This window comes from Camelus ferus, chromosome 19 (assembly GCF_009834535.1).
Source record: "Camelus ferus isolate YT-003-E chromosome 19, BCGSAC_Cfer_1.0, whole genome shotgun sequence".
In the NCBI taxonomy this organism is placed as follows: domain Eukaryota; kingdom Metazoa; phylum Chordata; class Mammalia; order Artiodactyla; family Camelidae; genus Camelus; species Camelus ferus.
The window spans coordinates 4,961,674-5,015,984 of record NC_045714.1 but is presented as its reverse complement, the minus strand read 5'-3'; the positions used below and the strand labels follow the sequence as shown (position 1 = coordinate 5,015,984).

Here is a 54,311-nt window from a genome sequence, read left to right as displayed (position 1 = left end):
AAAAGGACCATTTGTTTAAATGAGCCTGCCAACTAACAGGATCCAGATTTCTCCTTTTCTCTCTTTTTAAGAAAGCAACAGATATAAATAAGCCCAAGATGGTCTGTTTCTGCCATGACTAACAGATAAAAGACAAGACAGCTGCCTTCTAAACAGACCTGCAATTAATTCACATTGGGACCTCGGGAGGAACTGATCAGGGTCCAGCCAGGGGACCACAGGACCTGCCAAATCTACCCATCCAGACTTTGAAGACAAATAGTAAACTGTTGGGAAATTCTATAAACCCAGGTTTCCCCCAAGATGATCTTGGAGGAAAAGACCAAGTTGGCAGAGATAACGAAAGTTCCTCAGAAGGTATGAGGTCCATCAAGGCTTCATCTTAAAGAACAGATGCATCATCCCAAGCCAGATGCTCCCTGGAATAAGGTTGCCAGATTTAGCAAATAAAAATACAGAACACCCAGTTAAATTTGAACTTCAGATAAATAACAATTTTTTAGTGTAAGTATGTCCCATGTAATAGTTGAGACGTGTATCTGAAATTCAAATATAATTGGGCATCGTGTGTTTTAGCTGGCCCAGGAATGACAAGGACGGTTGCTGAAAGGGACACAGCTCAAACTGCAGAGGTCTTACACTGGTGACCTCCAGGCCATAGGAGGCTCAGATGTATGCACTGTTCAGTCTTCAGTTTATAAAATTGAAATTGGTTGCCAACATTTTAGGAATTTCTGGCTTCCTTTAAAAATTGGAAGCTCTACCAAGCTGCCCCACTATAATAACATAATGAGAACAGAAGGGAATGTGGAAGAGTGAAAGCTGATTACTGATGTGTTAGATTGAAGGGATTGTGGGTAAATTTCGTTTTGGTTGGTTGATTGCATGGTGAGTGATGGTCGGTCGCACTATCAGCAGTCCAAGATTCAGGCCTGGGGAACTTGCCTTCGCAGACTCTGCTGCCGCAGCCAACCCCAGAAGTGCTGGCGGCAGGATCTGAAATGCTTGCCCAACCGCAAGGCCACTGCGGGGCCATTTCCCTCCTTCCTGGGTAGTGGCATCTCTCCACAGGCTGGAGAAATGTGTGCCCACAGCGCCCCCTGCAGACACAAGCTGATGCCTGGAAGGGATAAAATGGGATCCTAATGAACAAGGTTGGGGTATAGATTAATGAGATAATAATTAACACAGTATGGCACATGGTAGGCACTCAATGAAGACACTTCTTATATCTCACCAACACTGATCTTCCATCTCAATGTTGCAGGAAGATTCATTTAGTCACTAGATATGAACTGTATCCCTGTTACGTGCCAAGCCTGGGCAAAGCACTTTACAGACCTGATTTTATTGAACCGTACAACTCTCTGAAGTAGGTAGGCATTGTTATGAACCCATTTCACAGATGAGGAAACTGAGGCATATAGAAGTCAAGCAATTTGCCCAAGATCCCTCAGCTAAAAGGACGAAGAAGTAGGAGAGTAAAACATCAAATGTTGGGAGGGACTGAAGCTGGGGAGACACGATGCAGAGTTTGAGTATCTAAGGCTTATCATTGCCCCTGGGGCTCAGGGAAGCTGTAAAGCCACTGAGACTCAAAGCGGGCAGGAGCTCTCTATGGAACTTCTCTGACCTTTGGGTAGCAGGCATTTGGGACCGCTTCTGACCTCAGAGGTTTGTCACCAACAAGCAAGTCCAGCAAAAGCATTTGAGATTTCAAGAACCGGGATTTGGCTCCTTCCTGTATCAGTTAGACTGCATTTCAGTAAGAGGCGGCAATGAAGCCAAGGGTTACAAACTCGAGAGCCAGACTGACAGGGTGCAAGTCCTGACACCACTACCTACCGGCTGTGTGACTTCAGGCAAGTCGTTACTGTGTAAGGAATAGCTTTAGAAACTGCAGGGGATATAAGAACAGAAAACACTTGTTCTCGTAAAAGGCAGTTACTTGTAGAGAGAAAAGGAGTCAAGTAAGAGTTGTGACTCGATTCTCTCTCATATAGAGCTGGGGAACTGTAGCTCTGAGCCTGTTTCCTCATCTGTGCAATTAGGGTGAGAATCATGCTAGTTCTCTCCTCACAGGCTGTTGTGATGAGTGTCCATGGCTGGTGCCTCAGCACCGTCCCGCCGCAAGTGTCTAATTCATTCTTTCATTTAGTATTTGAGTGGCCTACTATGCGCCAGGCACTGTGGCACATGCCACAGAGGGGCCACCAAGGAGGGAGACCTGCTATCTATATGGAGTCATGGTCTAATGTGGGAGACAAATGATAAAACATACCTGCTATATAAATACATATGTGATGCATATATATTGTATATGTACAGGCACTATTCATCAGGCAGTGGTAAATACAAAGAAAAATACAAGGGAATAGAAAGTGGAGGGGAAGGTTTTAGATAGGTCCCAGGGGTGACATTTGAGTGAATGAGGGGAACCATACAAAGATCTGAGGGGGCTAGGGCTGATCATCCAGGCGATCTGAGGTTCAAGTGAACCTAAAGTGATAGAGGGTTAGGAGACCTGAGTACCTGAGAAGGGAGATGAGGTCAGAGGTTGAGGGAGAGGAAGTTGGAGTAGGCCTTTAACGCCAGCTTTTACTGAGGTGGGGAGACACTGGAGGGTTGAGCAGGACAGTGGCACGATATTCTGGTTTCAAGGGCACCTCGGCTGCATATAGTTCACAGGGAGCAATGGTGGAAGTGAGACCAGTAATCAAAGCTTGGATGATGGTGGCTTGGATCTGGAAGGTGGTAACAACGGAGGTGGTTAAAAGGGGTATCAGATATACCTGAAGGATTTGCTGAGGGTTACACACAGGAAATATGAGCAAAATGTCAAAGATAACTGAGATTTTTGGCCTGAGCAACTCAACTGTTGCCAATACCAGGGGTAGAAATGGTTGTAGGGGGTGCAGACTTGGTGGGGAAGGGATCACTCAGTTCAGTTTTGGACAAGTTAAATGCATGAAGGGAAACAAGACTGGAGATGTAGGCTACAGCCGGAGCTTTCAGTGTCCTAAGAAATTGATGTAAGAAAGGTCAGTTGGCTTGCAGTTGGTAATGTTCAAGACCATTAGAGGACTTTTGATTATGGAATTCTGTACTATTTATGTTCTATACCATTTATTGCTGAGTATATTACTCCCAAAATGGAGTGACTTGAAACATTCAACCTCATTTTCTATAGGTCAGGAATCCAGGCACAGCTTAGCTGGGTCCCAATTCAAGGCCTCTCACAGGCATCACGGTGTCAGCAGGGTTTCCAGTCACCAAAAACCAGGCAATGATCTGCCTCCGAATTTAGTTGGCAGGATTCAGTTCCCTGCAACTGGCTGGAGATCAGTCTCAATTCCTTGGTACTTGGACTGCAACTAAGTAGCTTGTTTCATCAAACTGAGCAAGCCAAGGAATGAGACAGGAAGAGAAACAGCAATTGAATGTAAACAAGTCATGTTTTTTATAACCTAGTATCAGAAGGGATATATCCCCTCCTGCTAGTTTTCTATTCATTGAGAGCACTAGGTCCTCACAAGAGGAGGGGACTGAGTCAATACCGGGAATTCTGCAAGCACAACGTTAGGGAAAAAAACAAAAATGGAATCCTTTCTCAGATTACTCAATTATCTGGGGACAGAGGGAAATTACAGTGAAACCAGACTGGTCCCATTATTAGACCAGTCTGTTTAGAAGCTTCCATGGTTAAAGTTAAAAATGTAAGTTAGATGTAGCCCAATCACACTTATCTCATTCATGCCTGTAAAGCACAAAAGCCTGTAAAGGCCTAAGTGGACAAGTGTGGGATGCACCCACCAACAATTTGGTTGTTACATATTGTCCCTGTTCAAGGCTGAGTATCCAATGATCATATACAACATTTTAATTTAAAGCATTTTATTGTCTTTCTCCAGATAGAAAGGCTCTAAGTTAGAAAACTTCACCAAGTTTAACAATATAATAATCCTTGATTCTTCAAAGCAGACACCAGCTTTTCAGCTCCGGACACGTGGGTTACACGGCCTTGCTGGACTGATTCATCAGAACTATCACGCTTTCTCAGGAAAGCAGAGACAATCTTTTTCAAGAGATCTTGTGTTCCAACTCCATAAACTGAAATACTCAAAAAGAAAAAAAGTACATCACAACCAGTACTAAGACTTCTGTAACAAGGTGGATCTACAGTCAAGCCCCAGACCAATCTCTTTCAAGTCTTCTTATCTCGAGTCTGACACCTCACTCAAGTCTATTTGTCCCTGATGTCAAAATGCTCAACCTCAACCTATAATCTTCCCAGGCACAGGAACTAGAAATAAAAGGAGGGAAAAACCAGGACCACACAGGGTACTAAAGGGGCTTAACACACTTGAAACGCATACAAAGATACTCTAGGGACAAATGGGGTCATCTGAGTATGAACTGATTAGCAGACATTAGGGAACTATTTATTTCTTGGCTATTAATGATCAGGTATATAGGAAGATAGTCTTACTTCTGAATTTAGAGGAATTCAAATGAACAGTCTAGGGATTAAGGGTCATAAAAGCAACAACTTTCAAATGGCAAAAATCTATGCACTTATGTAAACAAAAGCAAATATTTTAAATTTAGGGTATTGAGCTTGTACATGTTTCAGATTTTTCATAAAGCAGGGACTTGATCACCAAGAGACACATCTACTGTAGTCAACACACTCAAGAGGAGGGAAGCTATCATTGATGTTGCTCCCTTTCCACCATAAGGCTCCTAAGCACACCAGGGGATCAATCGGGCAAACGCAGCCAGTTAAGACGCACAATTTAAGGGCTGTATAGGCCAGTTTAAAGGCCTACAACCAAGGCCCGATTCAGACAGGTCTAGCTTAAGTTTTCCTTAATCAGTACAGCTGATATTCAAGGGAGTCACGTTCCTATCATGGAAAGACACATACCCAGCATTTAAAAAAGACTCAGGTGTGGCCTGCCTGTCTCTTCGGCTTGCTATGATGGAGCAAGACGCCATGCTGAAGAGGCCCACAAAGAACTGAGGTTGGCCTTCAGCCAACAGCATGAGGAACTTAATTATTCCAAAAAAATTTTGTAATTTGAATCCCAACTCAAATGTGATTTGGAGCGCCTCTATTCTTGTACTATCTGCCAAGTTAATTCTAACTTTACTTTTTCCTTTCTTAGGGAGAGACATAATAGTACTAACAGGTCAACAGTCCTGCCAAGGATGCAATTTTGCCCTATCTTTTTTTTTAATTGAAGTACACTCAGTTTAGTATGTTGTGTCAATTTCTTCCCCCTCCTGTTTTATACACAGCTTGGAACTGGGTCCAGAGGTTACTCTCAAGTGGGCAACAACTCTCTACCATGAGCACATTTAACAGTCATCTTACTAGGGAGTTAACACTTGGGTAACAATTTGCAGAATCCTCACCTGTTACAAGACAGAACCAAGCCGAGGGTTATATCAGGCTGCAATCAACCTACTCACTGCTCTGGGGCACACAGGGCTCCAGACCTGTAGGAAGTCAACAGATGAAGCCAAGATAAATGACCTGAACGATGGAAGAGGTAAAAAGCCTATACAGCAATCCCAATTTCCACTAAAAAGTTCACGTGCAGTCAATAGTCTGGTGGTGGTAAGCAGAAAACATAAACGTTTTCTCTGTGGCCAATGCATCAGACAAAACTGGCTAATAGTTCAGTTAGATCAACAGGGTCGATCTGATGGGGAAAAAAGTTATGTCATCAGCTACAATGGCCATGTTTGAGTTAGAAATTGGAATGCAAAAGGGATAGCCCCTTTAAAAGCAGTTAATTCCTCCTCCCATCTACAGGTCCTGTATCTATTCAGCCATGTGGGCACACTGAGACATATGGACATCACTTACCAATTCTTTACCAATCCTGGATTCATCCTGGTCCATTCAAAGTCTGCTTTCTGCCAGCAATTAACCTGATATAAAAACTGACACAGCAGCTCCAATTAGCTAGATGCCCAAGGGAGTAGGGGACAAAGGTGCTGCTCACGCTGGCATATCAGACATAAACTGGCTTAGAGAAATTAGATCAACATGGTCGATCAGTGGGGGAAAAAAGTTCAGTCATCATATATGCCAGTAGGAAGCTCTTGGTTTCTAGAAAGACCTCTGAGTCAGGAATAAGATTTGATTGGTCTGTTTCTCTGCAAATTTTATGCAGTATTTGAACACTTCTGCGTCCTGCTGCAGGCAGTAAAAATGTAGCTAAGACCTACACCCCTGCCTTCTGAACTCACATTTCGTAGAGGCCAGTGTTGCTGACAAGAACTGCGGAAAAATGGCTAGCTTTTACTGAGAGGTGATTGCAGGGTTTTGACCAAGCGCCATGATTTTGCATTTTAAAGCAAGATATCATCACTAAAAAACCTGACTTCAAAGACTCTGGGACAGTAAGATGAAAGAAAAACTGTCCAAAACGCCCACTGAGGTGGCATTCCTGGACTCAAGTGAATTTAAACGTTAGGGGGTAGGGGATTAGTTTCAACAGAAACACATTTGGCTTTCCTCAAGAAAATAGCACATAATCCATCCCCTTGGAAACAAAAGTACCAAAGCAAGTTGTTTATCAAGAACAAATAAAGCGAAGGCATCCAACACGGTGCCTTCATGAGCATTGTCAGGACACTAAAAATTTAACACCTGTTCACTGTCAAATCATTTTTCCGCTTTTGAACAAACCCAGTTTTTTGAGAATTACAAAAATATACCTAGAACACCTCAAAGAAGACCTAATAACTAAAATATACTAATGAGTTGTCCTTACTCTTCCTTTCTTTTTCCCCGCCAAGGTCGCCTGGCAAACGAAGAATTCCCTCAGCGCACGCTTTTCCTACAACAGGCCAGGAGACAGAGGCTTACCACAGAGGTAGGAGACTGAAGGTTGCGGACGGCTACACGTGGCTCCCCGGAAGGCCCGGCAACGGCCCCCTCCTCCAAGATCCATTCTGTCGGCTCTGACCGTGCAAACCTGCGAACTAACAAAGAAAGGTCGTCAACCGCCATCTTTCAGAGTCGAGAAGAGTATGGCAGGGCCTTTCGAGGCTGGTGTATCAGAACTAACTGGCAAATAATTAAAGACATCAACATTGTCGATCTGACGGGGAAAAAAGTCAAGTCATCATTTATACCAGCCAAGGACTCCTTAGGCCCGAACAGAAGGCGTGGGTTTTTCCAGCTCTAGCTAAGCCCCTCCACGGCCCTAAAGCCTACTTAGTAGGGTCAGAGCAGGGGGTAGCCACCGGCTACGGCGATGGCGCAAAGACAAAAAAAGAGGTAGAGATCTCGATGAGCAGTCTCCACTCACCACACACGGTAGTAAACCGAAGTTCCTGGCACAGAACGACACCGGATGAAGAGCGGATAAAGTAGGATAAAAACACCAAAGCGCCGCAAACGCGAAAGGACTACGAGCGCTGGAGCGTCCCTTATATAGCCCGAGGTGCCTCTCACGCCTGCGCACTGCACCCAAGGCACTTCCTTTTCCCCTCCCACGCCGGGAGAGGCCCTATGGGAAATGTAGTCCCCGCTCCACCCAGCCGGAGAGGGCCTAATGGTTGTCCAGGCAGCTCTATCCCCGCCCCTTCCCTGTACACACGAGGCCACCCGGGCTTCTTGGCCTCGCCGCCATGTCGCGCTTCACACGCATCCAGCCGTCCGCCTGGTCCCCCCTCTTTCGGGGACAGCTGAGGCCTGCGACGGCCTTGGGTGCTGTTAACCCGTCCCCCGCAGTCCCCTCCCCTCAGCAGCGCCCGCCGGAGCCCGCCGGCGAAGCCGCCGGCGGGGAGCTGAGGCGACGCCTGCGCTTCCGCCGCCCCTGGCGGGTCTGAGGGCTGGGGCGCCGGCTGTGCCCAGGCCCGGCCCCCTCTGCCTTCTCCTCCTCATCCTTCTCCTCCTCCTCCTCCTGGCCGGCCCCTCGCCCCGCCCAGTGTCTGCGGGGAAGGGAAACCGAAAGTGCGCGGCGCCGGGCGGGGCAGCCGACCTGCCTGGGCCCGAGTCCCAGCACCAGTCTGAGGCGGCGGTGGCGGCGAGAGGACGCATTGGAACCCGGTGAGCGACCCCTGCCCCGCGCCCCAGCCCGGCACCTGCTCCCGCCGGCCGCGACCCCACGTGCCGGCGCCGCTCCCCCACTGCTTCTGCCGCCACTTCTGTCCCGACGCCCGCTTCAGCGCACCCGCCACCTCCTCAGCCCCTCGGGTCCCCATCACCCGCCTCAGCACCCGTCACCCCCCAAGAGCCCCCATCACTTCCTAGCGCCCCCAGCATCCACCTCTACTGTCCCCTCTCCTCAGTGCCCCTCTTAGCCCCTCCAGCGCCACATCACCTCCTCGGAGCCCAGCGCCTCCGTCACTCGTCTCTGCCCCACCTCGGCACCCCGGTTCCTCCCGCAGCGCCCCCTTCACCTCCTCTGCCCCCAGCGCCTCCATCACTGCCTCCGCCTCCAGCCCCATCATCTAGTTCTCCTCTGTCCCCCGTCTTCACCCTCACTTTATGCCAAACCCCTCTTCATCATCTTCCATCCTTACCGCCCATCACATCATTCATCCCCCATCTTCTAGAAGCACCCTCCGCACCTAGACTCCCCATTCCTGTATCCCCATCCCCATCACTTCAGCAAGCACCTCCCAGCTGAGCTCAGCCCCACCCTCTTCTTGAGGCCCCCAAACCCCTTCCCCTCTCCCCCATCTCCCTGCTGCTCCCCGCGTCAGCCTTGCCATGGCGCCTTCATGTCCCCACACAACCCTGGCTCTCCCTTGACCCTACAATATCTCCATAAGAACCTGCTGGGCTCCCCGGTGCAAGAGACTCCTCCATCCTTTCTGGTACTCTCTCAGGACCCTGGAGACTTCCCCTTGAAACTCAGCTCTAACCTCTTTGATCCCACAATGGTAATTACCATTCTTCTTTAATTTAACTCCTATACCAGCTTGACCATCACTGATATTCTTCTTCCTGCCCTTTTAGGCCTTGATTCCCAAAGAAACCCACTCTAGTCTGCTTTTTCGTAGCATTTCCTGTTTTTCTCTGCTCCTCCCTTTCTGTGCTTTCCTTTTTTCTTTTCTTCTGTTTCTTTTAGCCCAGAAAATTTGTGAGTTTCTATTTGAGTATTTTCAACAAGAGGAAGTAGGGATTTTCCCTTCAGATAATTTTTTTAATTAAAAAAAAACCTCTAAATATTGAACTTGTGCCATGAGAGCTGGGTTTGATAAGATGAGGGTTGAGATTCACCAAAAATATTCCCAGCTGGAAGGAAAGGGACTCCTTTTTCTGATGAGGTTAAAAGCTATTCTTCATATAATGCCAAATCTATTCACAGTTTCCAACTATGAATATTTTAAAACTCAGTGAGAGGGACAGTTGAAAAAGTCCCTTTGCTGAGGACCCTCAGTCACCGACTCTTTCCCTAGCCCCAGCCCACATGATGTGTATGAGTTGGATTGAGAAGTTCCCTTAAAAGGGGCTTCCTCTTCCTCTTATGGCACTACTGTCAAAAACCATCAAGGTAGAAGAAAGAGAAGAAAAGGACTGCAGATTCTAGCTGGTCCTGAGGAAACAACATCCCATAGATGCTAAGCCTCCTGGTAATTGAAATATGTTGTTTCTTTCTCTTGATTCAGTAGAGTGGAGGGCTTAATCAGTTTGTCTGTGTTCCAAAGAGTAGGATAGGGATAACTCAAGTGTTTACAAACTATAGAGTCCTATAAGCTATAGAGAGTACTATATGATGTAAATGCCGGGTGGGTTGGTGAACACATGGATTTTGGATTAATAAAAATGTAGTTCTTAGTATCCTGGCAACAATATTTGTTTACTTTATAAAAGAGGAAAATGAAACCTAGCAACTGATTAAGTAACTTGGCTAAAGGCATAAACCAAACATGAATTGTAAATGGGAATTGTTGACACTCCCTCAACCCCAAGAAAATACAAGGATAAAGAGAAGGGGAAATTTGATTCTTTGAAATTTGATCCTAAATTGTGAATTTAGTATTTTATATTATAATTGGGTGTTCACAGAGTTGAACACTTGTGCACAAGATTAAAATCTGTGTTTAACTCTTACTTAACAAATCATTAAGATACAGAGGCAGAAGGATTAGCTTGATGCTTTTTGGAGTTTTTTCTGCTAGATGCTGTGTTTCAAGGGCGCTAATAACTCTCACCTTGTGCAGATTTCCAGGTAACTGAAAGTAACATAAACCTGGAGGAAATCGGGTAACTCAGACATGGAGGACAGAAGACCTTGTCCAGAGGCCAGGCGCAGAAATCTTCATGCTAACCACAGAGGTGAGCAAGATTTTCTACCCTAGATGGTCCCAAACTGATGATAGTTACGATTTTTTTACTTTACACGACGGACCTAAAGTGATATGCATTGAGTAGAAACCATACTTCAGATTTTGAATTTTGATCTTTTCCTAGGCTAGATATGTGTGTAGTAAGATACTCTCTCGTGATGCTGAGCAGTGGCAGCGAGCTGCAGCTCCCAGTCAGCTGCGCTATCCCAAAGGTAAACAGCTGTTACACTTATAACCATCCTACACCCAGACAACCATACCATTCTTCACTTTCAGTGTAGTATTAGATAAATTACATATTCAACACTTGGTTATAAAATAGGCTTGTATTAGATGATTTTGCCCAACTCTAGGTGAATGTAGGTGTTCTGAGCACATTTAAGGTAGGCTAGGCTAAGCTGTGATGGTTGGTAGGTCAGGTGTATAACTGCTTTTTCAGCTTACAATGTTTTCAGCTTACAGTGGGTTTATTGGGAAGTAACCCCATTGTAAATCAAAGAAGATCTGTAATGGGAAGGAAATTCCCTATCAATAAGCAGGCCCACCGAAATTGACTGCACCTTTCAGGTAAAGAATGGTTTATTCCCTAGCTACAGCATGAATGACTCAGAAACCAGACAGCCCTCCCCTTTCCATAAGAGAGCTGATAAATGGGTACAGTTCACTTTAGCAAAGGTAGTCATGAGGTGTCAGAAATGGATATAACTCTGGTTTAGAGCAATATTATCCAATAGAAACATAATGCAAGCCAAAAATAAAATTTTTAATTTTCTACTGGCATCATTTTAAAAATCAAAAAGAAACAGGTGACATCCATTTAAAAAACTTAATACTAATTTAATAAAAGTTGGAGTTTGTCTTATTTAAGCCAGTATATCCCAATAATATCATTTTATACTATAATTGAATATATTTTATTATTATAGTACTTTTTTTGGAGTTTTTTTCTTCCAGTTTTGTTGAGATATAATTGACATACTAACACCATATAAGTTTAAGGTGTACAGAGTAATGATTTAACTTACATCTATCATGAAATGATTACCAAAACAAGTTTTTTTGTATATATATATTTTTATTGTAGTAAATTTACAGTGTTGTGTTTATTTCTGCTGTACAGCATAATGCTTCAGCCATACATGAACATACATATATTTGTTTTCATATTTTTTTCACCATAAGTTACTGCAAGATACTGAATATAGTTCCCTATGCTATATAGTATAAACTTGTTATCTGTTTTATATATATATTAGTTACTATCTGCAGATCTCGAACTCCCAGTTTATCCCTTCCCACCCCCTTCCCTTTTGGTAACCATAAGTTTGTTTTCTATGTCTGTGAGTCTGTTTCTGTTTTGTAAATAAGTTCCTTTGTCTTTTTTTTTAGATTCCACATTTAAGTGATATCATATGGTATTTTTCTTTCTCTTTCTGGCTTACATCACTTAGAATGACAATCTCCAGGTCCATCCATGTTGTTGCAAAAGGAATTATTTTATTATTTTTTATTTTTTATGGCTGAATCAAAATAAGTTTAGTGAACATTCATCATCTCATATACATACAAATTTAAATAGAAACAACAAATTTTTCCTTGTGATGACAATTTTTAGGATTTACTGTATTAATAACTTTCATATGTAACATAGCAATATTTATTATATTTATCATGTTGTATATTACATCCCTAGTACTTATTTACCTTATAACTGAAAGTTGTACCTTTTGACTTCCTTCATCCAATTCCCCTTCTCCCCACCCCTTGCCTCTGGAAACCAGAAATCTGATCTTTTTCTATGAGTTTATTTGTTTTTGAAGTATAATTGACCTACAACATTCTGTTAGTTCCTGTTACACAACATAGTGTTTCAGAATTTCTATACATTTAAAAATAACCATAGTAAGTCTAGTTACAATCTGTTACCATGCAATGATACTACATAATTACTGACTATTGTTGTGTTTGTTCATTTCTTTTGTTTTTTAGATTTCACATATAAGTAAAATCATACAATATTTATCTTTCTCTGTCTTATTTCACTTAGCATAATACCCTTTAGGTCCATCTATGTTGTTGCAAATGGCAAGATTTCATCCTTTTTATGGCTGAGTAATACTCTACATATATATGTTAATCTCATACATCTTTATTCATTCATATATTGACAGGCACTTAGGTTGCTTCCGTATCTTGGCTGTTGTAAATAATGCTACAGTGAACGTAGGGGTGCATAGATCTTTTCTTATTAGTATTCATAATACTTGAATAATTTTAATATTTTATTTATACTCCCAAATATTCAAATACTATTATTTTGAGATGTTACCAATATAAAAAATTTAATGAGATATTTTAACTTTTTTGCTATTAAGTCTTTAAAATGCCATGTGTTATTTTACAAATCTTAATTGAGACTAGTCACATTTAAGATGCTTAACAGCCACACATAGCTAGTAGCTATGTATTTAAAAGTATGTGTTTAGAGTCCTAGTCACCAAAGCAAAGTTAGTTCCAAAAGCATCACTCTACTGCAGTGATTATTCTGTTTGCTCAGGACTCTCTAAAACAGAACTAAACTAAATAGATTCTGGCCTTTCCCAAAGTTTGCATCATGTCATCTGAGTTTCAGTTGTGGCACAAATGAGGAAGAAGTATAAAATTCTATTTTCTGAGCTATGTGAATGTTGAAAGGATGAGAAATGATACAATTTTCTGTTCTTCCAAAACATTGAGTCTTCTAATCAGACCAAAATATTAAAAGCAGAACTTTCTTCTGATATCTTGGATTTTGAAAAGTAAATATAAAAGTAACAAGTATAAAAATTTAGAGTTTGGGGGGAGGGTATAGCTCAGCAGTTAAAAGTATAAGCTTAGCATACATGAGGTCCTGGGTTCAATCTCTAGTACCTCCATGAAAACAACTAACTAAATAAATGAACCTAATTACCTCCCCCACCAAAACAAGCAAACAAAGAAAAACAAAAAACCCCCAAATTTAGAGTTCAGTAGTACAGTATTTATATCTTACCAAATTTTTCTTTATCTCATCACATTAAAATTTTTTAAAAGTGCAAAATAAGGAAAATGTACATCAACGGATTTGGAATTTGATGGCATGAAATTGTAAAATCACCTTGAATATGATGTACATTTGAAACTTTTATGACATTTGTTATCATTAAATCGTTGTATACAGTCTTATTTTGTTTGTTTGTTTTTAAAATCTCCAAATCATTCTGCTAAGTTGGGTCAGCTCCAGAATTAGTTTTAAAGGAAAGGAAAGTGAAAAAAAAACAGACTTGGGAATGTTGGCCAAGGTCACTTATGAAATGTGTGGCAGATCAAGGAAGACAAGTTCGGCTTCATCCACAGGATGATGATGGCTTTCCTGTGTGTGCTGGGTATGTCTCCTCCCTCCCCACGCCTCCCTGTCTGAGGATTGATAATAGATAAGTACTATGTGGATGAACTCATGCTGCAGAGAGGAGGAAAAGTTAAGTTTCATTTTTCAGTTTCGTAAACCAAAGTTTGAGTTTCATTTTTCGGTTTCCTAAATCAAAGTTGAGTTTCTTTTTTCGGTTTCCTGAAACAGAACTTGAGTTTTATTATTCAGTTTCCTTCACAATCTATTAATTGGCTCAAAAACAACTTGGTAGAGGAAGCCCTTTGCCATCTGATGTTGGGCAAAGTTCAAGAAGCATTTCCCTTTATAGTTTTATCCCACTTGTTGTTGCCTAATTGTTTAGCGGCAGAGCCAATGGCCCTAGAAGTCAATAGGGTATTCCCAATAAAAAATTATTGCTAGTGCTGCTGGTAATAGCTAACATTAACAAGAGCTTTTTATGTGTCAGGTAGTATTCTAAATACCTTATAAACGTTTAATCTTTACAACAACCCAGATAGTGAGGCTTAGAGAAGTTACACAACTTGGCCAGGGTTATGCAGTAAGGAAATACCTAGGGCAAGATTTGAACTAGGTCTGTTTGACTGTGAAACTCATACTCTCACTATTATTTGGTACTGGCAAGAGACTAGAAGCAATGAGATGATCTTTTTTGAGCCTCTGAAATAATCCCAGTTTGTGAGGATTAAATGATTATCTTTTCTCTATCATGTATTCGGCACTCAAAAAATGTTTATCCCTTTTTAATTCTGCACCCTTTGAAAAAAACAGTATTTTCACAATATACAGAGCAACCGTAGTTATCTATTTTACATTTATTACATGACTTGGTAGGAAACCTTTTTTTCTCTCCGAACAAAACCTAAGCTCCTCAATTGTTTTGAAAAATGAAAGTATGTTCATATTATTGTCCTATTGAATTTTCTCACACCATGATTTTTGTGCTTACCCAATATTCCCATTGTGTTTAGGACCTATGGATGGAGAATTACCACCAAGAGCTAGAAATCAGGCCAATAACCCACCAGCCAATGCTCTCAGAGGAGGAGCCAACCAGCCCAGAAGGCATCCTAGAGCCAACAACCACCCCATTCCTCACCGGCAAAGAGAAGAAAGATTTGCGGCCATGGGCAGGAACCCACATCAGGAAAGGGGGAACCAGGAGGGGCATGCCAATGATGAACCTAGAGGCCAAAGACATGGTCAGGAAAATGACACCAGGCCAAGAAATGGCAACCAGGAGGGAAGGAACCGCAGACCACCACGGTCTGATGAAAACTTTCAGCAGTGGCGGACCCCCCATCAAAAGCCTGCAGAACAGCCACAGCAGGTGAAGAAACTGGGCTACAAGTTCCTAGAAAGTCTTCTACAGAAAGACCCCTCTGAGGTGGTCATCACACTTGCCACAAGTTTAGGACTGAAGGAGCTCTTGTCTCATTCTTCTATGAAATCCAACTTCCTTGAGCTCATCTGCCAGGTTCTTCGGAAGGCTTGCAGTTCCAAAATGGACCGCCACAGTGTTCTCCATGTCCTGGGCATATTGAAGAACTCCCAGTTCCTCAAAGTCTGCTTGCCAGCTTATGTGGTAGGGATGATCACTGAACCCATCCCTGATGTTCGAAACCAGTATCCAGAACACATTGGCAACATCATCTCCCTCGTTCAGGACCTTGTAAGTGTCTTCCCTGCTAGCTCTGTGCAGGAAACTTCCATGCTCATTTCCCTCCTGCCAACTTCTCTTAATGCTTTGAGAGCCTCTGGTGTTGACATAGAAGAGGAGACAGAGAAGAACCTGGAAAAGGTCCAGACCATCATTAAACATCTGCAGGAAAAGAGGCGAGAGGGCACTTTAAGAGTGGACACCTATACTCTTGTGCAGCATGGGGCAGAAGACCATGTTGAGAGCTACCGGACCATTCCCATTTACCCCACTTACAATGAAGTGCACTTGGATGAGAGGCCATTCCTTCGTCCCAACATCATTTCTGGAAAATATGACAGCACTGCTGTCTATCTGGATACCCACTTCCGACTTCTGCGAGAGGATTTTGTCAGACCCCTACGAGAAGGCATTTTGGAACTTCTCCAAAACTTTGAAGACCAAGGCCTGAGGAAGAGAAAGTTTGATGATATTCGAATCTACTTTGATACCAGGATTATCACCCCCATGTGTTCATCATCAGGCATTGTCTACAAGGTGCAGTTTGACACAAAACCACTGAAGTTTGTTCGCTGGCAGAATTCCAAGCGATTGCTCTATGGGTCCTTGGTGTGCATGTCCAAGGACAACTTTGAGACATTTCTTTTTGCTACTGTGTCTAACCGGGAGCAGGAAGATCTCTGCCGAGGAATTGTCCAGCTCTGTTTCAATGAGCAGAGCCAACAGCTACTAGCAGAGGTCCAGCCCTCTGACTCTTTCCTCATGGTGGAGACAACTGCATACTTTGAGGCCTATAGGCACGTCCTGGAAGGACTCCAGGAAGTCCAGGAGGAAGATGTACCCTTCCAGAGGAACATTGTGGAGTGTGACTCTTATGTGAAGGAGCCAAGGTACTTGCTAATGGGAGGCAGATATGATTTCACTCCCTTAATTAAGAATCCCTCGGCCACTGGGAAATCTCTGAGAAGCACCGAGAGCTTGAGACGTCCCAGAGTTAATGTCTTAGACCCCAGCCAGTGGCCCTCAAAAGAAGCCCTGAAGCTGGATGACTCCCAGATGGAAGCCTTGCAGTTTGCTCTCACAAGGGAACTGGCTATTATTCAAGGACCTCCTGGAACAGGTAAGAGAGAAAACTTTTCTGAGCACATGACATCTGCCCTTATGAGATAGGTTAAGGGAGGCTTGATTCTAGGTTTCTAGAATGTCTCAATTAAAAACATTCCCCTGAAATGGGCATCAAACTTCTTTAAAAAGTAGCTGCGCATAGTGATTTTCCAATGAGGACCCACACCAATGTGCATGGTAATAGACCAAAAATCACAAGATTAGAAGACTGCTAAGGGGTCAAACTTAGGAAGATGTGTTACTTCTGCTTCATCAAAGGCTATATTGATTTGCTTGATTTTATATAACTTGAAATTAAATAATACCAAGCATATAATAGCACCGTCCAGCAAATACTGTTTTATATGCTTTGCATATGTTAACTTGTATCCTCACAACAGCTGTGTGAGGTAGAAACCATTGCATTTTACAGATGAAAAAACTAAGGCAAAAAGAGGTTGAATAATATGTTGGAGCTCACATAGATGGTAAGGGACAGACCCAGACTAGAACTCAGGCAGTCTGCCTTCTTTGTCTGCCACACTGTACTTGCTTCTCTTGGAAGTATACCTCCCTATATCTTCTTGCCCATGTGCCACTCTGTAATCCCCTGGGGTGATAAGTGCTATTAGCAGTTTGATATGTATCTTTCCAGATGTTCTCCCAGGTTAAAACTGATACATCTTTGTGTCTGTATGTGTATTTATATGTTTACATACATACATGTACACTTTTTCTGTTTTTTTAATAACAAAAATGAGATTATGCTCTATATAGTGTTCTACAATTTATAGGTATGTATACAACAACATGTTAGGGACATTTTTACATTCTTTACACTACAGCCACATGTAGAAATGTACCTTACTCCTTCTGCCATGCATGCATTCACTCTGGGGTATGAATGCACCATGATTTTTTTTTTTTTTGGTATTACATACAGTGCTTAATAACTGTTTATATATCTATATCTGTGTGTTTATCTTTGAGTACTCTACTTGTTATTTCTGTAGTTTTCTTCCCTAAAGTGGAAATTTACATTAATAGTTACAGTAGGTACTGCTAAATTACCCTCCCAAAAGAATACTTAAAAAAGAAAAGGAAAAGAAAAACAGGAAAAGTTCCTTAAAAAATGCTGATAAAGTAATGGCAATTCATGATTAAAAATTATTGTAACAATGGAAAGTTTTTTCTGATAAACACCCATATATGATGGGAAAATATGCATAATTAAAGTGGTGCTTTCAGGGCTTTAGAAAAAGGATGTACCAGTTTTTACTTCCACCAAGAATGAATGAATTAGTGTTCCCATTCCTTTGTATGCTGCCAACATTGTTGTACGTTATCAGTCTTCTTTGCTCATTAGCAGTTTTTGCTGATCTGAGAGGTTTTTTGACTCATTATTAATTTTAATTTTATGTTTTAATAAAAAACTGTTCTAATATTTTAAAAAGTCCATATCTCTCCTCCTACCATCCCACTTAGTTCCTTTATCTAAAGCAGTGTTATTATCTTCCTGTTAATCCTTCCTGAGATATTTTATGAATATTCAAGCAAATACATACTCATATTTACTTCCCCCCACTTTTTTTTAACCCACTACGCTAGAAACACTTTGCATGTTACTTTGCTCATTTATAAAATATCTTGGTGATCCTTTCATATTGTTGCACATATGTAGTATCTCTTGTTTTTGACTGCATAATATTCCATTTGCGTGGATAGCTCATAATCTCTTTAACCAGTTCCCTATAGAAAAATCTACTAATACAAACAATAATTCAGTGAATAGCCTTGTTTGTGAGTCATTTCACACACAAACAGAATATATCCAGGAGAGAAATCCCTAACTGTATCAAAAAATATGTGAATTTCTGTTTTTTATAGATATTGCCAAATTGCCCTCTGGAAATGTGTATCATAGTAGTTAATCTGTATTTCTTTAATCAAGAGTGAAATTAAATATCCCTTATTGTGTTTGTTAGCTATTTATATATTACTGCCTCTGTGGATTGCCTTTTCATATTTGCCCGTATTTCTGTTGAATGGCTTCTTTTTCTTACTGATTTGTAGGAGCTATTTGTATATTCAAAATATGCATGTTGCAAATAATTTCCCTAAATGTTATCACTTGAATTGGGAATCTCTAGTTCCAAGTATAGTAATCATTCAATCATTTCGGGCTAGCTTAAGATACACACACACACACACTCACACACATGCACGCACGCAGCTACTAAGAGCCTACCTGTGAGTTTGAGAGAGAAGTAGAAAAGGGGGTCATTTTTGAGGTGGAAATCCTACAAAGTACCCATTCTAAGGGAGAGGAAGCAGTGGGAAGGGGTGGGTAAGTATTGAATTACAAAAATTTTCCTTCCTCCTCAGGGCTCCTTATCCGTTCCTTATTTAATCCTCCAAACTAGGAACAAAAGAGTTATCCATTTCTGTTCCACACCCCCACCAAACCATTATCAAGTTCCAGTCAAGTTTATCTCTGAAACTTCTCCCCAGTCGGCCTACTTAACTTAGCTGGAGGCAGACCTAGGTCCTTACTCACCTGGAAGATGTTAGGAACCTCCCAACCAGTTCATCCCTGCTCCCCTTTGCCCACTCTTACTCAGTTATCACTTTTCCAGGGAAGACTCTTCTAACCTTACTGAGTAGGCCGGAATCCCAATTATATGTTTTATTGGTACTATGTATTTCTCATTTCTCACATTTTAATTTTGTGTGTAGGCAGGGGGTGGGGGGGGAGGTGGGGCAGGTAGGGGAGGGTGGTAATTAGGATTGATTGGTTGCTCACTTACTTGATTGATTCAAATGGAGGTCCTGCAGATTGAACCCAGGACCTTCTGCATGCTAAGCATGCTCTCTGCCACTGAGCTATACCCTGCCCATTTATGATTTTTATATTTGTGTGATTAACTGTCTTTCTCTTCTACAAGTCTGTAAGGTCCAGGAAATAAGAACCATGGCCACGATTGTATTTCTTGCACTTAACCCAGTGTCTAACACCTGTTTAGGCACTCAATATATATTATTTGAAGAAAAAAAAAAAAGGAGCAAAAATTGTAATTTACCATGCTATACTAAAAAGGTTTTTTTTTTGTATCACTTCTTCACTCAACTTTTGAGTTTTTTGAGGACAGTGGCTATCTTAGCCTGACACAATGTAAGAATTTAGCTGTTTATAGACAACTAATTGATTATTGGCCATTTACAATGAGGCCATAACTCTTAACTCCAATGTTGATTTCTGTTTTTCCCTCTTATAACAAAGGCAAGTCTGTTGTGATATATTAAAAGCATTTGTAAATAATTTGCCACGTGAGATTGGAAACAACATGTATGTCAATCAGTAGGAAACAGAAAAATACCTTACAGCTGTGAAAAACAAAAAAAGAAAGGATTCTTTGTTTTTTTTTTAACTGATATCTTTTTTTTTTTTTTTTTTTTACTGATAGAGAACTATCTCCAAGATATATTAAGTGAAAAAAAGCAAGAAACAGAACAGGGGAAATAGTCTGTTTGTATTCAGAAAAGAAAGGGAGAAGGCTCAAAAAAACTATATATTCGTTTTTGTTTGTATATACACAGAATGACTATCTCTGGAAAGTTACACAAGAAATTAGTAACACTGGTTGCTTCCAAGAGAGGAACTAGGTGACTGGGGACAGAAGAGTGAGGAGGCTTTTCATAATATATACATTTATGCTTTGTGGATTTTAAACCATCTCAGTGTATTAACTTAAAATTTTAAATAATAATAATTTGCTGTGGGTAACTAATTACTCCTTTTGGAAAGTCTCTGAGTTTTTTTAACTCTCCTTTTTCCTTGTTTTCTAGGAAAAACCTACGTGGGTCTAAAAATTGTTCAGGCCCTTCTAACCAATGAGCCTGTTTGGCAAATTAGCCTCCAGAAGTTCCCCATCTTGGTTGTGTGTTATACTAATCATGCTTTGGACCAGTTTCTGGAAGGTAATGTCTGTTGGCAAAATTGTTCCCTATTAAGACGTTTATATTTGAACCATGGGCAGCTTCAGTAGCTTTCTGTTGCTCTTTGGCTAAAGGCCATGGTCCTTACCATGAGCTGGAAGGCTTGTGTGTGTTTGGCTCCAGCCTAATTCTGTGTCTCATTTCCTGCCTCTCTCCTGTTCTCCCTAACTCCAGCAACGCTGATTGTCTACAGTTCTTTGACTTCCTCCAGCTTCTCCCTTGGTCCATGCTGTTCCCTCTGCCAAGGATGTGTTTTTTCTCTCCCGCTCTCTTTCCATCTTGATGAGTCCAGCCTGGCTGACTCCAGCTTATTCTTCAGGTCTCACTTCATGTAGGCCTACCCTTTTACCCCCAGACAAAGTTAAGACTCCCTTTGCGTTTTTCTTGAGAGACTTAGTAGATATGTAACAATTTATTTGTATGTGTCTCTACCCTAGACTACACACTGTGAAGACTGGTCCTGTGTTTTGCTATACTCAAAGATTGTGGCCCATACTAAGCACTCAGAGAATACTAATTGCATTAATGAATGAATAAGTGTATTTTTCCTCTTGTTGACTGTTATTTTTTCATTCTCTTATATCCTTCTTTCACCTAGATTAAATCTTCCTTATTCTTGGAGTCTCAGTTTAAATTTGATCCTCAAGAATTAGATCTGTACCCTACCCACACTAGTTAAGGACTCCTGTTATATACTTACAGTATCATGTATTTATAGTATTAAGTTTTATTATGATTAAATGTTTAATGTGTATCTTCTTTGCCAGACTGTGAGACATGAGAACAAATGAGGAACTGAATCTGTATTTTGATTGCTGTATCTTTAAAACCTAGCACATAGCTGACACATAATAAACAATCAGTAAATATCTATAGAGTGAATGATAGAGAACATTTACTAAGGGCTTACTTTGTGCCAGGCCCTACCTGAGAGCTACAAAAATATTCTCTCATTTACCCAGACTATAGCCCTGTAAGGAAAGTATAACTGTATTTAAATCACAGACAAAGAAGCTGAGGCTCAACTTAAGTAACCTGCCCCAGGTTACATAGCAGTAAGTGGTGGAGCCAAGACTTGGGTCCCCAGCTGTCTGATTCTAAAGCCTATGCTCTTTAAGCACAATACTGCTCTGCAAGTCACATCATCTCTGGGGCCTTCTTGTTCATTAATGGGGTAGATTTCCCATAAGTACCAGTTTGTACCATAAGGGACCAGCTGCAACAACATCCCAAACACATACAGCTCTCACGTGAGAGAATCCAGCATAGCTCCCCTCAGCTCTGCCATGCTCCACTTTGCTCCTTAGGCATCTACAAGTGTCAGAAGACCAGCATTGTGCGGGTAGGTGGAAGGAGCAACAGTGAAATCCTGAAGCAGTTCACCCTCAGGGAGCTGAGGAACAAGCGGGAATTCCGCCGCAACCTCCCCATGCACCTCCGAAGGGCCTACATGAGTGTAAGTCCCAGCTTTGGATATCTGAGATAGCTCAAGGGGAACAACCAAGAGAGCAGTGCTTTCTGGGTGCGCAGGCGGGAGAGATAGGGAGGCTCCACGAAGCTGTGAAGGATCCAGCTTTCCTTCCAGCATTCCATTCTGCTAATTCCATGGGGTGACCTTTGCCCTCATAATCCAAGACAGAGAAAGGACAGAAAAAGGCACACCCTGCCTCCCAGCCCGTGCCAGGATCTTAAAGCTACTTCCCCAAAACCAACCATAGCACTTCTGCTTACAGCCTGTTGATCAAGGAAGTGTCATCTTCTAGTTGGGCAGCCAAAACTCTGAGTTCTTATTACTAAGGAAAGAAGAGAGAAGTATCCACCACAGTATGCTCAGCCTATTTTTCTGTTGTATTATTTGTTCCCTTTTCTTACTAGTTGGTAGGAGTCTTTTAGATATTTTAGATACCAATCCGTTAGTTTTAAAACTACAGTAATGTGCTTTGGGAAATTGGTTTGTTGACTGGTCTATTTATTCTCCGTTCTGGCTATTCTTGTCTTAGCTTTGTTTTCCCTCAAGTCAGGGACTGAGTTTGGGGCATAATGATTCCTCACCATTTATTTCCCTCTGTTCTCGGCAGATCATGACACAGATGAAGGAGTCAGAACAAGAGCTGCATGAAGGGGCCCAGACCCTGGAGTGTACCATGCGTGGTGTACTACGGGAACAGCATCTGGAGAAGTACATCTCCCTCCAGCATTGGAAAAGCCTGATGAATGGACCAATACAGGTAGGAGGTGCAAGTATCTCTCTTGTCCTAGTATTTGGAGGGAGCCTTCAGCAGAAGTAGCAGTCCAAAGCATTAGCTATAATCTGATGCTACCATGATGTGAAAAGTTCCTTTTTGTAAGGAGAGGCAGGTGAGTGTACTAATCCAAAACAAGACTCAGGAGCCAGTCTGCTGGATTTGAATCCTGATTTTGCTCTAGGCAAGTCATTTAATTTTTCTGTGCCTGTTTCTTCTTATAAAGTGAGGATAAAGAACATTAAGTTGAATCATATGAAGTTTCCAGTATTTGTAAATTTAACTTGCAAAAATGGCAGTTTTTTTACAGATCTACTTAATCCTTACAGGATTGTTATGAACAAACAAGTCAATATTTGTAAACCTCTTAATAAGTGTGCTCTAAGTGCTTGTTAAATGAAATAAAATCACAGTGAGGCAACCTGGCACATATAGAGAGCTTGGGAGTTGACAGACCTGAGTCACACAGGCTGACTGTATGGCTCTGGTCAGTGTGACCCTCGGGTCCCTGAGCAGTCAAGCAGGAATAATAATAATGCTTGCCTTCAAAGATTATTATAAGTATCTGACACAATCTCTATAAAGTGGTTGGCCAGGAATTCAGTGAAATGGTAGCTCTTCTATCAATGGGTTGGTGATTTCCAGGGTTACAAAGCCAAAAGCCTAAAGGGGTCAGTCAGGTCCTATAAATGACTGAAGCAGACTAGCTGTGAGATTTTGGGAAGTAGAGAGGACTGTGGCAAACGGGAAAAGGGGTGGCAGCAACCCACTTCAGCCATTTGTTGCAATTCAGGAATACAGGCTCATTGCTGCCATAGCTCCTGATTCTGTCAAGAGAAGCAGGAAATTTTTGTTTTTAAAATTTTATGCAAGTCATATTAAATGGTCCAGTTACCCAAAGGTTACCAATTTGCAGCCTCTAAATTTTAAGGGAATTACTTTTTGATCGTTTGAGAAGACTGTTCCTTCATATTAGTTGTCATAGAATTCTCATGATTGATAATTCTTCCTTCCTCAGGATAGCGAATGGGTTTGTTTCCAGGGCTGGAAGCATTCCATGATGCTGGAATGGCTGGGTCTGGGTGTTGGTTCTTTTACCCAAAGTGTTGCTCCAGTGGGACCTGAAAATATAGGTAAGAAGTGTATGTCTACCTAGAACTACATATTAAGATGGAATATGGTACAGACTAGAAGAGTAGGACTTTAAATTAATACCTAGAATTTATGAAGAGCTATAATCAATCAGAAAAAGACAAATAATAGCTTAATAGGAAACTAGATAGAAGACTTTTGACACATCACAAAAGAAATCCTCATGACCAACGAAAAGTGCTCATTAGAAATGAGAGGAATTAATACTACAATGATGTAGTATTACACACCTACTAGATTGGCAATAATTAAAATGTTTGATATAATCCCACACTGATAAGACTGTGGAGCAGTGGGAACTCTGATACGATGCTAATGGGGATATTAATTGGCAAAGCCACTTTATGATAATAGAAAAACAGAAGGAACTCAAATGTCCATCCACATTTGTACAACAGATGGATCAATTACAGTCTATTCAGATAACAAATACAACTGTAAAAAGGAGTGAATTACCAGATATACAGCAACATAGATGTCTCAAAAACATGATGATTGCAAAAAGCAAGTTATAGGAAAATATATACAATATGATTTCATTTATATAGAGTTCAGAAAAGTCAAAACTATATATGTTGTTTAGAGCTATATGGACATTATATATGTGGTAAAGTTAAAAGAGAAATGAGTAATATAAAATTCAGGTTAGTAGTGCCCACAAGGGTCTTCAGAGAAATAGGTAACTTTTTGCTTCTTAAATTGGGTAGAAGGTACTTGGATGTTCATTTTATGTGTTTTTATTATCCTTTAAATTGCACATTTACACTGTATACTCTCCTTTTTGTATGTGTGTTTGACATAAGTAAAACCTTCCTTCAAAAGGCATACATACATTCATGTGATTTTTTTCTTATATAGCAAAACAATGTGTAAGGAAACCTAAGTCTCTCTCCCCTGTCATTCTTCCCCGTTTCCCTCCCCCAGAGGTAACCACTTAAACCTCTTAAGAATGTCTTCATGCCTCTAAGATCTTGTAAAATGCCCTCTTCTGTCCCTTGGCTTCAAGAGTCTCCAACCCTGTCCTGCCTGCTTTCCTCTCTTAGCTCAGGCAGAAGGGGAGGAGGAGGAGGAAGAAGGGGAAGAGGACAGTTCGCTGATTGAGATCGCAGAGGAAGCCGACCTGATTCAAGCAGACCGGGTGATTGAAGAGGAAGAGGTGGTCAGGCCCCGGCGGCGGAAGAAGGAAGAGAATGGGGCAGTCCAGGAGTTAGCTAAAGTGCTTCTGGCCATGAGGCTAGACAACTATGGCCCCAGGACAGCCGCTGGGCAGGAGCAAGCTGCAGGAGAGTGGGAGGTAAACTCACTTCCTCATGGCCCCCGAAAGCCCTAACGGAGTAAGAAATGGGAGTTCAGTTTTTACTGCCAGGTGGGTGGGGGTTAGATCTCCTGAAACAGGCCTAAGAGCATCTGTTTTTTGGGTTTTATTTATTTATTTTTTTGGAGAGGGAGGTAATTAGGTTTATTTATTTATATAATGGAGGTACTGGGGATTGAACCCAGGACCTTGTGCATGCTAGGCGTGCACTCTACCACTGAGCTGTACCCTCCCCCAGAGAGCATCTGTTCTGACTAGAACTGCAGCCCCTTATTTTCACCCACTTCTGTTGCAGTGTATTCACTTCATCCTCATAATTAGCTTACTTTACTCTTTTATAACCTAATTCTAGTTGGGTCCAGTTTTCAAGAGTATAAAAATTACGACCTTTTAGAAGGGCCCTGGGAAGAAATGCTAACTTAGAAAGGAGCAGGTAGCCAAGTGTTTCTCATGAAGTAACATCAAACATGATCTCAATGCTTGGTGCTTTCATGGACATTATCTTATCAGCTACAGACAAGTCTATGAACATGCATTAAGATTTTAGAGGATTCAAGAAAAACAGAATGAAGTAAGCTATATAGGCTGGATGGAATATTCATCCTTAATTCACCTTGAAATTTGATATTTCTCTTAGAGCCAAAATAGTATAAATGCCCAGACTTCCCCTCTGCTCCTTACTTTGGTAGAACCCAGTGGTCCTCAGAATTTACTACATGTTACTATGACAATAGAGCACTGAACCCCATTCCATTTAAAGGCCTTTTAATGAAAACCTCATTTAAAGGCCTTTCAAGGGCAACTTTGACTGAATGCAACTTTCTCCAGTCTGCCTGGCTTTGAACCTGATCTCCTAGTTCAGTTCAACATCACCATATGTAAGTGGACAGAATCATGATCCCAATACTTGGAAGCATGGATGGAGCATTTCTCTGCCATGTGGCTGCAGGAGGAGTTGGATTATTTGGTTTTGAAGTGAAGAGAGGTCCATTGTATTGTGACGTCCATTTGGCATGACAATCTTTCCAAAGGCTCATGGCCTCAGACTCAGAAACGGCCAGGGGAGAGCACTTTCTCCTAAATGGTGCCTTTCACCCACTTGTTTAATGTACTCTTTTGTTATGATGGCATTAAGACCATATTAGCAGAACCTGTATGGCATTTAGCAAGAGAGACACATAGGTTTGCTCTCTGCTACTTTAATGACCCATGTTTTAGGAATGAGAAGCAGACTGTAGTCAAAAGATGTTCAGTGATTACTAGTGCCAGCATGCTTTTAAAGTGCTTTCCATGTATTTACTCCTTCAGTTAATCCAGCAACTCTATGAGGAGGTACTGTTATTATTCCCATTTTATAGAAGGGGATGTGGAGGCACATAGAGGTTCAGTCTAGGACCCACAACTAATAAGAGATAGATGGTACTTTGAACCCAGGTAAACTGGCTCCAGAGCCCTCATTTTGCCACTCTACAATGGAATAACTGCTGGGAGAATATAAGACACTCAGAGAAGTTCATCAGAGGTGACAGCTCCTTTTTTTAATGTGCTCTGTCTGGCCCCTACCTTGGGCTTAGAACCAGGCTCACCTCTACTCAGATAGTGACCCTGACTGGTATTGGTTTCTGCAGACCCAGCGCAGCCAGAAAAAGAAAATGAAGAAGAAAGTCAAGGATGAACTTCGCAAACTGAACACCATGACTGAGGCTGAGGCCAATGAAATCCAGGACGTTTGGCAACTGGACCTGAATTCTCGCTGGCAGCTGTATAGGTACTATGCCCACCCACCTCCCTGGCCCTAGCCAGCCCATGTAATTTCCCCAGGGGGTTCCTTTCCTGTTGCTAGAACATAAGCCCTGAAATTCTTCAACATTAGTGTTAAGTAACAATTGATTGAGTACCACCTGCCCTGAGCTGAGTGCTAGGACCTAGTCATAGGATAGAACAGACAACTGGCTCTACCCTTATGGGGTTTAGAGTCTATCTAGGGAGACAGATTAGTTAATTCTGCAAATGAAAAGTTACAAATGGGCATCAACACCAAGAAAGAGAAGAGCAAGGAGTGCTAAGAATATTAACACGGGAGCTGAGCTGGTCTGAGGTATCCAGGAAAGTAACATTGGAGGCAAGATCTGAAAGATGAGTAGAGATTAATAAGGCCAGAGGGGAAGAGGGTGCAGATGAGCTCGCAAGGACCACATAGGTGAAGGCCTCAGGGTGGGAGGAAACATGTTTGTTTGAGAAATTGAAAGAAGGCAGCCAGCATGGCTGTGACTCAGAAAGACAAATGGAAATTGAGGTCAGAGAGGTGGGCAGGGGCCAGACTGTGCAGGGCCTTTCAGGGAAGGTGAATGCAGATTTTATCTGAGGAATACCATTAGAAGGTTTTATACCAGAGTGTGACATGATCTGTTTTACTTGCAGAAAATTAGGGGAGGGCAAGGGCGGGGACTCAGGCAGGAGTGGAGCAGGGAAAATTTGTAAGAAATTCTTGAAGCTTTTAAAGTCCCTTACTTTTGTCCCAATAATTAACTTCTGTTCATTATCCCCCTCCTTTCTTAGCTCCTGACCACTTATATATCTCTCTGCACATCTTTTTGTTGGACATTTTGGACTCTTGGTTCCCTGTACACCTGGGTCTCTCCTCCCTCTTTCTCTGTGGCTTGTAACCTCCTCAGGGGTCCTGGTTCCACTTAATGTGCAGGGCACACTGAAGGGGGTTCCTCCACCTTCTCAAAGAGCACATGGCTTCCTCTCCCTGGTTCTCCACATTCTCCAGGCTGTGGCTTCAGAGGTACCAGGCCGATACCCGCCGAAAGATCCTCAGCTATGAACGCCAGTACCGCACGTCAGCAGAGAGAATGGCTGAGCTGAGACTCCAGGAAGACCTGCACATCCTGAAAGATGCTCAGGTTGTAGGAATGACAACCACAGGTAAGAAAGCATGGGGTTCACTCCTGGTGCCAGATTATCTAGGACAGGTAAAGAGAAACTTGTTTAGTAGGTTAGAAGAAAATACCATAAAAAGCTATTGAAAGCAAGCTGTATTTAGGGAACTGTTGGTGAAATTCACCCACCCACTCTGCTGCATTTGGAACCTCAAAGGTGAGAACATGAGGATAATGCTCTGGAGACCACCCCGCAGCACTCATTCTCATATGGTGGTCACCACAGCCTTGAGTGAATGTGAGGACTGCTGTCACAGACCCGGGCTTAAGGGTCACCAATCTAGAAGCCCAGTGGCACCGTGAGTCCACACATCAGCTCAGAGTCTTTCTTCTCTTGACTCAGGTGCTGCCAAATACCGCCAGATCCTGCAGAAGGTGGAGCCTCGGATCGTCATTGTAGAAGAAGCTGCTGAAGTCCTTGAGGCCCACACCATTGCCACATTGAGCAAAGCTTGCCAGCACCTCATTCTGATTGGGGACCACCAGCAGGTAGGGCAGGGCCCCTGGAAGATGGCTGGCTCTCTGTGGGGTGGAATCAGACAGCAAGACCCTGGCCTCTGCTTCACCAGTCCTCAAGCTTACTAGTGGCTTTCTGTGATTCCTCTTTTCCTCACCTCCCATGTTCAGTCTAAGAGCAGATGCTCTTAGATTTGGGCATATTTTAGAGGTAGCATCATCTATTTCATCTGTTGTCTCTGCTACTTTTCTAACTACCATGGCCTTTTAAGTGGACTGTTAAAACAGCATGCTTCACATCCTGCTGCTTCCATTTTTGCCACCCTGTAATCCATTCTTCATAAAGGAGCAAAAGTGAATTTTTTAAAAAAGTAAATCAGATCGTATTAGTCCCCAGCTTAAAACCCTCCAGTGGTTTCCCACTGCACTCATTAGAAAAATCCAGCTTCTTAATGTGGCCTACAAAGGCAAGTGTTCTCAGCGTGCTTCTCTGACCTCACTTCATACTACCATCTCACTTGTTCACTGTGTTCCCATCCCCTGTTCTTCATGCTCCCTCTCGTGGCTTGCCTTTTGAATGACCGGCAACTTCCTCCATGCTGGCATCAAATCAGATGTCACTGTTCAGAGAGGCCTATATAAAGAACCTCCACCCCTGGGCACTCTGTCACATCATCCTTGTTTTCTTGCTTTCACGGCTTTTGTCACTGTTTGTCCTTAGTCTGTTAACACCTAAAGCAGTGCCTGGAACATAGAAGCCACTTGAAAAACATTTGATAGCTGGGTAGATGGATGGATAGGATGGTTAAAATATGTTTTTAATGGCCATTATTCTCTTCTCAGCTGCGCCCCAGTGCCAACGTGTATGATCTGGCCAAGAATTTCAACCTTGAGGTTTCCCTCTTTGAACGGCTGGTGAAAGTAAACATTCCGTTTGTCCGTCTGAATTACCAGGTGAGAAACTAAACCTCTTATTACCAGATGTCCAGGAGAAGGCTCCTGGGAGCCTACCAACTGCCAGCAAGAAAGGTCTCAAAAATAAAGCTGGCTTAGTAATGAAATGACTCTGTCAGATTTGTTTTGTTTTCTGTTTTAAAATACCATAAGATCAGTCTGTGTTGTTTGTGTTGGATGAAGGAGCTGTTTATATTTAGCTCTTTTCTCCCTATTATTCTTTTCAAATGTTATGACACCAGATTTTCCACCAGCACCTTAGTCTTTAGAAAACTGTCTGTTTATTCTCTGCCCATGTTTTTAATGACATACGTGTCTTGTTTCAGCACCGCATGCGCCCGGAAATTGCACAGCTTTTGACCCCCCACATTTACCAGGATCTGGAGAACCATCCCTCTGTTCTCAAATACGAGAAGATTAAGGTGAATCTTTCCTACCTGATCTTTCTCTGATGTTGTGAGCAACCTAGGACATTATATTTTCCTCAGGACGAAAAAGGGCTTTCAGAAGGGAATAGAGCCAACTTTAAAAACTGGTTATTAAGAGGAAGAACAGCACAGAAGTTGAGAATACAGACCTGGGTTTTTGAATCTCGGCTCTGCCACTTAGTAGCTGTGTAAGCTTTAGCAAGTTATATACCAGTCCTGAGGTTCAGGGTCATCTTCTATACAGTGAGAATAATTGCTGCTGCCTCATTACAGTACATTCTATACATTGAAGGAGACAATGTATATAAAGCATTCAGCACAGTGGAATGCTCCTAAGTTAGCTGCTTTCTCTTCAGCCTCATTATCATAGCTGCTCCTTGTTCCCTGGACTATAACAGGTGGATTGTGGATGGCTGTTATAAATATTGACATCAAATAAGTATCTTGAAAACTAAAATAGACTAATTCTTTATGTATTTTACTGTTTGCCATGGCCCCAAAACAAAGCACATGGTGACTAACTCAGATTTAAAAACTATGGTACGGAGTATACAAAAGCCTTCTAAGGTATCTCCCTGGAACAGGGTCAGTGGCCAATGCACGTGAAGATAGAAAAGAAAAAACTACCATGAGTGAACCTTCTAACATGTCACTTCTTTTTTTTCCAGGGGGTCTCTTCCAACCTTTTCTTTGTAGAACACAACTTTCCTGAACAGGAAATCCAAGAAGGCAAAAGCCACCAGAACCAGCACGAGGCTCGCTTTGTGGTGGAGCTGTGCAAGTACTTCCTGTGCCAGGAATACCTGCCCTCCCAGATCACCATCCTCACCACCTACACCGGGCAGCTCTTCTGTCTGCGCAAACTCATGCCTGCCAAGACATTTGCTGGTGTCAAGGTTCACGTGGTGGACAAATACCAAGGGGAGGAGAACGACATCATCCTCCTCTCGCTAGTGCGCAGCAACCAGGAGGGCAAGGTGGGTTTTCTCCAGATACCCAACCGCATCTGCGTGGCCTTATCCCGCGCCAAGAAGGGGATGTATTGCATTGGAAACATGCAGATGCTGGCCAAGGTGCCCTTGTGGAGCAAGATCATCCATACCCTTCGAGAGAACAGTCAAATAGGCCCTGCGATCCGGCTGTGCTGCCAGAACCACCCTGATACCCACACCTTAGTATCCAAAGCTTCTGACTTCCAAAAAGTGCCCGAAGGAGGCTGCAGCCTACCCTGTGAATTCCGGCTAGGCTGTGGGCATGTCTGCACCCGTGCCTGTCACCCCTATGACTCCTCGCACAAGGAGTTCCAGTGCATGAAGCCGTGCCAGAAGGTCATCTGCCAAGATGGGCATCGGTGCCCCCTTGTTTGCTTCCAGGAGTGTCAGCCTTGTCAGGTGAAGGTGCCCAAAGTCATTCTCCGGTGCGGCCATGAACAAATGGTCCCTTGTTCCATGCCGGAGTCAGATTTCTGCTGCCAAGAGCCTTGCCCCAAGGTCCTGAAATGTGGGCACAGATGCAGCCACCCATGCGGTGAGGACTGTGTGCGGCTGTGTTCAGAAATGGTCACTGTGAAACTCAAGTGTGGACACAGCCAACAGGTGAAGTGTGGCCATGTGGAAGACCTCATGTGTGACATGCCAGTCAAGTGCACCACCAAGTGTGGTGCCATCTTGGACTGCGGGCATCCTTGCCCCGGCTCCTGCCACAGCTGCTTCGAAGGGCGCTTCCATGAGCGCTGTCAGCAGCCCTGCAAGCGCCTGCTCATCTGCTCACACAAGTGCCAGGAGCCATGCACTGGCGAGTGCCCACCCTGCCAGCGGACCTGTCAGAACCGCTGTGTCCACAGCCAGTGCAAGAAGAAGTGTGGGGAACTGTGCAGCCCCTGCGTAGAACCCTGTGTCTGGCGCTGCCAGCACTACCAGTGTACCAAACTCTGCTCTGAGCCTTGTGACCGACCCCCGTGTTATGTGCCTTGTACCAAGTTGCTGGCTTGCGGCCACCCCTGCATTGGTTTGTGTGGAGAACCATGCCCCAAGAAGTGCCGTGTCTGCCACCAGGAAGAAGTCACCCAAATCTTCTTTGGCTTTGAGGATGAGCCAGATGCCCGGTTTGTACAGCTGGAAGACTGCAGCCACATCTTTGAGGTGCAAGCCCTGGACCGTTACATGAATGAGAAGGATGATGAAGTTGCCATCAGGTTGAAGGTCTGCCCTATCTGCCAGGTGCCCATCCGCAAAAACCTGAGGTACGGAACCAGCATCAAACAGCGACTGGAAGAGATTGAAGTCGTCAAGGAAAAGATCCAGGGCTCAGCAGGAGAAATTGCAACCAGCCAGGAACAACTTAAGGCACTACTGGAGAGAAAGAACCTTCTCTTCCAGCTACTCCCTGAAGACTTCCTGATGTTAGAAGAGAAGCTGGCCCAGAAAAATCTGTCAGTGAAGGACCTGGGCCTTATTGAGAATTATATCAGCTTCTACAATCACCTGGCTGGCCTATGGGATTCCCTGAAAAAAGTGCATGCTTTAGAACAAAACAAAGTGAGGACTCGATTAGGCCAGGTTCATGAGTGGCTAGCCAAGAAGCGTCTGAGCTTCACCAGCCAGGAATTAGATGACCTCCAAAGTGAGATCCAGAGGCTCACGTACCTGGTGAACCTCCTGAGCCGCTGCAAGATGGCAGAGGGGAGGGTGAGAGGCAGCGTAGCAGAGGAGGTTTCCAGTGTCCGGAAGATCCTTGAGAAAACGTCCAAGTTCACCCGTGCCGATGAACAGCTTGTGCAGAAGAAGATGGAAGCTTTGAAAGCCACCCTTCCCTGCTCTGGCCTGGGCATCTCAGAGGAAGAACGAGTGCAGATCGTCAAGGCCATGGGTTTCCCTCGTGGCCACTGGTTCAAGTGCCCCAATGGCCACATATATGTGATTAGCGATTGTGGGGGAGCCATGCAGAGGAGCACATGCCCTGACTGTAAGGAAGTGATCGGGGGCATAAATCATACTCTGGAAAGAAGTAATCAGCTTGCTTCTGAGATGGATGGAGCCCAGCACCCTGCCTGGTCTGACACAGCCAACAACCTGATGAACTTTGAGGAGATCCAGAGGATGATGTAGGAGGAGGGCTCACTGCTGCCTTTGGCCCTGGCTGCCACCTGGCTGGGGCTGGCTCCCTCATGAAGGAACAGAAGTTTGTTTTTTATTATTGTTCTTTAGTCTTAGCACCTGTTTAAGGGTCTACTTTTAGGGCTTGCCCACATTTGTTTCTAGATTTCCCCCTGCGCTAGAGTAAGCACTTTACCTCCAGAACTGAGCAAAGTTAACAGATTTTTCCTCTTTATCTCTCCTACAAGTTAGTGGACAGACTGCCTGGAGCATGTTTGGGGCTTCCACCCAGGGCTACCTCGTGGTATCTCTGGGTCCTGACTCAGTCAGATGTATTTTCTGCAGTGCTCCAGAGGCAGGTAAGAGCTCTGTGAAGCAGGCTCATTCTAATTGCCAGGCCCTAACTTGCAGACTAACTTCCATTCCAATAAACAGAAGCCCAGAGGAGTCGTTTATGAACTGCTTGTCCTTTCAAGGAGCACAAGAATCCCTCCTCCCCTCCTCTTTGGGCACCCTCATTCCAGAGGACTGAGGCATGTGAAAGGCAGACTTCACTGACTAATCCTGCCCCAGTTACACAGTCACTGAGAGTGGGGGCAAGTGACTGACCACAGCTGGGGGCTAATGCAGCAGGCCCAGGCTCCCTAAGGAGTGATCCCCATGCCTTTCCTGTGACTGACTTGCACTTTGGGAAGGTGGAGGTTTCTTTGCCTGCAGTAGGGGTTCCGTAGCCACACAGGTTCCCTGAGGCCCTGAATGGAACTAAAGTCACGTTTGGTACCAGCAGCACCTATCCAAAGTGTAATCCTTTGTCCCAACACCCTCTATTGCAGCTTTTGCCTGGGCAGGGTTAGCATGCCAGCAGCTTCTGCAGGTCCCAGATCCATACCAGAAGCCAGCCCCCAGGCCTGCTGCCTGCATACATATTCCCTCAGTCCAGTGTTTCCTAGAACTGACACTTAGTCATCTCAGGTCTTTCTAATAGTTGGTGAGAAAAACATCCCTTTCCTATGTACGCATTTCCTTTTTGTCTTTACTATGCACTTTAGCCTATAAAGCCAATTAATAAAAACAATGATTGAGAAAAGTCAGTGATCCGTGTTTGTCCTCAACTGTTAAAAACAGCTCAGGCGGCTTGAGACAGTGAGGATGGGAATGGAGACACTGCCTACAAGGAGGTCATTCTTCTGTTTCTGTGGTATGGGTTTTTTTTAACTGCTAAGTCATTTTTAACTCCTGGTAAAAAATGTTTCAGCCTGTGCAAACAAGGTATACTTGAAGTTTCCTTCCCTAGAGGCAATCCTGTTAACAGCTTCATGAGTCCTCCCAGAGATAATCAGTCCATGCATATGCAACGTATAGCCCTTAGAAAGGTATGTAGTTCTGCACTTTGTTTTTTTTTTTTTTTTAATCTAACTCGGGGATCTTTCTTTAAGCACATACAGTCTGAACCACAGTCCATCTTGTGAGTGTGCTATTTACTAAACTGGAACCCTTTGTTGGCAACTTTTAGGCGCAGCCTAAATGAATAGCACTGAACATAATCTTTAATGTTGAGGGTGTGTGCTACTGGATAACTAATTTTTTAGCTAGAGGGGAGGTCTGTGTACTTCTTGAGATTATATATGACATAAACTGCAATCACAGTCGTCTCGAGGAGTGTCCCCTAGCTTTCATCTACTTGTCAAAAGGACCTTTCATCGAGAAAAGGATGAGAAGCACCATTCTGCAGGGTACAAGCTTTTTTTTTTTGCAACAAGGAGCTAATTTATCGGGCATACTTTGTCCCCTTTGAGCTTCCATCTCTCCAGTAGCACTTCCACATCACAGTAAAGAGTCAGGGTATACGTTCAGGGTTCCAAAAACCTGGATTCCCAACTGCAATTTTGCAAAGTTACTCCATCTTTCTAAGCCTCTGCTTCTTTATCTGCAAAGTGGGGACAAATAGTACCTGCTTCTAGAGGTGTAGTGAACTGAATGAGACAGTGCTCAGTACACAGGATGTCTGGTGCACAGCTGATGCTCAATAAATGACAGCTTTTGGTTCTAGGACATCGACAGAAGAGAACTTCTAGCAAGAATTTCCTCATTCCACATCCAGCTCCTCTACAAGCATACAGATGCATTCCAGCTATATATGGCAGTGCCAAGCTAATAAATGACAAAGACTGCTGTTGAGGGAAGAGACAGAGGAATAAGATACACACAGTTAGATTGGTTTCTTCACCCTCCCCAAAATACCTTCTTCCATTTAGTATATTCATTATATACATTATAATGTATATATATTCATTATATAGTGGCTAATCAGCAGGAAAGGTGCCTTGGCTAACAAGGATGCTTAGGAACCAGCTACATGCCACCATCACCCCCAACTTTTCCCTTTCTTTAATGTACAAATGACACAGATTTATTAAAGTTTTAAAGCATTTTTTTTACAAATGGAGAAAAGAGACCAAGCCAGGATGACTTCCCAAAGGAAGGGATCTAAGAGCCAGCTCCACGAGCTTCTTCAAGCCACCACGGCTACTTCCTCCTCTTGTATCTATGAAGAAAATGAGCAGAATAAAGACCACCCCCAAGACCAGAAAGAGGAAGGAGCTCACTTTCCAGGACAGGTTTCTTCTCCAACCCCACTCATAGCCTCTGGCATTCCAAAACTGCAAACAGTACCTGGATTTAGATTTAAAGTTTCCTCCTCGTCTCTGGTGGGGCAAGCCCAACTGTTTTCTTTCTTCAAAGGATGGGCTGTGAATGAGAAAAGACAACAAGATGTTGAACAAACCAGCAATGTCTCACCCCACCTGCTCCACCAGCTCCCACACAAAACAGCACCACAAACGCGTCATTTTCAGGGCCTGAGGTTCTAAGCCTGTGTCTATTTCTGATAACGGGTTTTTGGAAGTCAAGGCCCAGCTTCAAAACAAGACTGGGAGAGGCCTTTCCTTCTAGGAAAACTACATGGAAAACTTGGCCTACCCAGCCCCCAACCCCAGCCCAGAGGATGTGGGGAGGAACAACATGCCCAAGAGCAGACTGGGATGCTTTGTTTGGGGTTCTGTCACTCCCCTGAGAGAAAGCTATTTCTGAATCAAAAATATGCCATGTCATCTCCAAGGCAGGAGAGTCTTAACACGTCCCTTAATTCTCACCCTGGGCTGGCAGGGAGAGGGTAGATGGAAGCCCTTGAAATTATATGTAGGCAGACCTCAGAGATACTGCAGGTCTGGTTCCAGACCCCTGCAATGAAGTGAGTATTGAAATAAAGCAAGTCACATGGATTTTTTTGAGTTTCCTAGTGCATACAAGCTATGTTTACACTATACTATAGTCTATTAAGTGTGCATTATGTCTAAAAAAGCAATGCACGTGTCTTAATTAAAAAATACTCTATTGCTAAAAAATGCTAACTAACATCTGATGACACAAGATTGCCACAAACTTTCGGTTTGTATAAACTGCAATATCTGCGAAGTGCAATAAAACGAGATGTGTCTGTGGTATAAAGCTGTGGGTGTATGAGGAGTGGGAGTGGGGAAAGAGAGAAGATTCAGAGCTTTCATCAGAAGATAGAGACCTCCAAGATGACTTAAAGCCCTACCCAGCTCGATACTGTTTCAAGGCCTTCTTGCTGGTGTTGGTGAGTTCTTCATCAAATACAGATTTCTTCACCTGCTTTTGCTTCTTCACTGTGCACAGAGAGAAATGTATTAGACATGTCCTCTTTGGTCCAAACTCCTAAATCCCCTTAAGCTCAGGGTAATAGTTCCAAGTTCAGGGGATGCTCTGGCCTGATGTTTTACTGATATGGAAGCAAGACATCAGATCCCAGCAGAAAAGAGTTAAGGACTCAGAGTACCAAGTGTGAAGAACCACTCCAGAGGATGACTGCAGAGTCCAGAACTGGAACGGACCACCTAAATGTAAAATGGGCTGAAAACATCTTTGCTTCATTCTACTCTGACCCCCTCCTCCAAGTGGCAGCTGCTAAGGGTTAGGCTCCAGAGTCAGAAAGGCCTGGGTTCAAATCCTAGCTCTTCCTACTAACCATGGAGTCACTTGACCACTTGGAGCCAATAAAAGGACAGCTGTACACAGGTACATACTCACTACTCAAAAAACGTGGGCTCTTACCATCTTCCTCTTTTCCCCCTGACCACAAGCACAGGTATCAGGCAGAACCTTCCTACCAGCCCCTTCGGGCTTCCCATCTGCCTACCAGGGCCCCTCACTGGCTCCTCCTCAGGCATTGCTCGGGCCCGCTTGGCTCTGCGATTCCTCTTGGCCAGCCGCTCAGCAAACATCTGTGCCTTGAGGATTTCAAACTGGGACCTTTCCTCCGCCTCGGGAGAAAAATGACATGTGAGTATGGAACAGACCAGGCAGCGCTGACCCATGACGCTGGGCAGGGACCCAACTCCAGAGGGGACCCACTCACTGTCATCTCCCCTTTTTTCTTGGCTTCCTTCATAAACTTCTTCCTTTTCTTCTTTCCTCTTAAGGCTAAGTCAAACTCCTGCAGAGCCTTGGCAACTGGGATGGGAGGAGAGTATGAGATTTCAGGTACCATTTTATAAAATCTTTTTTTAAACTTAAAATAAGAAGTACACATATTTTAAATTGGTACTTAAGGGCTTATATATGTATCTAAATAAGCATCTTCCTTACTTTTAATTGTGGCAAAATATATGTAACATACAATTTGCCATTTTACCCATTCTTAAGTGTACAATTCAGTACCATTAATTACATTCACAATATTGTACAACCATCACTGTTCTCTGTTTCTAAAACTTTTTCATTATCCCAAACAGAAGCTCTGTAGCCATTGAGTAATAACTCCCTCCCCATAACCCCTGGTGATACTCTATTCTACCTTCTGTGTCTATGAATGCGTCTATCTAGGTACCTCATATAAGTAGAATGACAGATATTTGTCCCTTTGTGTCTAGATGACTTCACTGAGCATGTTTTCAAGGTTCATACTTGCAGCAGTATGAGAACTTCATCATGGCTGAATCATACATCCCACTGTACAGTACATACCATATTCTGTGTATCCATTCATCTGTTGATGGACATGGGTTGTGTCCACCCTTTGGCTATTGTGAGTAATGCTTCAGTGAACACCGGCATACAAGGATTCGCTTAGCTTCCTGTTTTCAATTCTTTTGGGTATAGACCCAGGAGAGGAATTGCTGGGCCCAACGATAATTCTATTTTTAGCTTTTTGAGGAACCTCCCTGACATACTTTTTTCCTTCTTCCTCTCTTCTTTGGTCTGGAACCAGCTCCTCTCAGGCTCTGGGTTCGGAGCCTCCTTCCCCTTCTCCAGGAGCCGCTGTGCTGTGTTGATCTGTGGGGACAACAAAAGGGTGAAACTTGCATCTGATGATATATAACATGGCAGCTGCAGGAGGAGCCAGTCTGCAAATGCCTGGGGCTCTGATGAGCCTTTTGGCAGACAGCATTTCAGAAGGGCAGACCAGCAAAGGCCCATGCAGTCTGCCTACGAGCAGCATGGTGGACCAGAGAGCTCCCCACAGCCTCACCTGGGCTTCAGACTTTTGCATCTCTTTCTCTTCAGCCTCTAATTGCAGAACTGCATACACGTCTTTCTCCATTTTCTCAATCTTGTCCCGGAATTTGAGAATGACATCTCAAGGGAAGAGAACAAAAGAAATTTTAAAATAAGGATGAATATAGTGTAGCTGATAAAAATACGGCAGATGGGTATTCAGTGACATAGAAAACTGAGGTTTTTTAATGTATGACTTCTCTGCTTAACACCTCCGCAAAGGCTTCCTGATATTCCCAGAATAAATTCCAAACTCCTAAATGTGGCCCCTGCCTACCTCTCTGACCTCTGTGTCCCCCTTGCTCACCATGCCCTGGGCCCTCTGGCCTTCCTTCTCTTACTCCCACACCAAGTGTGTTCACATCTCAGAGGCTTTGCCCTGGTTTTCTCTGCTGGACACACTCTGTCCCCAGACCACCCATGGCTGACTCATCCTTATCATCAAGGACTCAGTTCAAATGCCATCTGTTCAAGGCCTGTCCTCAACAGCTTTTCTAAAGGAGGCACTTCTCACGTCATTCTCAATCACATCGACTATTAGCTTATTCATTGTCTTTCCCCATCAGAGTATCAGCTGTTTTGTTTCCTGCTGTATCCCCAATACCTAGACTAGAATAAACAGCAACAGATTGAATAAATTAAGTGAAAATTTTTTAAATGAAAAGGAAAAAAAAGAACCTATGAATGGAAGAAAAGGTCTGAAAAGCTACGTATCTAAATGCTAAGTGGTGAGCTCTTTCGCATATAATTACATTTTTGCTCTTATTTGATTTACTTATTTCCAACACTGATTACATATTATTTTTGTAATTAAAAAGAATTTCTTAAGGATGTACTTTATATAACCCCTATGGATGAGAACAACAAAAAGAATGAACGGTATCTAAAAAGAATTAGTGTGGACCCCCTCCCCACCCTGTGCCCCGACTGAGAGGAAGGAGGGGAGGAGTTAGTGGGGATGTTGCCTCAAGAGACCTTCTCTTCCCAAAGGCCAGCAAACAGCTACGAGTAGGGCACTTAGGGCACAAGTCTTTCCTCACTCCCTTTCACTCACAGAGAGGCTGAAGCCTAGAGAGGCCAGGGGAGACCTGCCCATGGCCTCACAGCAAGGAAGTGGCAGAGCTGGGGTTCAGATCTGGCTCCTAACTGCAACGCACACTCTCACCTGTTATCCTCTGCTCCCCCCACCCCATCTGATCTAGGACATTCCCCACGCATCCAAACCCCCTGAGCTGTTGCACTGATGCCTGCTGACCTTGCGGCAGGATCCGGGCCTTCACAGGGGCCTTGGCAGCCTTTACAATCTCCTTCAGCATCTTCCGCTCTTCTTCCCCCACCAGAGAGACCGAGCGCCCAGCCCGGCCAGCACGAGCTGTTCGACCTACCCGGTGAACATAATGCTTAATGGTGTTGGGCATCGTGAAGTTGATGACCTGGAAGACCAAAGTGAAGCATCAGTCAGACCCGGAGTTGGCAGAGAGAGGGTGACATGAGGAGGCAAAAGGACTCCCACCAAAAGCTCAAGGAGGATGAGACCTACTCACCGTTTTGACCCCCTCGATGTCAAGTCCACGGGCTGCTACATCTGTGGCCACGAGGATATCAATCTGTTCATCCTTAAAGCGCCTGGAAATAACCACAAACATGTGGCTGGATATCTGACCCCAGTACTCTGCAGGGGTCTGAGCCAGCAGAGAGAACACAAACCCTTCCGGAGTCAAGCAGAAGAGTCTAGACCATCACAGTGGGGACAGATCCTAAATGTCATCCCCTCCAATACTTACAAGCCCCCTAAACATCCCACAACACAGAGCAAGCGTAGTTTTCTGCACAGCACTTTAAGCAGCAATTCCTACAAATACAGAAGTTTGGGAACCACAAAGCCGGACTATGGGAAGTAGAATATGCAAATATCTCAGCATTCAAAACAGCCTTTCTTTAAGAAACAACACTCAGCTGCCTACGATGAATATGCATAGGTGGAGAGTTCTAAAGGGTTCCTCCTTGCCTACCAAGGTGACTCAGTTCTCCGAGAAGTAAACAAGGAATCACATGAAAAAGCACAGGGTCTGGAATTTGATTCCAGATCTCGTTCTAGCAGACCCAGGCATGGGCACTGCTCTGGAAAAGCTGCAGAAGTCAGAACGTGTGCTGCATCTTCCCAGGTCAGAATTTCTGGCTGTGATCCCAGCAGCTCCCACACCCAGGTCCTGGGGCAAGACTATGGTTTTCTACAAAGTCCAAGTTCTGAATGTATCTAGACATGAGCTTACAACGGTTAGGCTAAAATGTCTGAAATGAGGAACTGTGCTATGTCCCCTGCTATTGCTCTAACACGATCTCTGGGTAGTATTTTCCCTCGGGAATGAAGAGGGCCCACTCTGAAGGATGGCTAGGAGCCTCAGCCCCCCCAGACTTTACCGGAGGGCCTCCAACCGCTGCGTCTGTGACAGGTTGCCATGGAGCTCGCCCACCTGCAGTCCCATGAGCCCCAGGAGGATGTGCATGCGGTGGGCCTGCTTCTTGGTCTGGGTGAACAGCATCACATGGTCGGTGAAGGTTCTCATCAACAGAGCTGCCAGGGAGAGAAAAGTGAGCCGGCAGCCGCCTCCAACACATACTCCCTCCTCGGCTGCAAAGTGGTTGCTGTGCCTGGCATGGGGGAGGCAGGTGAGGTCCCTGCTTGTGGAGCTCCCACTCCTGGGCAGAGACAGGGAAGCCAATTCCCAGTTCTTGAGGGGGGTAAATGCCATGAGAGAGTGAAGAGAAGATGGGGCGGCTTCAGGGCTGACTTTTCCTGAAGAGGTGACATTAGGCTGAATGACAAGACAGGCTCATCCATGAGAAGACTTGGGGGGAGATTCCAGGTACAGGAAAGAGCAAACGTAAAAGGCCCCATAAAACATAAAAGCTTGGTGGGTTTGAAAAGCGAAAACAGGTGAGTGTGGCTGGAGCACCATGAGCTGAGGTGCTAAGGCCAGGGCTCCAGGCAGGCAGGGGGCTCCAGGCAGGCAGGGGCAAGTCTCAGAGCATCTTATGGAACTCGCTAGGGAGCGTGGATTTCAGCCTAAGAGCAACGCAAGACACTAGAGGGTTTTAAATAGCAAAGGAACAGGAGCGAATGCTCGATTATAAATGGTCCTTTGGAATGATCTGCAGTGTGGAGATGGGACTACCAAGGGATAGGGTGGAAGCAGACAGCCAGGTAAGAGGCTGCTGCAACAATCAGGCAACACAGTAGTGGCCGGGATGGAGGGCCAGAGGGCCAGCTGGGGGGAGGTGGGTAGTTCAGCAGGATATAAAGAGGACTGGATGGTGGGAGGGAGGGGACTCACTGAAAGAAAGGGAGGAAGAACTAGTGGTGAAGGTGGGGGCAGCCGGGCAGCAGTATCACGCTGAGTTAGGGGGTACTGGATGGAGGGGGCATCCGGGGACAACCACCCGGGGAGCCGAGCGCCCCACCCTGCTCAGCCCCACCCTGGACTTTCACCTGCCACAACAGCTTCCCGGTCCCCTTCCCGAGTTGGCCGGATGCGGATGAACTCCTGTCGCAGGAAGGGGGCCACGTCCGTGTTGCTGTTCACAAATATCCGCACGGGGTTCTTCAAGGAGACAGAAGCCAGATCTTTCACCTGCCAGGCACAAAGACAGGGATGCTCACCGGCCTCCCAGGAGGCGAGGAAGAAGGCAAGCCCCTGCCACAGCCCAGCCAGCCCCGGGGGCCTCTGCACTGTCCTTCCACTCCCTGCCCGGCTCCTGACAGCCCACCTCATCCGTCATCGTGGCTGAGAAGAGCATGGTCTGGCGGTGATGGGAACACATTCGGATGATCTCCTTCATCTGCTCCTCAAAGTACTCGTCCAGCATCCTGGCGAGCAGGGGAGGGGAGGAATCAGAGAAATGCACTGAGCTCGAGGCTATCTCGAGCAGAAAACACCAGCCAGGCGATGTTTGGATACACCAATGGTTATGTTCCAGGCTCATTAATTTACTTATTTTACTAGTGTTATCTTAGCTTTTTACCAAGATTCACCCAGAATTATCATTTGGCCACTTTTGCTTTATCTTTCTTTTGCTCAACTGTATGCTGCAGACATCACGACCCTTGACCCCTAAATATTTCAGCACATCTTTCCTAAAAACAATGACCTTCTCCTACATATGCAATGTCATTATCACACTCAAGAAATTCAAGTGTCTGAATATTACCTAAAGCAAAGTACAGTCTATATTCAAATTTCCTTAACTGTCCCAAATATGTCATCTTACAGCTGTCTTATTTTTTTAGTCCAGGAATCAAAGTTCCTATGTTGTACTTCGTTGTCATGTCTCTTTAGTCTCCTTAGTCTAGAAAGTCTCCTCACGCTTTTCCACACTCTGCATCTAATTATTTCCCAGTGACTAGATTCAACAATCATTGCTGGGACAACGTGCGCAGATGCAGCCGTGAACTTCACTCTCAATCCATCCTGAGACAGATCGTCAGTCTGTTTCAGTGGATGTGAGTTTGGCCCCTTGGTTAAGGTGGTGTCTGCCAGCTCTCTCCCCTGGTAAAGGAACCTTTGTCTTTGCAGGTAATAATAACCTGTGAGATTGCTTTGACTCCAGTTTTTTCAACTGATCCAATCCTTGACTGTTTCTCCTCCAGTTCAGGCTCCAGGAGGATCAGGTACCACACTTAGTTGTCATGTCTCCTTGGTCTCCTTAATCTGAAACTTTCCATAGGTGTTGACATTTTTGATATTTAAAACCTAAATCAGATGGTGTTCCCTAGGCTTAGAATGATCTCCTTTATCTCCTTCAGGCCTCAAGAATGGTCGAGAGGGCCAATAAGTTATTCAACACCGACTGAGCATCTGCTAGATTCCAGACATAGCCCTGGGCGCTGGGATGTCGCAGCAAGCAGCGCAAAGCCGGCCATTCTCGAACATGAAGTTCTGGGGAGAGGAGGGACACAGCCACCCCACGAGCATTCAGGTAACAGTGCAAGGGGTCAAGGAGGTGTAGCACCTTGGACAACGTAAGGCAGGAAGGGAAGGATGAGATGATGGTATGAGGGGAGGGCAGAAACTGTTATAGGGAGTGGCCAGCAGAGGACCCTCAGGTAAGTGACAACTGGAGCAGAAACCTGGCGAGGTAAAGGAGGTCATTTCAAGCTGAGGAAATGACAAGTGCAGAAGAGAAGCCCTAAAGTGGGCGTGTGCGGACGGGATTGACCAGTGGATGTCCTGGGTAGGGGGTGAAAATGAGACAAGGATGGTACTGAAGAATTTTGGCCTGAACAACAGGAACGACAGATCTGCCCTTCACTGGGATGGGAAGAAGGGGAGAGGCGTAGAGGATAAGAAGCTTGGTTAAGGATCTGGTTAGTTTGGAGATGCTTCAATTTGAGAGTGAACTTGAACAGGCTTCTTTCCCTGCTACCTCCACATTAGTCCAGTTCATTAAGAGTTCATTCTGTTACGTCATGAAGGAAAAGGTGAGCTGATGGGACCCAAGTGAGAGAAAGGAAAGAAGAGAGAGAGGGAGGGAGAGAGAAGGAAGAAGTGGGGAAGGAGAGAGGGAGCCCCCATCACAGTAGTAGAGGCTGTTTGTTGACTCCTCACTAGGCACTGGCACTTTACCAGAGTTACTCCTTGAATCCTCAACACCATGAGATGGGTACTTATCCGCGCTTACAAACAAGAAAAGGTTTTGCTTTGAGAATCTAAGTAACATTTCCCAATTTCAGGAAGAGGCAGAGTCCGAATTAGACTTACCTTCCCTCTTAACCATCACATTACGGAAAGGGACAGAAAGAGAGCAGGATAATCCAGGCTAAGATGGACAAAGGTGCACGTGAGCAGCTGAACTGGTGAGAGCATGTAGGAGAATGCGGAGTGCAGGTTCCCATCAGGGCTGTGGCTCTTGGGACCCCACCATGTCAGGTGTACCTGTCAGCCTCATCCAGGATGAGCACCTCGATGCTGCTCAGGTGGAAGGAAGGGCAGTTGTGGAGGTGATCGATGAGCCGGCCCGGGGTGGCGATGAGAATGTCAGGTGCGGCCCGAAGGGCTGCTTCCTGAGACTTCACGTCTAGGCCACCTGCAAAGGGAAGAGCCCACCAGGTGGCCAGCTGAGTCATTCACCAGTACTGATGAGCAAATGGCAGAGCACAAGACTGACAAAGGCCCCGCTCATGTGGATTTTACAATACACTGGGAGAGACAGGTTATTTAATTACAATTGTGCTAAGTGCGAAAATCAAAAAAGATGATGATACAAAGGCACTTCCAATTAGAACGATTCAACCATCCAAGGAATGAGAGAAGCAGCTGCGAAACTGCTACCTTTCCACGTCACCTACAGCTCCCACCGCATAAGGAGGATAAAATAAAGGTTAGTTTATGGTCTCATATAATACCATCAGAAAAATTCTGCCCCAAATAATATTTGATTCATTACTCATGCCAAGCAAAAATTATATCCTAAATTTGCTCAGTACCAAGAAAAAATTTTTTTTCATAATTTTGAAATATCATTTTGTAAGGCTGCAAACCGCCTCCCATCTCCCCACTATTTACTATGAAACCTTGTCATCTGGTTTTTTGTTTTCTATTTATTAATTGAAGTATAGTCAGTTACAATGTGTCATCTGGTTCTTAAGTGGATTCATTCACAAATAGGCTTTCTGGCCCCCATCACCCTCAGACAGTGGGGCACATCCATCTTCCACATGCTAAGTCTCTCAGGGCAGCCAGCCCTCCCTCAGACACTCACCCACAGCCAGGCAGGTGGTGATGCTGCAGAACTGAGCCAGCTGCTTGGTGACGGAGTGTACCTGGATGCCCAGTTCCCGGGTGGGAACCAGCACCAGCACGCGGGTCACTGGAGCCTGGCTGGGGTTTGTAGATCAGACGCTCCAAGACAGGCAAGGCAAAAGCTGCCGTTTTACCTGGAGGGAAGGGCAGCAGGAGAGCAATGAGAAGAGCTTCGGTCCCTCCCAGGTTCAAGTTTTCACCTGCGCACAGAAAACCTACATCTCTGCTCAGAGGGAAGTGAAGCCACTTATTTTTCATAAAACCTTTTTCTGATTTTTATACCATGTGGTCAATGTAAAAAGTCTGAGAAATACAAAAAAAAAAATAATAATAATAATAATAATAAAAATCACCCACAGTTCAGCCAACCACAGATAAGAATGCACGTAATGGTATCTATATTATCAATCTTTTTTTAATAGAAATGTAAAAATATAAATTTTAATAGAATAGCACTATATATTCTGTTTAGTAACTTCCCTTTTTAAAAAAACTTAACATATATTTTCCTATTTAAGTATTCTTTACTTTTTTAAATTGGTTGGATAGTATCCTAGTCCATGACTAGTTTCTCTTCTATTCTATTACATGACTATATAGTTACCTGTACTAACATACAATGTTGTGATAAACAGACCTTTTATAAAATATTTACTGCTATGATGGGGCCTATAATGGGAGTGACAGGTGGTCATGGTCACAGACACACCCTGATAGGATTAAATAAAGATGACCTTCACCAGACCCTCTGAAACCTGTGACCAGTGACTGTTCTATTTTTAAAAAGTAGAGTTTTTAAAGGAATAGAAAAATATATATTAAGTTTTTCAAAAAAGGAAAGTTACTTATCTGAGAAAGACTTAGTACTAGGCTCCGAAAAATGAGTTTATAAATCTGATGGTTACTTGAAAGAATTATGTGAAAATATATTGGAAAAAAATGTGATAAAAGCTGTACGAAAAAGTGTTAGTTTTTTTCCTTTTTATGCTTGATCTGATTTGAACATTTATGGTTAGAAAGTACATTGTGAAAATCAACTTATATATTTTCCAAATAAAGAAATGTATTTTTTATAAAAGTGGATAAAAAAAGGAAGTTACTATACAGAATATATAATGTTTATTGCATTAAAATTTATGTGTGCATATTTAGCAAAGTGGATTCTTGGTAAGTCAACCTAGAGCCTACTCTGTGTTGAACATCCTCCTGCCTCCTCCTCTCCCTCCCCCACCCCCAAGTCCCTATCCTTTTCACCTGTCCCAGTGGCTGCACAGGCACAGATGTCCTTCCCCAACAGACCCACCGGTATGCATGCCTTCTGGATCGGGGTGGGCTGCTTGAAGCCCATGGCTGTGATGGCCTGAAGAGAAAAGACAGGGTCAGATAGGAGGGGCAAGGGGAGTCTCAGCATGAAACAAACAAGGCAGGTTTCCAAACAGGTTTCAATCCCCCTCAGCCACTCAGTCAGCCTACTGTGTGCAAGAAGCTATTCTAGGTACTGAGGATATAGCAGTAAACAAAAGAAATAGCAACTCTGCCCTTAGGAATCTTAGAATCTGGTAGAAAAAAACAAACATACCTCCTAAGAAGGTAAATGCTACAGAGAAAGCTACAGCAGTCGAAGGGCCTGCTGGAGGGCAGGAGGGGAGGGGTGAGTATAATTTACAGCAGGGTTGTTAGGGAAGAGGACTGAGCAAGGGACCAAGGAGAACCCTGAAAGATGTGAGGAGCACCTCAAGCAGATTTCTGGAACGACCTTCCAGGCACAAGGAATCACAAAGTGCAAAGGCCCTGAGGAAGAAGATGCCTGACCTGTCTGAGGGCCACTGAGGAGGCCAGTGTGGCCAGAGCAGAATGAGCACTAAAAGACATCATCAGAGGGGACCACATGGGGCAGGGCCATAAAGGTCAAGACGGAACCTGTGTGTAGGGTTCTCTGACAGCTGTGTGCACAACAGAGTTTAGAAGGCGAAGGGTGCAGTTTTGGGCAGGGAGCCCAGTTACATGGAGACTGCAAGAATCCCATGGCTGACAAAAGAAGCCACTACCTTCAGAAGAGGGCGGGAAAGGTTCATGTCCTGGAATGAGAGATTTTCATCATACTGAGATGCATCTTCAAAAAATCCTCCTGCTTCCTGCACCAGAAAATCAAAAGACAGAATAAGAATTCAGCAAAAAGGGCCCAAGAAAACTAAATGACCTTAAAATCCTTTCAGGTTGTAAAAACAAGCTACACACTGTTATCCAAGCCCATGCTCACCTGTCCTTTCTTCTTCTTCTTCCGCTCCTTCACTTTGAGGGTATCTATGGAGAAAAAGAGAGCTGATAATCAGGGCTCATATTTATTGAGGACTCACAGCCTGCTGGACATGGACCTAAGTGTGGGATGTGGATGGACACCTCACTGAATCCACGCCAAGACCTGGGGAGCTATTGTCATCAGCCTCACCCCACAGATGAGGACGTCATGCGGCTGCGCAGGTCAGTCACTCATCCAAGGTCAGATAGGAAACAAACTCAGCAAGTTCCAGAGACCAGGCTCTCAACCACTGTGCTATATAATGATGCTTTAGCACTCATTTCTGCAAGAAATATTTACGGAGCACTCATTACGCGGCTGGACCCATCTGAGGTGGGATGTGGGGGACCTAGCGCCCCAAATAAGTTGGAGTCATAGGGGTGCCACCAGCTGGGTATGACTGGAGATGAGGAAAAGAGCAAACTCTGCCTGCAAAGTACAACCACCCTAACAAAATCCCAAGAAAAAAAGAAAAGCTAAAAGAACGGAGCTCAATATGGAGATCTTACGTGTAACTGCAGAAGAGCATAGGATAGTGTACAAAGGAAAGGCAAACAAACACTTCCCAACTTCCTGTCCCCATTTCTGACAGCATCACCTACCTGCTTTGGTGAGGATATTCTCATCACCTGACGAGTAGTCACTCTCTGATTCTTCATCTTCTGAGCCTTCCTCATCTTTCCCTTCGAGGTCTTCCTGCTCCTCCGGTTCAGAACCCTCCTTCACTTCTTTCTCTTTCTCCAACTTCTCAGACTTGGCTTCTTTAGCCTAGAAAAAAAAAAAAAAAACTGTAATAAAGCAAGGCAACTACAAACTTTAAAGAAATCCAGAATCTACAAAGAACAACATCATGTTCCCCAGCCTGCAAGAATACTATGCAGATTCCTAGTGAATATTAACCAGACACACAGAGGAGCCTGCCTTTACCAGCCTCACTCCAACCCAGGCTCAGAGAGAAACAGTGGGGTCGTGCTGAGAGTAAAGCTCAGGGCTTTACTTACAAAGAGAAGTAACTGTTTTGCTTACTCACTTCTGTTTTCCTTTTCTTTCGAACCTTTTCAATCTTCTCATCTAATGTCGTGGCTGCCCTCTGCAGAAAAAAATAAAGAGATGAAAAAGAAACAGACATATGGGAAAGAGGCAAGGCAAGGTTCTCTGAAGGCAGGGTCTCATATTAATATAGGAAACGCTTGTTTGTCCTTGGACAGATTAATCAATCTGTAGATTATGAACACACAAAAAATTAAATAAATTATCTGTTTGTGAAAAAACTTTACATTACTTGGAACCAGTAAGAACATCCACATTTCAGAAGGTGTTTACTATTCAGAATGATACAACGACCAAGAGATGTCACATTATATCTGAGTGCTACTTAGAAAAACTCTTCCCCTTGCCAGTCAGACATAATTTAGCCTCTCAAATAAAACGTTGAAATCTGAGCAAATTCAGGTAATACTGGATATTGCTAAAACTTAAGAAAAAGAAGAGGTTAAGTAATGGCAGGCCCATTTTATGCACGTTCAAAGCACCCTAAACTGCTAGGGCATTTACCACAGCTACAATTAACTGTGTAATTACTTGTCTAGTCATTTTCCAGCCTGCTAGAGTATAAGCTTTATAAGGCCAAGACTTTAATTACATGGGGGTCCATATGAAAAGAAAAAACATCCTCTCAAGATGACATGACCTTGAAAACACAATGCTGCTTTATTTCAGTCAGAACAAGGACCAGCAGAGTCTGGATTAAACTGCTCTGAGCAGGCAATATTTCTCTTGGAAATGCATGAAATCAAAAATAACTTTCACACATCATCTGCTTATTTATTAACCAGACTCAAAGAAAAGCATGGGATCGGCAAACAAGCAGATGACAGTGACGTTTGTGGCTGTGCTGTGTGGGAACCAGGGACCTTAAACAGTAAGGCCACGTGACGTCACCTGGCAAGTGACAAAGAATGACAGTATCTGTGGGGCAGAGTCTAGCTGTATCAAAAACTACTACCAAGGATACCTACTAGATGGTTCTTTGTTACAAACTGACATTAAAAAAGATTTCTTTCTAATAATCAAAACAAGGAGTGAACAGCTGAAAAAGAGACCATTTAACATAGCTATGTCCATGTTTTATGTCAAGCAATTTATATGTAACATTTGGTATTCCTAAGCCACTGGACCCTGCAACCCACTGCCCAACCTTAATAGCCCACGGCCTGGAGCTGCCTATCACTATCAGTCTCACCTTCTTCTTGAGCTGGCTCATGACGTCAGCCATGGCCCAACTGCCATCGTACATCCCCGCCTTCTCAGTGAAAACAAAGTCAGGGTTGAAATCAGCACTGCGGTTCTTCTGCAAGGCTTTCTGCTTTCTGCCCAGCACAATGGGCCCCTGGGAAGAGGGAGAAGCAAATGACTGTGGGACTGAGATGAAAGAACACTAGGAAAAGAAGGAAATGAGGATATCCAATAAGGGAACAGAAATATACAAGGCAAAAACAGACAGATGACAAGAAGCAGCAGACCAACCTACAGTTGTCCTGGGAGATTTTTAACACACCTCAGTAACTGACACATCAAGCAGAAAACAAATGGGTAAGTCTGTAGAAAATTTGAACAACACAATTAATAAGCTTCATTCCAATGAACATAGAACACTGCACTGGAGAATGCACATTCTTTCTAAGCACATATGGAATAGTAGCAGAAATGAATCACACAGTAGGCCTTTTAAGCAAATCTCCAGTAAGTTCCCCCCAAGTCAATATTATATAGACTCTGTTCTCTGACCACAACTTAATTAAATTAAAACTCAATAACAAAACAAAAAATAACTTTAAAAACTCCTACATTTGGAAACTGGAAAGGAAGGGGGACTGGCTGAACTATGGCTTCAGGAGGATAAACTGAGAAGAAAAAGCCCTGGAAACTAAAAAGTGCTATACTGACATTTTTTTTTTCTTACCTGAGTTAAACAATCTCAAAAGAACTCTGACTCAAAACTTTATTACTAATAATAATTCTATATCATTTCTCTCGTGCCTAGTTTAACTACCAATGGTTGCATAGCACTTCATACTTGGAGTTTTGCATTGTCATTTGCCAAATTTGCTTCAGTCCTTTTCCGTGGTGGTTTTCCATTCAAGAAGTGAAAAGATCACTCCGGTTGCTAAGTGGAAAATACACTTACAGGGGTGGCAAGAGAAAGCGCTAGAGACCAGGTATGTTTGGGCTGTGGGTATTCAGGTGCAAGATGGCAGTGGCCTGGACTAGGGAAAAGTGTGGATTGAGAGGGGAAGAAGCTTAAGGGAGATCCTTGAGCTAGCCTGCAAAACACTGGTGGGGAGAAAGGATGAAGAAGCTAATGACTCTAAGATTTCTCCACTGAGATGAAGCAGGTGGGGAGGGGGAGGAAGATCAGAGTTCAGCTTTGGAAAAGTTGAATTTTAGAGGCCAAGGGACATCGAAACGGAGGTGTCCTTGGGCAGATGAGGCCGCAGAAGAGAAATCACCTGAGCTGGATCTTTATAAAGGGTGAGTATACCTTTTCGTGACACTGATCCCCTTTTAACTGCCATACTGTTTAACATCTCTAACTCCCCACTTCAACATAAGCTTCAGGAGAGTGGTGTTCTTTGCCCATCTTGTTCACTGCTGTGTCCTGATGCTTAACACTTGGTGTAGCACGTGTAAATATTCAATAAGTACTGACTTATGAACGCATGGATAACCAGGGCTCCTTGAGTAGGACCCAGGACTGACTCTAGATCTCTATGACACCGACCCTGGATTACATATCAGTTCAGTGAATGGGTATTGAGTTCAAGGCAACAGGGAATGGCACGGGCACAGGCGAGAAGGTGAGTAAAAGCTAGTGGCGAGCAAACTGAGGAGGATATGGGGGGTCCGAGTGAGACCCAGGCACACCTGCCGGCCTGGCAGAGAATGCTGAGCACTTGGGGCAGGGGCCTGAGGCTTCACGGGGAAGGGAAGCAGTCAAGGACATCGACTGCCCGCCGCCGCGCTCCCACCCGCGATAGCTCTTACCTCCTCCTCCTCGTCTTCGGAGTCAGTCTCGGGCTCCACCGGCACCTCATCATCGTCGCCTATGGTCCCGATTAAACCCAGCTCCGCAAGCATGTTGCCTCAACAGCCACTTCCGGAAACCAGCGCGGCGCGCCGGTCAGGCCCTCAGAGTTCCGCGGCCTCCGCGTCGTCACCGCGCATGTGCTGACACCACTTCCGTTTGGAGGCCGCCCCTGCCGTGCACTTCCCCCCCCCAAACTCTTGCAGAGCGCATGCGGCAACTTGGGGCGTGGTTTTGCGTGACGCGCTCAAAGGGCGGGGTTTGTGTTAAATAAATTCTATTATCTTGGTGCTCAGAAAGCGGTGAGACGGTTGGAGAAGTGTGCGAGGTGCGGAGGAAGTCTAAAGAGGTGCGTGGATAAGCTCTGTGTATTTATGTACAAAAAATTGTATCAGGAAATACAATAAACGTTAGCAGTGATTGTCTCTGGATGGTAGGATTATAAGTGATTTCTATTTTCATTTTAGATTTTTTCCCACAATAAACATCTATTTTCATAAAAAACAAAAAAAATGTAAGTACTTCTACACTTATTAACTAATTTAATCCTCACGGCAACCCTAGCAAATGGTACCATTACTGTCGCCCTTTTACAGATGAGGAAACTGAGGCACATAGACATTCCCAAGATCACAGAACCACGTATTTAGGGATTATAACCCAAGCATTGGCTCCAGGGTCCCTAGGAAACTAGGTCTCACAGCTTAACAGGAACTTTTCCTCTCTTTTCTGCTTGTGGAAATCTTACTGACTTAACTTTCCCTAAGCACCACCCTCTACATGAAGTCTTCATGGACTACCTATCTTCCTTCGTAGCTGTTTGCTCCTTCCATGTCAACACTTTCTACTTGCCACAGAGTTGTAGTTGTCTCACAAAAAATTCATGTTTTTAAAAACTATTTATAAGTGTACCATTCATTGGTGTTCGGTACACTCACCATGTTGTACAACCATCATTACTGTATGTTTCCCAGACTTTTCCATGAGCTCAAACAGAAGCCCTGTTAACCGTTAAGCAATAACTCCCCATTCTCCTTCCCCAGTTCTTGGTAACCTCTAATCTACTTTCTGTCTCTGAATTTGCCTGTTCTATATATTTCATGAAAACTGAAATTACAATATTTGTTCTTTTTTGTCTGGCTTATTATACTTAGCAGAGGGTTTTCAAAGTTCATCCATCTTGTAGCTTGTGTCAGAACTTCATTATGGCTGAATAATGTTCTATGGGATGGATCTACCACATTTTGTTTATCCATTTCATCCGTCAATAGACACTTGAGTTGTTTCTGCCTTTTGGCTATTGTGAATAATACTGTAATGAACATTGGCATACATGGATCTATTTGAATTCCTGTTTTCAATTATTTTGAGTATATACCTAAGAGCGAAATTGCTGGGTCATATGGTAATTTTATGTTTAGCTTTTTGAGGAGCCACCGAAATGTTTTCCACAGTGGCTACACCGTTTTACATTCCTACCAGTAATGTCTGAGTGTTTCAATTACTCTACATTCTTGCCAACATGTTTGTTTATTTGTTGTTACAGCCTCAGATATCTTGTAATAGTGCTTGTGATGGTGATGAGTTTCATATTCTGGCTTCGGATGCAGTCTTGTGAATAAAGAACACCTACCACGTGGGGGGAGGGTATAGCTCAGTGGTAGAGCACATGCTTAGCAGTGCATGAGGTCCTGGGTTCAACCCCCAGTACCTCCATTAAAAAATACATACATAAATAAATAAATGTAATTACCTTCCCCCACAAAAACAAAAACAAGAATTCCTACTACTTAGTTGAGTGTCAGTGTCTAGACTAATGTTTCTATTTTTAATTTTCTTTTTTTTAAATTGAAGTATAGTTGATTTATAATATTGTGTTAGTTTCAGGTATACAGCATAGCGATTCAGTATTTTTGCAGATTATACTCCATTTTAGGTTATAAGATAATGGGTATAATTCCCTGTGCTGTACAGTATGTCCTTGTTGCTTACCTATTTGATATATAGTAGTTCGTATCTGTTAATCCCATACCTCCAATTTGTCCCTCCTCCCTTCCCTCTCCCCTTTGGTAACCACAAGTTTGTTTACTTTATCTGTGAGTCTGTTTCTGTTTTGCATATACATTCACTTGTATAATTTTTAAATTCCCCATATATGGGGAATTTTTAATTCCCCATATATTATTTTTAAATTCCCCATATAAATTCCCCATATATATAAGACAAATACTCTACAGTATTTGTCTTTCTCTGCCTGACGTATTTCACTAAGCATAATATTCTCTAGGTCCATCCACGTTGCTGCAAATGGCAGTATTTCATTCTTTTTTATGGCTGAGTAACCAATGTCTCTTCAACTAGAGATAATAATGGCCTCTCATAAACACAAAAAAACCCTCATAAGCACATAAATACAAAATTTTTAATACAGTTATGGGGGCCTCCTCAGCCGCCTGATGTCCATCCAATCATCCCAA

The 54,311-nt window shown here is 43.7% G+C and overlaps 2 protein-coding genes, 1 long non-coding RNA gene and 3 other non-coding genes across 9 annotated transcripts; 1 reads left to right on the top strand and 5 right to left on the bottom strand.

The window, feature by feature from the left end:
* Window positions 1-3,877: 3,877 nt before the first annotated feature.
* Window positions 3,878-7,352, bottom strand: LOC106728484. Of its 2 annotated transcripts, none has more exons than XR_001364735.2 (5): window positions 7,329-7,352; window positions 6,884-6,999; window positions 5,876-5,952; window positions 5,419-5,502; window positions 3,878-4,118 (listed from the first exon to the last, which is right to left on the bottom strand). It is a non-coding gene; the product is annotated as an uncharacterized LOC106728484 (long non-coding RNA). The 2 variants fall into 2 exon arrangements; XR_001364734.2 differs by having other exon boundaries at window positions 3,878-4,110.
* On the bottom strand, window positions 5,655-5,746 carry LOC116658081. Its single transcript, XR_004313282.1, has one exon. It is a non-coding gene; the product is annotated as a small nucleolar SNORD12/SNORD106 (small nucleolar RNA).
* LOC116658083 lies at window positions 6,015-6,105 on the bottom strand. Its single transcript, XR_004313284.1, has one exon. It is a non-coding gene; the product is annotated as a small nucleolar SNORD12/SNORD106 (small nucleolar RNA).
* Window positions 7,066-7,156, bottom strand: LOC116658080. The gene has a single exon (XR_004313281.1). It is a non-coding gene; the product is annotated as a small nucleolar SNORD12/SNORD106 (small nucleolar RNA).
* A 308-nt stretch (window positions 7,353-7,660) lies between the features above and the next one.
* ZNFX1 (zinc finger NFX1-type containing 1) lies at window positions 7,661-34,165 on the top strand. Of its 3 annotated transcripts, none has more exons than XM_032461345.1 (15): window positions 7,661-8,071; window positions 9,430-9,603; window positions 10,195-10,309; window positions 14,698-16,506; window positions 20,337-20,468; window positions 21,794-21,942; window positions 22,565-22,714; window positions 23,748-23,862; window positions 24,925-25,175; window positions 26,825-26,964; window positions 27,973-28,127; window positions 28,485-28,630; window positions 29,441-29,551; window positions 29,878-29,973; window positions 30,648-34,165. In XM_032461345.1, exons 3-15 carry the CDS (start codon window positions 10,249-10,251, stop codon window positions 33,084-33,086), a joined length of 5,754 nt encoding a protein of 1,917 aa, XP_032317236.1. In that variant the 5' UTR covers window positions 7,661-8,071; window positions 9,430-9,603; window positions 10,195-10,248; the 3' UTR covers window positions 33,087-34,165. The 3 variants fall into 3 exon arrangements, with proteins under 3 accessions (XP_032317236.1, XP_032317235.1, XP_032317234.1); XM_032461344.1 differs by lacking the exon at window positions 9,430-9,603 and adding an exon at window positions 8,800-8,910; XM_032461343.1 differs by lacking the exon at window positions 9,430-9,603.
* A 1,283-nt stretch (window positions 34,166-35,448) lies between these two features.
* On the bottom strand, window positions 35,449-51,965 carry DDX27 (DEAD-box helicase 27). Its single transcript, XM_006174989.3, is given in 22 exon segments — window positions 35,449-35,619; window positions 35,748-35,822; window positions 36,676-36,763; window positions 37,294-37,417; window positions 37,513-37,607; window positions 38,327-38,429; window positions 38,626-38,732; window positions 39,907-40,084; window positions 40,196-40,277; window positions 41,073-41,226; window positions 42,142-42,283; window positions 42,420-42,519; window positions 44,585-44,735; window positions 45,411-45,528; window positions 45,530-45,585; window positions 46,706-46,811; window positions 47,500-47,586; window positions 47,712-47,755; window positions 48,353-48,518; window positions 48,781-48,840; window positions 49,993-50,139; window positions 51,795-51,965. Coding segments are annotated over 22 exon segments (2,295 nt in total). The 5' UTR covers window positions 51,888-51,965; the 3' UTR covers window positions 35,449-35,600.
* Window positions 51,966-54,311: the final 2,346 nt, after the last annotated feature.

Coding starts and splice junctions, on each gene's coding strand:
- ZNFX1 (XM_032461343.1), top strand. CDS start 10,249: ATGGAGGACAGAAGACCTTGTCCAGAGGCCAGGCGCAGAAATCTTCAT. Junction 20,469..21,793: donor TTTGGACCAGTTTCTGGAAG/GTAATGTCTGTT, acceptor TTTGCTCCTTAG/GCATCTACAAGTGTCAGAAG. Junction 26,965..27,972: donor TCTCGCTGGCAGCTGTATAG/GTACTATGCCCA, acceptor CACATTCTCCAG/GCTGTGGCTTCAGAGGTACC.